The sequence below is a fragment of the Solanum stenotomum genome, chromosome 6 (genome assembly GCF_019186545.1).
Source record: "Solanum stenotomum isolate F172 chromosome 6, ASM1918654v1, whole genome shotgun sequence".
Taxonomy (NCBI): domain Eukaryota; kingdom Viridiplantae; phylum Streptophyta; class Magnoliopsida; order Solanales; family Solanaceae; genus Solanum; species Solanum stenotomum.
The window spans coordinates 33386575-33458663 of NC_064287.1; the positions used below are offsets into that span (position 1 = coordinate 33386575).

The 72089-nt window shown below is 37.1% G+C and overlaps 2 protein-coding genes across 6 annotated transcripts; one reads left to right on the forward strand and one right to left on the reverse strand.

The window, feature by feature from the left end:
* Positions 1 to 25239: 25239 nt before the first annotated feature.
* Positions 25240 to 37711, forward strand: LOC125868552 (trihelix transcription factor ASIL2). Of its 3 annotated transcripts, none has more exons than XR_007446736.1 (3): positions 25240 to 26394; positions 26517 to 26575; positions 37492 to 37711. XR_007446736.1 is itself a non-coding variant. In XM_049549182.1 (2 exons), exon 1 carries the CDS (start codon positions 25340 to 25342, stop codon positions 26387 to 26389), a length of 1050 nt encoding a protein of 349 aa, XP_049405139.1. In that variant the 5' UTR covers positions 25241 to 25339; the 3' UTR covers positions 26390 to 26394; positions 37492 to 37711. The 3 variants fall into 3 exon arrangements, 1 of the variants encoding a protein (XP_049405139.1); XR_007446735.1 differs by lacking the exon at positions 26517 to 26575 and having other exon boundaries at positions 25241 to 26394; positions 37492 to 37599; positions 37641 to 37711; XM_049549182.1 differs by lacking the exon at positions 26517 to 26575 and having other exon boundaries at positions 25241 to 26394.
* Positions 37712 to 45625: 7914 nt separating this feature from the next.
* On the reverse strand, positions 45626 to 51096 carry LOC125868551 (uncharacterized). Of its 3 annotated transcripts, none has more exons than XM_049549179.1 (3): positions 50841 to 51096; positions 47393 to 47696; positions 45626 to 46404 (listed from the first exon to the last, which is right to left on the reverse strand). In XM_049549179.1, the coding sequence occupies exons 1-3, from the start codon at positions 51013 to 51015 to the stop codon at positions 45828 to 45830; spliced, it is 1056 nt and encodes a 351-aa protein (XP_049405136.1). In that variant the 5' UTR covers positions 51016 to 51096; the 3' UTR covers positions 45626 to 45827. The 3 variants fall into 3 exon arrangements, with proteins under 3 accessions (XP_049405136.1, XP_049405137.1, XP_049405138.1); XM_049549180.1 differs by having other exon boundaries at positions 47393 to 47612; positions 50841 to 51092; XM_049549181.1 differs by lacking the exon at positions 50841 to 51096 and adding an exon at positions 47838 to 48246.
* Between the last annotated feature and the right edge of the window lie 20993 nt (positions 51097 to 72089).

Sequence of the window (72089 nt, forward strand, 5' to 3'; positions counted from 1 at the left end):
TGTGGGATCTATGACGTAAATCTAAGTTTAGTTTTGTAAGACGACTGGAAGGCGATTTGTATCTGCAAATTATAATTTAGCTTTCGTTATTCATGTATTCTAAATGAGTGCACGCATTAGAGTTAGCATGTATCTTTCATTTGTTCGAGAGAAAAATGATAGTAGGGAAAAAGCTGAATTAACCTGAAGAAATGGATTCAAAGTTTGAGTTTGAGAGAAAAGAACTTTAACACTATCGTAAGTGAGGGTAAAACTTGTTAACACTCTAGGACCGATAGGGCTTGAGTGAAAGTTATCTAATTAGATCGAGCAGTGTTAGATATAACTAACTCACCTATATTTTGCAGAGATGAATTGCCTAAAACTCATTTAAGGAAAAACACTATATGCAACATTATAGGGAGCACAGTCTTAATTTCATTTAATTATCGAAACAACTTTAGAATTAATACTCTGTCAATTGTTAATTTGGATTTTGCTTACCAATCTTAGTTACTAAGACTTCACAACTAAACCCAATTTACATTCCCTAATTGTTTTCTTTAAGAAATAATAACAACACTTGGGTAAACACGACAGTGAAATAATTTATGTAAAGAAATTCTCTATGGGATCGACCTCAACTCACGTTGAGTTCTATAGATTGACTTCAACCGTTTGTACTTCTTAATTGAGGTGTAAGTTTGGACGTATCAGTGGGCTAAAATACCACTTGACACGTCACCGAGTTGTTCAAGGGGCACGACTTATACCGCCGAATAGAGCGCGAACTGAAAGGTTTTAAAGGCAAACGGTTTAAAATCCTTTCACTTTCTTAACTTTTCAACTCCCGTACCCTCTCACCCGACTTTAGTTCTTCAATATTTTCATGTTTCTATTCTCGTACTCTTTGGGATCTGTGCTCAAAATTGGTTTTGGCTACTTTGTCACCTAGCATTGCAATCTTGTTTTCAGCATAAAAGGTTGGTTTTCCGAACCCAAAACTCCATATGTGGTTGAATTCGAATGCAAATGGTAATGTGTGGTTGATTGTTGTTGGGTAGTTAATTTTATCGTGGTTAACTGTTGGATTGCCCATAATTTAGTTGAATAAGTGCCTAATTGTGCGTAATTGATCGATTTTCGGGATAAAGTCTGTGTAACCTTGGATTGTGCTAAATGATGTAGTTTTCCCAATGATGGAGCGTTTGACGTCATTCTTAAGGGGAATAGACGTCAAATGGCCAATTTTGGCCAAATCAGGGGAAGTCTGAGTACCCCGAGGGGATAGGTAGTATGGGTTTTACCTTAGTTGCATAGTGTAGGTGTTTAATTTTATTTTCGGGGGCTGCGTGTTTGATTTTGAAGATTGGGGTTGAAAATTGGCACGTTGGGCTGTTTGGTGAGCAGAATCAAGCTCGCTGAATGGTTCGGCGGTTCGCCAAAATCCCCCAAGATCGCCTATAATTTCCTTGAATTGTTGAGTTATGTTTTAAAACCTTCGATGATATGCCTGAGCTCGCCGAGGGAACTTGGTGACTCACCGAGTCAACTCGGTGACTCATCGAAAGTCCTTCTTGATCGCCCTTGTGCGCCCCTAATCCCTAAAATACACTGTAACTTTCGGGGAACTAATTCTAGTTCACTGATTGGTGTCGGCGATCTACCGAATGACCCTGGACATCGCCGACTTGTCCTAAATTTTTCAAAATTTTGCCCTATAACTTTCGGCGAGCCCGACCTCGCTCACTAAAGTGATTCAGTGACTCTCCGAATGGTTCGGCGAGTCTTTCTGAAACTTCTTTTCTGCACTTTTCTGGAATTTTTCTAATGTTTTTCTACTTTGTTTGTAGAAATGGCTAGACCCAAAGTGTCTGGAAGAGATATGCTTCCCCCCTCCGCAAACGAGCACGTAGAGTGGTTATTGATAAGGGTGCAGCAGCATCTAGAACAAAGACAGCGTAACTTCCTACCAAGGGAGGAAATGGCAAGGCCCCTGTGGATGAGACACCGGAGTACAACTCCGACAGTGAGGGGGTCTACGAGCCTCACCTCACCACATCAGACAATGAGGGAATTCTCAGGATTCTCAGGCTTCCATCTCTGAGCCTGAAGATGACTAGCTACTGCAGGCTCGGAGAGCAGAGATTCACTCCAAGTCAATACATGATCCGTCTAGGATCCCGTTCCCTCAGACTACTCCTCCCCCTCCAACTGTAGCTCCAGCACTGACGGTGGTCCCGGCGCCACCAGTACAGGGTCCTCTTCCCCGGTCACTCAACAAACGAAAGGCCGAGGGATTGAGGACTATTCTTGAGGAAAAGAGATTGTCCACAAATGGTAGGGTGGACAGGCATCCAGAAACATGGAACACTCTTAAGTTCCATAAGTTCGAGATTTTCACCAAACCTCAAGGCCCTTACATTCCCAATTGGGTCCGAGAGTTTTATTCGGCCTATGGTGAGTTGGTCCCTAAGGGGAAGAAAAAGGCATGCATGTTCCAACTAGTTGATTTTGTCATTGTTCGAGGAAAGAAGGTGAAGTGCGACAATTTTGACATCTACGCGGTTCTGGGTGCACTTATGACGTCATGCACCAATACATCGATCTGATCCAGAGGAAGACATTGGTGGGCCTAAAGGGTTAGTTGGCACCCCTATTATCTGATACCACCCCGAGGTGGATAGAGACAGGTGTGCCCATAGAAAAGAAGGATCTCAATGTGGAAGCTCGGTACTGGTTCGGGTTCATCAGCACCACGATTATGCCATCCCAAAATGAATCCATTCTTAGAGACCCAAAGGTAGCATGTTTAGGCTCGATCATTTCTCGCCAAAAGCTAAATCTAGGGATGCTGATTGAGCAGGAGATGGCCATGAGGGCCAAACAGAGACAGACTTTACTCTCATTCTAGTGTTGATCACCGAGCTGTGCAGACAGGCTCATGTACCTAGAGATGAGAAGACGGATCTGGAGGTGACACCCACCTCTTCTACTAACATCCGGCGTATTGAGGCTGAGTACCAGAAGGATGAGGCTGAAAGAAAAAGAGAAGCTCAAGTAGACACATCCCCGTAAGTTGATGTTGCTATGATACATATAGAGGCAGTCATGCCTAAGCATGCCAATGGGCCCTTAGGTACATCTGTACCCCCTTCTTTTGAGACTTCGAATACTTCTGTTGCCCCCCTGCCCCCTAGATCTGCTACTGGTACTTCTGCTTCTAAGCCTCCGATCACCCAGGTGATGTTGTATAAGATGGGGCATTTGGCCCAATCTGCTGATACACATGCCTCCCGGTTAGAGGCCGTTGTTCCTGGGATGATTAAGAGAGCCATTGTTGTTGCATTGACACCTCTCAACGCTTCTATTGATGCCCTTACAGTGAGAGTTGAGGTGTGTGAGACAGTATAGAGAGCTACTAATGAGGTGACGGCCTTGAAGGCCGATATTATTGGATTGAGGAAGGATGTGGACCAGCTGAAGTCCATCGACTTTGCCTCACTATTTGGGATGGTAAAGATCCTAGATGACCAGAGTGCAGATATTGTAGCTTGTTCAGAGGTGCCTCCGGCTACCACCAGAGATGAGATTAGAGCTGATGTTGTTACTGCTGACCCGAAGGCTGAGACGGATGAGGAGCAGCTTGTTCATCGAGAGGAGGTTGTCTATGATGATTTTGTAGACTTTGAGGGCTTTAGGTACGAGATAGCGAGACAGGCCACTTTGAGAGATACTACTATGGTGGGCTCCAGTGGAGCCAAGGATGCTGAGACAATGGGCACTGATGCCCAGGCAGAGAGTGTGACTGAGATGCAGCCTTCACCCCAGGCCTAGCCTTGCCTGGCAGGATGATTGTTTTTACCTCTCTCCATTGTGTCTTATTGATTGTTGTTTTATTTAGTTGCATTTGACGACAACTGCATGTTTTTGTGGGTGGGGTGAGGTATTTTCATACTTACCTCTAGGTTGTTTTGTGAATATTAGGCTTATTTGGTTTATATATACATCTTGGTTTTGGTATTGCAAATGTTTTAGCTTGTGGCCCATTGTTTTGATGTGAAATTGGTTTTGAACAAAATTTTAAAATTTAGCCACTTCTTGTGTATGTGATTGTGGTTGTTCTTGTGCAAATTTGAGTATCGATCGTAGTCAATTGTCACGCCCGAAAATCAAGGGGCACAACTGGATCCTAATGCCAGAACTCAGGCCCGAGCCGACACTGTTGAACCATTTGCTACTAGCGCATGGCAGCCACACGCAATCAAGAAAACAAACAAATATATCTCGGCTTAAAACTAAGCCCTCGGCCAACAAGGTCCCTATCAACAGATCTATAAAAGAAACAATTACTCCCAAGAGTTCATATAAAGAAATAAACAACTAGCACAGAAGTCCTGATTGATCCATCGAGGCCACCATGATCTCTATACCAAAACTGAAAGCAGGTATATATCAAGACAATATATCAAACAATTCACAAGCTTCTTCAAACCAACAAACTAGGCCAGCATGGCCATAACGTATCTATACACCCCACACACTATTCTGCAAGCCTCTAAGAGTAGTAAAGATTGGCGGGACAGGGCCCCAGCCTACCCATAAAATATATATATACAACAAAAGATAACAAACCTCCCAACTCTGGTAGCTCCGGAGGAAAGGGGCTAGCCAACCAGATAGAAGTCAATCCTGCTACTGAGGAGTTCTACTGAATCGTCTATCGGGACCTGCATACATGAATGCAGCGCCCCCAGGCAATAGGGTGTCAATACAAAATAATGTACAGAGTATGAAAGGCTATAGACTAAATAAGCAAGTATCATATTATACCAGGAGAAATCAGGTAAGGAAATCAAATTTAGATAAACATACTAACCCACTACTAAATCTAAAAATACAAAAATGATTAAACAACAACCTAACCAAGCCCTATAAGCTCTGTAGGAACAAACAACATACCACCTACCTAGTCCCACATAAGCCTAGAAGGTGCCAAATTAATCTACATACCCATATCGATAGACCCTTGTCATTGTAAGATGTCACATAGCCCTTTCTTGCAACGACAGCGTCGTAGGCAGCGGATAGCCCTCTTAGGCAACATCATAGCTCTGTGGGCTTCACATAGCCCTCTTTTGCATCAACATATCGGCTTCTTTCTTTTTCTCAATATAATTCTTCAAAGATGCTAAATAGGAAACACATAGACCTCTTTGGCATCAAATAGCCCCGTAGGCAACACATAACACTCTTTGACATCAATATAGCCCCGTGGGCAACACATAACCCTCTTAGGAAATAACATAGTCCTATTAGACAACATCATAGTCCCCCCTATAGGTAGTTCATAGCTCAACAGCTAACCACAATATCACCAAGGGCGACAACAAATAATTTAATAGGATAAAGGCAAGAAATTTAGCAATAAACAATATATATAGTTTCCAAGTCGTTCCTAACTTAGGGTCGTTCTTAATATATTATGAGTCCCTATAATGAGAGTTTATAACCACTCACAATTACATCTACAAGAGCACCAACAATAACTACCCTATTATATCACTCCCAAGCTCTAAGGAAACATGCCGAACGAAAGGAATAGTGATGCTTATCCTGACCAACGACACTATCCTATGATATGAGTGTCTACAATCGTCGATAATATAGTAACGTAATCGAGGGTTGGGGTCGGGTCCCAAGGGAGCGGTTTTGAGAATTGATAGAAAAATAGAATTTACATTCTAACTAGTCACACCTAAAGACATTTTCGATAAAAGACATAGTAAATTAAAGGGGGTGACACAAAAGTGTCAAATATCAAAGGGGGTTTTGTAACAAGTACTAAAACAACAAAATAAATAAGAAAATCAAGTATGGGGAAAGGTTCTTGGGATGTGACCGCAATACAAGTTGAGATAAATTGTTGGGTACATGCTTTCGATAGGACATTTGCAAAATGATAGTGACTAGGCTAATCTTTAAATGGAAATAAGTTCCTTCTCAGGCAACTTACCCCATTTCAAATGCGTTCCTCTCGGACACCCATTTGTCGCATGAAGACCAGCCTACGCCTTACCCCACTCACTCTCTCGAGCTGAGTGTTAGGATATGGGACTAGGGCTCACCCTCTCAGGCTGAACCTCATGTCGACCCACTCCTTAGGCCATCAGTCTAGTGGTTTTGGTTTTGCGACCTCCTTTTCGGGCAAGCCAAAAACACATGGGTGGTTTTGTATTTGCAATTACAAACCGTTTAGATTAAACCACAACCACTAGGTGAAATCACCATTAAAATACATCTAACCTACCAGCAAGCAAGACCCAACAAGAATATCAACCCATATTTGCTAAATCACACCCCAAGAATGGGGTTTTTAGCCACACATCAAGAAATAAGAAATTATACCTAACATGATAATGAAATCAACTGGGTATAAGAAATTAAACCTTGAATTAAGAAAAAGAAGATGAATAGAGAAGACCCACTTCAAACTTGGGGAAGAAGAACTCATTTCTTCAAGTATCCACAAAAACCCTCTCCAAACTTGAGATAAAAATATCAGCTAGAATATGCTCTAAAGTGAAAATAATAATAATAATAATTGTTCCACACTCGAATCTCTTTTAAGAATACAATTCTAAATAGTATTTATAGTTTCATAGATTGTGCTGCAGAGGATTGTTCGGCGACATTAGTCGAGATCACCGATGAACTCGGTGATCAGCCCTTTGGTCAGCTCATCGCCTTCGGTGTCCTTTTAGCATCCTCGCATTCTGGATCATTGGGCGGTACAGTACTGCTTCGTGGAACTGATCGACGACTCGCCGACAACTCCTTTCCTCGCCTTTTGATCCACTTCCTTCAAGGCTTCGCGTACTGGAATGAAGGGCGGGGCATGTCAATTCGGCGACTCGCCAAGTTGGACTTGGCGATTTGCAGACTTTCATCTCTTGTTCTTTTCAGCCCTTTTTGCTCTGTTTTGTGCCTAAGTGTCCATGCTTTCGGTAAAACTTCAAATATCTGAAACTTAAGCATTTTAATCAGGTATTGAGATAAAACAAGCATTCGATGACACTATTTCTATTAAAATAAAGCCCTAAATGAGTCTAATTTGTGGACTCATCAACACCCCCAACTTAAACTTTTGCTTGTCCTCAAGCAAACTCAAGTTCAGCAGTTCAAATAGGGTGCCTCAAACAGTGCTACACAAGACTAAATCATGAATGCACACAACACGACTCAATTTACTTATGCAAGGATCACTTGTGTACTCAAAGATTCAAATTGTGACACACAATTACCAAAGATTCTCATACTCGCAATACTTGCTACTTGTGCAAGTTCAAGCTTAAAAAAAGTATTTAAATGCCCTCACGCAAAGAATGATTCCATATTCACACACAATTATGAGTCAATTTAAGATCAGGAATCAGATACAACGCTCACACTCAAAAAGAGGAACACAATGCATGTTTTCACCTATAGGTTTTCCCTTATTTTTCAATTGACTTTCGATCTAGCTTACTCAAGATCAAAAAGGTCTTTCTAAGGCTTGTAATGGGCTGAGTGCAAAGGTATGGTCATTTAGGCTCAATGACTTTTTCCTCGTGAGTTGTGGCACTCTCAAGGCATTCCCTTCTTTTCCTTTATCAATTCTTTTTCTAGTGCTTCTAAGTCACCCTTTTTTGTTTTATTCTCCTCCATGGATTGCTTGAAACCCGATTCCCTTCGTACTTTATTCCACATTTTTTTAATTGAATTGAAAGGGTTCCATTTTTATGCAATACCATGGGTTAAGAGGGACTTTTCTTGCACTTCTTGACTTCTCTTTTTCCCTTTCACCACACCCCCAACTTAAGCTTTTGGCCTAAGTTGACTATTAGCTAAACCACAACTCAAGATCATTATAGGTAGTGGTTCAAGTAAGGTCTAAGGTTCATTAAGGTTCATCAAGGTTCTTCCAAAGAAAGGTAAGTCTCAAAGGGTGTTCAAAAGAGTTTCACACGCTCATGGGTAGGACACAAAAAGAGGTATATGTTAAATTGGTTCACACTCTTCAAAAGTTGCCTAAAATCATCTCAAGAGTACACCTTTCTAAATCAATCAGACTCACAGGGAAAATTCTAGGTTTATTCATGCATGGTTCAAAGTAAGCTAATCACACAAGGCATCGATACTTCAGTCAAACAAGACTAGACACGTTCGATAAATGGCTAGCCATTCGAGATGAAAAGAGTGCACATATTGTCTATGTAACTTCATTTGGTCTCGTCATAGCCTGCATTTATGTTTGTTCATTGTGAGCACTATTCAAGTCATCGGTATTGATCAAAATTGAGACTTAAATTTTTGCAAAAGAACAGTCACTTTCAACACAAGAGGTGGCGAATTTTTTCCGAAAGGATCAAAATTGTTTTGCAATTAAAACAACAGGAGCCATAAGCCCAAACATCCATAGAAAAGCAGTATTTAAAACACAACTTAAAGCAAACAACCCAAATATATACAGAACAAAACATGACTGTCAACAAAAATTGTGTGGGCCTCAACCCACCACAAATAAAAAGCATTTGTCCTCAAATGCAAGTAATAAGTATCCAAAAGGTCAGATAAAGAAAACAGAGAGGGAGGTAAAGAGGGGATCCTGTTTAAGCAGTCGCTCCATCTGTCTGGGCATCAGTGCCCGGTGCATCTTTCTGAAGTAAAACAATGGTCCTTGGAGCATTGTCATTTTGGTCTCCACTGTTTGCCTTTGCTTTAGCCTCTGCAACAAGATTTGATGCAATCATCTAAGCTATCTCCTGAGCTGATCTGAAGGCATGCATTGCATTAACTAAGCTCCATTCACATGGGCGGACATTAAGATCAAAAGGAATTCATCTATTTTGCCTAGCTTCCTTGGTGTACTTTCTTTGCCTGGCCAACTCGGCTCTCTTTTCCTCTTTTCTAAATTTGAGTGCTCTTACATGCCTGGGTGGGTCATCTCTCCCTGCAACTTTTGGTCTAGCCATTTCTGCAACCACGTCGAGGATAAGTTAAATAGTAATTCAAATAAGAGCAAAACTGGTGTATTTATGTGCATAAATTGTTGTACCCATGATACAAAAGGGGTAGGCGAAAGGCGAACAAGGGCTCTTTCGGCGAGCCGCCGGGTGTGTTATGCGAACCAAACTGACTGCCGAGAGTTACAGTTCAATCAATACATAAAAATAGAAGAAAAGAACGAGATGAAACTATTACGTGCACTGCTGAACAATTCGGCGATGTATGCTCATTTCGCCGATCAGCTCATTTTGTCCATTATCAACCCCGCCTTTCAAATTTCACCCAGCAACCCCAGTTTATATAATCACGCATATATAACTCAATTTCAGCGAAAACACATAGAAACTTCTATTCCCACCATGCAACAATTTAACTTAAAGCATTGCTACGTGGAAATTCCTCGAATCATACAAGAGATACCACTTCACAATCGAAAATATATGTAACCTCATTGACTCAGAGACTCAGCAGAGGTTTAAAACTTTCATCATCATGCAAATGAGTACAATTGTAATATTTTTAACATGCGATGTTAAGACTGCTAACCTTTGATGTTGAATAGTTGCTAATGAAATGCTAGGCAGCAATGCATTCCAAATCCGCGCATAAATCAATTAGCCACAATATTCCAGTAGTGCAATAAATATAAAAATAGAGTGCAGGTGTGAAATTGGTAGGTCGAAGAAGTGAGAGAAAATGAGTGACATGGGACTTTAAAACCTGTAGCTTGCAAAAACCGTCCAGTTCTTGCCTGTTCGACGATATAAATCGAGTTCGCCTAATTATTCAGCGACACACCAAATGTTTAACTAGTTCGCCAAATGTCACAGGATCTACAGCTCCTGTGAAGATTACAATGGTGGTCTACAACGCAATCGCTGACATGGTCGGTGATGCGCCACAACTCTTTTTGAGACCGCCGAGTTGCACAGGGTTTTGGTTGACAATGCTTTGGTTTCACAAATCTTTTTAGTGATCCGCCAACTGGACTTGTTGCTTGCCTCCATATCCTCTTTCAATATACTCCCTCGTTTCAACCTATACAAACAACACACCATTATTTTTTTAAGGTAAAACAAAGCAAGAAAGGGTTTTGGGTTGCCTCCCAAACAGCGCCTTAGTTAACGTCGTGGCACGACATAAGTCAACAGTTATTCTTCATCCTGAGATTCACCCATGTTGTAATTAGGCGAATGGTGGTTAGCGGCCTGATATCAAATGGCCGATTTGAGCATCCTGCAGATGGATGGTCATGGAGTGAGAGGCTGATGCTTCATTTAGCATTGCAATATTTTCCTTCATCTCATTCAATATCTCTTCTTGTGCCTTCATTTTCTTTTGAATGAGTAAAAGAGCTTCATCTCCTTGCACACCTCCCTGCTTCTTCCCATGACTACACTCACGGAGGGAGTGGTACTTTTCTTTACCCATGGTTTGTACTTCCAATTATGTGACTCGGTTGGACAGATCATCCAACTGGGTAATTAGTGCCTCCCACTCCTGCTTCTTTTTGGATTTTTTGCTGGTTTCTACTATGCCATCAAGGAGTTTTTCGACGATTTCATAGTGCTGGTATAGCATGCCCCCTTCACAAATCTGATCGGCTATGCTTCTATTCTAGGGTCCAAGACCCATATAGAAGCACTCCAGTATTGCCTTATCTGTTATCCCATGAGATAGGCATGGTTGCAATACTACTTGAAACTTCAGCCACATGTCCTGAATTGTTTCATCCCCTACCTGTTTAAATGTTAAGAGGTTGTCCCTGAGGTTCAGTAGTTTCAGAAGGGGATGATTCGTGTGGTATCCATAATGATCATCCATCGTTTGTTCCCTGTTGTGATGTTCAAACAAGCAAAGCAAAACTACAACTAAGATTAGTAAAGCTAAAACTACGGAAAACATAAATTCTTGCCAATGATCTTTAGGATTACATACAATCAGAAACTCAAAGAAAACAAAACTAAGAGTAAAGTTAATAATCTACGATTAATAAGATGGAAATTCTGGTGAACTAAAACTTCTCAAATAACACCACTCCCCGGCAGCGGTGCCATTTTGATGTTTATCGTGACCAACGACACTATCCTACGGTATGAGTGTCTACAATCGTCGATAATATAGTAACCCAACCAAGGGCTGGGGTCGTGTCCCAAGGGAATGATTTTGGGAATTGATAGAAAAATAGAATTTACATTCTAACTAGTCGTAGCTAAAGACATTTGCGATAAAAGACATTGTAAATTAAAGGGGCGACACAAAAGTGTCAAATATCAAAGGGGGTTTTGTAACAAGTACTAAAACAGAAAAATAAACAAGAAAATCAAGTATGGGAAAAGGTTCTTAGGGTGTGACCGCATTATAAGTTGAGATAAATTGTTGGGTACATGCTTTCGATAGGAAATTTGCAAAATAATAGTGACTAGGCTAAGCTTTAAATGGAAATAAGTTCCATCTCGGGAAACTTACCCCGTTTCAAATGTGTTCCTCTCGGACACCCATTTGCCACATGAAGACCAGCTTACGCCTTACCTCACTCACGCTCTCGAGCTGAGTGTTAGGATATAGGACTAGGGCTCAACCTCTTGGGTTGAACCTCATGTCGACCCACTCCTTAGGCCATCAGTCTAGTGGTTTTGGTTTCGCGACCTCCCTCTCGGGCAAGCTGAAAACACATAGGTGGCTTTGTATTTGCAACTACAAACCCTTTAGATTAAACCACAACCACTAGGTGAAATCACCATTAAAATACATCTAACCTATCAGCAAGCAAAACCCAACAAGAATATTAACCCTTATTTGCTAAATCACACCCCAAGAATGGGGTTTTTAGCCACACATCAAGAAATAAGAAATTATACCTAACATATAATGAAATCAACTGGGTATAAGAAATTAAACCTTAAATTAAGCAAAGGGAAATGAATAGAGAAGACTCACTTCCAACTTGGGGAAGAAGAACTCCTTTCTTTATGTCTCCACAAAACCCTCTCCAAACTTGAGAGAAAAATATAAGCTAAAGTATGTTCTAAAGTGAAAAATAATAATAATAATTGTTCCACACTAAGACTACAATTCTAACTAGTATTTATAGTTTTCACAGATTGTGCTGCGGAGGATTGTTCAGCGACATTAGTCGAGATCACCGATGAACTCGGCGATCTGCCTTTTGATCAGCTCATCACCTTCAGTGTCTTGCCTTTAGCTTCCTTGCATTCTGGATCATTGGGCGGTACAGTATTGCTTCGCGGAACTGATCGGCGACTCGCCGACTGCTCCTTTCCTCGCCTTTTAATCCACTTCCTTCAAGGCTTCGCGTACTAGAACGAAGGGCAGTTCATGTCGTTTCGGTGACTCACCAAGTTGAACTCGGTGATCCGCAAGATTCCATTTATTGTTCTTTTCAGCCCTATTTGCTCCATTTTGCGCCTAAGCATCCATGCTTCCACTAAAACTTCAAATATCTGAAACTTCAGCATTTTAATCAGGTATTGAGATAAAAACAAGCATTTAAGGACACTATTTCTATTAAAATAAAGCCCTAAATGAGTCCAATTTGTGGACTCATCAGCTAGTCCTCCTTTTCAATTCATGATTAAAACTCTTCTCGGATAGGCTAATGTCGAAGTGGAATGGTCAGTACACGGTCACTAAGGTGTATGGAAATGGAGCAATAGAAATTGAAGATGTAAAGGGTGTGCAACTATTTTGGCATCATTTGAGCCTAAACCATTTGTTGACAACCGTGTGAAACCTCTTGAGTTAAATTGCCCCTAACTTCTTATCCAAAATCATATTCGAAACATTGGTTTGTTTATATAATCAACTTATGCCAAAAGCCTAAGGTGGGGGTGTGGAAAGAAAGGAGGAAGGAAAGTCAAGTGAAAGGCAAATAAAAATGAAATGAGATTCAACTTGGAAGTGTGTTACAAAAAAGAAGAAACCCAACCCCCTATAAAAATAGAGTAGATTGTGATGAACAACCTTTGAAAAATTGAAATGAAAAAGAAAGTTTGGTGAAATAAAAAGGGGTTTCCAATAAAATGATTGAAGACTCCCCTCAAGAAGATTTCACTAAAAAGCATGGCATGGATCGCCAACAGGCTGAATCTTGTCTTCAAGAAAGTGATAATTGACAAATCAAAGTTTGAGTTCTCGCGTGAAAAAGAATGAAAAAATCTTGAGAAAAGATGAAGATGATTGCAAAAATGCTTTGAAAAGGTGAAGTCACTAAGACAAATTGACCATACCTTAAGCCTCATCCCCATTACAAGCCTAAAAGACCCTTGAGATCTTGCATGAACTAGGTTGTGGGTTGATTGGAGGATATGGGCAAACCTATGGGATGAAGCGTGCATGTATGTCTCTTTTTTTAGAGCGAGAGTTGTATTGATTCCTAACTTCTTTATTGAATTTCTTTTTGAGAGCATGCAATTGTTTTTGATTTGAGGGCACTTGAATGCATTTTTTGAAACATGGTTTTGCATTAGAGAAGAAGCTATAGTGAGATTAAGCTTGGTTTGATACCGGCTAGTCATCATTTGAAGCTTTTTTATCATGATCGAGTGTCGCATGTTATTGAGAGTAGTCTTGTAATGGCACTTCTATGTTAGCTCTCATTGATGACTATTGTAGACGCCCTTATTGAACTAATTATGTTCTTTATTAACTTGAGGATAAGCAAAAGTGTAAGTTGAGGTGTTGATGACTGGCATATTTATAATCATTTGAGGCTTATTTATGTCACAACCCAAGTCTATACCCTGGACATGGCCGGCACTCGAGAACTATTATTGGTCCTCAAGCAAACCCTCATCATGGCTGACTACAAGCAGAAGACTAACTCAAGCATACAAAAGCTTAAAACTAAACTAAATTTTATTAAACTCAAATACTCAACTTTAAAAAAAAAAGTTTGAACAATACTCAATAGCTAACTCAGAGTTTGTAAAACAACTTAAAGACAGTAAATACATAAAAGTCCTCAACTCTGTCTATCTATGAAGCCTCTACTATTACATAAAGATATCGGGACAAGACTCACGACATCTCAAACTACTAATTGTAAGGTAAAGGTTAAGTCCTCTGGAATATAAGAAGGACATAATCACCTCGTCTCGACTCAATATGACTCAAGAATACTCAACTTGACTCGGGAATACTCAACTCAACTGAAGGAGTACTCAACTCAAACTCAAGGAATACTCAACTCAAACTCAAGGATACTCAACTCAATATGAAAGCAACAATAAAAGATGTTATATACATGAAACTTTTAAAACAGTTGATAATAACTCAAATGTATATGAAAATACAATAATAAACTCATTACTATTATTTGGGAGACTCTCTAACCAACAACCATCACTATGAGCAACGTGATGAAACAACGTCTCACCCACGCTCCCAGAACTGTCCTATACCTAGTCTGAGTATAGGACATCCTCAACTAAGTGGATCCACTAAGCTATGCTTAAAAAGCAATAAGTAATCATCTAAAAAGTACGACCCTTTACCCATGTTTGCATACATGGTTTATGGGGGATGTGAGTTGTCTGAACTCTCCCCCATATCGGTGATCAATACTACTCCCAATAATATATACTTATGCTCATATGTTTAAAAACATAACTCTTCCTCAACTTGAGATAATTACTCAAAAGATTCTCTTAAAAAAGATAGTGCTCAAAACTCCTTATGAACTCATTTGGAAATCAAGGTTTTCCCTCGTTTAAATATAAAAATATTTACTCTTGGGAATATTTAGTTCCCATATATTCATTTCAAAAAATAAAACTCAACTCGCCTCATCCTCATACTTAAGTGCTCAAGTCTTAAAACAAATTATAAATAATTTTAAAAGACTTCTCAAAATAGGGTTCATGCCGAATTATGGACGTGAACGACTCAATTCAAGGTTTTCAATAACCATATATAGAACTCAATACTCGGAACTCAAAAACTCCAGAACTCAAGGACCCAATGATAATACTAATCTCAAGAATCCTCAACTCATAGGGTTCATGCAGAATTATGGGCATGAACAACACAACTCAAGGACCTTCATGTATAACATATGGTACTCCCATAATTAGGAATATAATCCCAAAGGATTAGAAACTCAATACTCCAGAACTTAGAACTGGAAGATACTACTCCTCTCAAAGATACTCAATTTATGGAGTTCATGCGGAATTATGGGCATGAACGACTCGACTAAGGATATCAATAATAATGTAGACTTGTGAATTCACTCTTCTCATTCTCATACTCACTTACTCAAGTCTTGAAATAAATTATAAGTAATTGTAGAAGACTCCTCAAACAGACTCAGAAGGACTCCCTCGAACTTTACTCTTAACTCTACCTTGAATTTGAATTATGAATTCAAGGATCATGATTAGGATATATAGGATCTCTCAATGATTAGGTGGGGTTTAGATAGTTGATAATAAGAAATGAGCGAAGACACGGACTGGGGAACATGAGCGCGATGCGGAGAAGAATTAAAATATTTGGTCTTGAAATAATTTTTGAGACTGTGGAGTTCGTATCCTCTCCGCAACGCGGAAAGGGAAGTAATTTCCTGGGAACTATATTTTAAAGCATCTTCGCAACGCAAACCTAGGCATGTATTTTTGCTCGATCTTTTCTTCATCTCTCAAACTCGATTCAACTCATACCCACTGCAATTCTAAGGTCAAAATTCACAACCTCTTATAACCCAGAACAATTTCAGCAAAACCCACACAATGAACTATAAATTAAATTCAAGAACTTTTCAAGAACTCAACAATTCAACATCAAGAATGAATTCATAGGTAAAATATTACATGGTTGGCATGAGGGTGAACAAACCCAACACTATGGAAGCTTACATACCTCGAAATAATTGGATTCTTGGTGAAAGCCTCTAAACTCAATGAACGCTTGAAGTTTTCTCCCTTTTTCTCCTCTTGAACTTTGCCCTAGTTTCTTGAATGTTTTATAATGAATCCCAATTGACTCAATCTGATTAGAACCCTTAACTTAGGTGGGCAAGACGTTTTAGATTAGTGGGGTATGGAACATTACATGTTGTTACGAATGTAACTGCCGAAGGATCGACCACTATTCTAAATATAAAAAGACCAAAATACCCCTCCAAAAAATGGATGAATTTCCTTAAATGGAGAGGATGTACTCAAACAAGCATATCTCCCTCATCCGAACTTGGAATTTAGCAAAATCGATGGCGTTAGAAGGAAAACACAAAGATCTTTCATTTGATACCTTATGGGCCACCTAACTCATTATGTGCTGAAAGTTATGGTCGTTTGAAGTTGAACAAAGAATAATCTCATAGAGAAATTTAATTGGAAGGGAAATTTCCAACTCAGCTTTATGCTATGAAGTTTTAGCGACCTTAACATCTAAGAAAGTTTTGAATCCCTTAAAAAAAACTTATTCACCATAAAGAATGACTCGAGTCTCAACTTAGAAATTTTTGGGGTGTTACAATTTAGTTCAACAATCAGTGTCCTCAATGCCTAATTATGTCCTATTCTAATGATATTTTGATGATTTGCAGTTATGAAGGCCAAGAGACAAGGCAAGGATGAATATTTGGAAGAAAAACCAAAAATATGGAAAAGTGTAAACTTCACATTGTTGATTGCCTAACAAGAAGGATGGATCTCCCAATTGGAATGACCTCACCCAAAGTGACAGTGCTCAACACTTGGAATTAATTGAGGCAGGTCGGCGAACTTAAGGAGGAAAGGAGACTCGGCGAACACAAAGGGTGAACATGCTAATCATTGCCAAAGGTAACAGGACTTGGAGGAAAATTCCAGGCTTGAAAGGCGACCAAATGTAGTACACGGTGAATCGTTGATTGTGAAAGGCAAACTCCAACGCGCTCGCCGACTGAGGTTCAAACACCTGAAGCCTAAAGCAAGAGAAATGCGAGCTAAAAAGAAAATGATGATCTACCAAATTAACTTGGCGATCCCGATTAACGTTGTCGAAGTGGTCACACATTGAATTTTGGGTGAAATTTTGGGAAACTATAAATAACCCAAAGGAAAGAGAAAAAATGAGCTTTTTGAAGAGAGTTTAAGTTTTCCAGATTTTTTGAATTTTTAGTTTTTGGAGAGAATTATTTTATCTTGTGAAGAACACCTTTAGTTTTGGGGTTTTTAACTTTGCTCTTGAAATTTACAATTTGAAGTTGAAATCAAAGTGAGTGTTGCTTATAATTGCTTAATTCATATCACCCATGACTGCTTTCATGAAAGGTATAATTTCTTTACATTTTGTGATGAGTAGCTAAAGCTCCAAAATCTAGGGGTACAATTATGGGGTTGGGAGTTAATTTAATGCAGTGGCTATTGTGTTTTGCCCTGTTTTGTTGTTGCTCATCCATAAATTTGGGCTAATTAGCATGGGATTAACTTATGGGTTAAGGTTGTTGTCACACCCCGAGGCTACCCCTTGACGTAACACGGGACCTAGGATCATGAGTAACCCTAAGCTAACCTTGTGTCTGGCATATATCAAGCATACTGAAATATAACTAAGTAAATCACATACCATGAGAAAGCTAAAAATAGTGGATATCTGAAAATGGGGAAAACCCAACTAGTCTGAATATATATATATATATAATAATAGGAGTTTAGTGATAACTGAAACAACCACTTAACAACTCAAGTTGAATCTACTACTATATCTGAAAAACCTCTAACTGAGTTGAGTTGATGGGACATCCCCCTATCTAACTCTAACAAAACTGAAAACTAAATATAAAGACTTAAAATAGAAAGCATGTCGATGGTCCTCAAAGTATGAGGACTCACCACTGAAGTTGCTGAAGTAGAACATAGAATTGATCTAAGTGTGATCTGGATGTTGAGTGCCTCAACCTACATCATGAAACGATGTAGCACAAATATGCATCAGTAATTAGAATGTACTGACCATGCAAGATATAGATATGCTAAGCTGAACAAAGTATATAAGCTGAAAATGCATAACTGAGCAATGATTTAATGTGAACAAGGATAGAGATATGCAATGAAGTATAACTAAAAAATGAACTAAATGTAATGACCAATTAGTACTAATCATGAAGATAACATGTTGACCGAATACTGAAGTAAAAGTTGCAAACCTGGTCAATGCACTAAGAGTCTACCTGTGGTAGCTACTATTAACCGACATAAACCACGTGAGGTAAACGTTGAGTCTGATGTATACGCCCCATTGAGAGGACCCAATATACCTTGTCAGGGGTATAGAGGCATGATTGTGGTGTGATCACTAAAATTTAATGCCCACCAAAGGGCACGTAGTTCTAGGACTTTGAGGTTACGCTGAACCCTATCCAAATCGGTTCTAAGTCTACTCCCAACTGAATATTCATGAAGCTAAAAAGCACTAAATACTGAATAGCACAAAACTAATATGCTAACTCATAATGCAACATTTATATACTGAGAACATGGCATTCGAAATCTGAAGCATGAATTTCTATCTTACTGGCCCAGCAAGTATAATTCATGAACTAGAATGAATTTACACATGCTAGGGTGTTCTAAGTTCTATGCATAGAATTATACTAAATTATCAAGAACTTATTTAGATCAAGGGGACCATAATCACAATAAATCTTGAAAATCTAGAAACCCTAGGTCTGAACAGTTTATGAGAATATGAAGAACTAACTGAATTTTATGGACCTAATGGATGAAAGGAACCCACTAGTGAAATCCCATACCCGGTGACAAATCTACAGAGAAATCCTTTGGATTTCGAGGCTGAACTTCAAAGAACATTCCTGCTCGTTGTTGGGAGAAGCGGTCGACTTTTCCTCTTCGCTCTAAGTTGGGTGATTTTTGGAGAATGGGGTTCTGGGTATCACTAAATTATTAGGCTTAGACTGAGAAAAACGACGTAGTTTAGGCATCAAACGATGTAGTTTAAGGGCCCAATGCATAGGGGAAAAGACCAATGTGACCCTGACTTAACTGTTGCCAAAGTGACTTCAAGATCGGCTTCAGGGGCCTTCATTATGACCAAGGTCCGTCTAGCAGCTTGTGAAGATGCCCTGCCCAACAGGGCTTCACTAGAATGGGTATAACTGCTTACTCCAAGCTTGGAATTAAGCAAACTTGGTGGCGTTGGAAAGAGGACTCATAGAACTTTAATTTGATAGGTCATGGGCCATCTGATTCATTTTGTGCTGAAAGATATGGTCATTTAAAGTTGACCCTAAACTCTAAGTCTAACAATCCCCTTTACGGACGACTTCACGGTCCGTGTGGAGCTTCATGGACCATTTAGACGTCTGTGGTGCTTAACCAGTGACTTTTGGGGTGAAACCTCACGTAAAAACTGACAAAGTGACTTCAAGACAAGCTTCACGGGTAGTCTAGAGTGCCACAGCCCGTCAAGTGGGTCGTGAAGATGCTCCGTCAAGTGGGTCGTGAAGATGCTCTACCGATAGGGCTTCACTAAAACGAGCATAACTTTTTACTTTGGGCTCGGAATTAGGCAAACTTAGTGGCTTTGGAAAGAGGACTTAAAGACCTTTAATTTGATAGGTCTTGGGTCATCAAATTCATTTTGTGCTAAAATATATGATCATTTGAAGTTGCACCAACACTCAAAACCTGACTTGGCTGCAACTTCCTTGACTGGGTGACTTGTATAGACCCCTAGACGGGCAGTCTAGGTGACCCCTCCTAGGGCAGTCCTGGATGGTCACTCACGACATCCTTAACGGGTTGTGGTCCCCTACACGGACCGTCTAGGATATCGTGAAGGATCCATGATCCATTTCAGATTCGCGAACTTACCCAAATTTCCCCTTTTAAACTTTTCTCGAAGTCTGAGGTGTTACAGTTGCAAACTTAATCTTATTTCCGATCTCCGATTGATGCTCGAAAGAGATTGATTGAAGTGGGTAATTATTTTGATACTTGCAATTTAGGTTTGATGTATGTAGTTTGCTTGAAAAAGAGATTATGGGTCAGATCTATTTTTCCTAATTATGCTCAAAAGAGAGAATAATGTAAGGTATTTGATGCACATAGATGAGACCGAAAATAGATTCTATAAATTTATGATATAAGATTGAAAGAAAATTAGTTTCATTGAAGATGGCCCAGCCTATTCATGAACATTTAGCACTATTGAACAACACAATTATCCCTAGGTAACATCGATTTCCAATCCCCACACCGCTAGATTATTTGCTACTTATTTGAATTTCCGAAATCTTAGTTTAATTGTGACTATTGATACCAAAATCCTTTTCGTAAATTTAGTGGAATCATCCACCCCTTGTTCTTAATTGTTGCAAATGAATTGATTTACATTCTAAATTTCTTGATAGAATTTCTTGCATTATATCACTCTCTATGAGATTCGATCCCGACTCTTAGTTGAGTATTTTTTTATTAACGACGACCGCTTACTCTTTGGATTTGTTTTAGAGAGTAGTTTGAGTGTTATTAGCTCTGAATACCAAGTTTGTCATGATCAAAACTACCCCTGGACATGGCATGGTGAATAAGATCCCGAGAGACCCTAAACAAGCCACTTGACATAAGCATGCCACTAAGATAAATATGTTAGAAATAATGAGATAAATTGGAATATAAGTCTCAATACTTCAACTTAACATGATACCAAAATTATAGTACAAAGACTGTAAATGTGGAATCATACTAAGTCTAACAACAAGTCTTTATATCATAGGTATGACTAGGAAAAGCCCTAGCTCACGGAATAAATTTGAAAACTGAAAGACTGGAAAATACGAGAAACTCATAATGTGTGATCATTCCCTCGAACCATGAGGACTCACCACAAGCTAAGAAAACGTTGATCAATCCATTAGCCACGGCCTGATGGAGGAATGTCGGACCCTATATATATGAAACAATATAGGCACAAGAGATATATGTATCAGTACTTTGAATGTATTGAATATGGGGAACATGCATAACCATAAATGTGAAACATGCCAAGTCTTGAAAATATGAAGATGCATGACCAAGTAAAATATATCAAACCTTGATAAGCTAAAATCATAAATCATGAGACAAGGTTGATACAATATTTGAAAATCATAACATAAACTTAAATTATAGTCCTTGAGAAAACCATAAACTCTATAAAGAAATCTAAATTCTTTTGTGGGATGTTTACCATTAACTGACATAGACCATGTGAGCTATAACATGAAATATGGTATCTTTCCCCACCGAAAAAAGTTTGTCCTACTTTCCAAGATAAGGACCATGTTCTTGAGCTTAGGTGAATCCACTAGCTATGTCAAATCGGGACAAAGTCCTATGGAGGCACGTAATTATGGACAGGGGGATTGTTACTAGAGACCCGACATCTACTAACGGGAGAGCCTCCATCCCAAATTCCTCTCTATGCTAAGTAAACTCCCAACGGAGATAACCATTATAATAATACTTGTAAAGGTAAGAATCTAGTAATATCAATTCAATCATACACTTTATATCATAGAATAAATCCTTTCAAAATCATGATTTCATAACATATTTATAAAGACACTTATCATAAAAAATCTAAATCATTATCATCTTTCATAATGAGAATACTTCAAAACTGAAGCAACCTTTTTCATAAACCATAATGATACTTTATCTAAAAACATCCTTGATTCATAAATTCTTCAATTTCATGATGCATGCATAATCTCAAAAACATAGTTCATAATCATAAAATAGGCATATCACATGGGTTCATATGAAATTCATTGATAACATAGAATTTAGATCAATTCATGCATAATAAGATCAAATAGAATGAATTTGTCATAAACAAATGAAACCCCTTAAAAAGCATGCAAAACCCTAAAAATTGGGTTGAAATCATGTAAGAGATATAGATAAATCTTTGGAACTTCCTACATATCTTGATGTATCTAAGCCTTGGAATTGGAGAAAGGAGCTTGAAGTTTGAAGAACCCTAGAATTTTCCTTGAGATTCTTGGAGAGAATTTAGAGAAGAAGACCTTTAGGAATTTTGAGATTTTGAGTATATGAGAGGGAAATGGGGAAATTTTAAGGTAACATTAGTTATAGGACTTTAGAATGTTCTAGAAACAATGTAGTTTAGGTGTTAAAAGGGTAGGAAAAGACCCAAATAATCTTGAGTTAAAATTGTCAGATCAACTCTACGGTCTCATGTACGGTCCATATAAACTCCTACAAACCGTATTGGTCACTCGTAGATTGAGTTACTGGAGACCAAATTTTGGATCACTTTCCACGAGCACTTCCTACGAGTCGTAGGTCTCAACCGTACAACCCAGGGTCAATCAAAATTAATTTTAACGAAATCTATAATGTGATAACCTTATAAACATATTTTGATACATTAATACAAAAATAATTAATAAATTAAAGATATATTTCATAACAATTTCTAAAAAGATTATCTATTTATATTTTAAATAAATTTTAATTTTAATTTTAAAAATGGTTTATTAATGACAATCAAAATTCATTTATCTACATCGATAATAGAGAACAAAATTTAGACATATTACATAAATGTGTCATTTAACGTGGCTTCAACTGACATTTATGTCAAACTTTGGATATGCACAAGTAGACAGACATGTCTTACATGTCAATTCACATGAGATACGCTTGAACTAATTTGTTTTATTCCATGTATGGCACATATTACGACCGTGTCTCTACTTGTTCAACTCTATATAAGTTTAAGTGTCTACTTGTGTACACCAAAAAATGAAGAACATAGATATCAACTAAAGTTAAGTTAAAAGATATGTTAATGCATTACGCTTAGGGTTGTTCAAAACCATACCGAAATCGATAACCCGTACCGAAAAAATGTTATTGGTTCATCGGTAATGGGTTATTGGTTTAACGATTTTGTTTTGTTATTGGGTTATAGATTCTTAACGGTTTGAGGTTTTTTCTTAACGGGTTAACCAATAACCCGATAGTAAATTAATAAATTATATTTATACCATTTTGGTATATAAAGTCATTTACTTAAGATTTAGTTTCATAGTTTTATTTCTGACAATCTCAAACTTTTGGTTATTCTACAATGTGTTAGTGTTATTTTTTAACAAGATACAATTTATTAAGTAGGCGTTTGGCCATGCGATACCATATCACGATATGGTGTTGTGAGATGGAATCAGCGTTTGGATATGCGATTTTACGCTGATTCCATCTCATGATTCCATATCATTAGAGGTGATACCATATTCTCCAAAAAACCATGATATGGAATTATATGGTGATTCCATATCATGATTTGAGATATTTTAATACAATAATTGATCCATGAGTTTATATTTTGTTAAAACAACCTCACATTTATATCTACTAACCATTTGTTTCATATGTAAATAAAATTTATGATCACATCATTACTTTTTAAAATTTATTATTCTCACCAATATAAAATTTATTATTACTTTAAATTTGGTGAATATAAATGATAAAGTAGAAATTCATTTGGTGAATATAAATAAGAACGAAGGGAGTAATACTTTTTTTATTTTTCATAATAAAAAAACGTCTTAATCTTATGACTAAGCATAATATTGATAAAAGACAATTTTCATTGGCGGTGCCGCACTTTCTTAATCTTAGTATTCGGAAAATGTTCGTTCACATGACTGAAGAATATCAAGTCCAATGGATTGAAGACTTGGGAAAAAATTGATCAATTAGTTATTAATATTTAGTCAAGTAGATTAGTTATAATTTTTTTGATTAAATTTTATTAGAAGTGTTTTTGACTCAAACTTGCGGTAACTTTTTAAAATTTCATTATTCTATAATATTTAACTATTGATTTTTCTTGTAATTAGTTAGAAGTCAGTGATGTTTGTTAATTTTTATCTTAGTGTATTTAACTTCTAAGTTAATATTTACTCACTAAAGTATGTTAATTTTCTACTTTATAGGTTATTTGTAAGAGTAGTTGAGAGATATGAGCATATAAGTACAATTTATGTTCAATTTTTTTTATTAAATTAAAGTTAGATGAGATAATTACTTAAGTGGAGAACAAATAATTACTTAAGTGGAGAACAAATAACTTTGTAATAATTTATTATGCGATTTTATAATTTTTTGTTTATTTGATAAGATTGAATAAACAATTGGGGCTATTTTAATAGTTTTACAACTTGTGGGATTTTTATGTTTATGAGAAAGTATACAACACAAAAATTTCATATCGCATGTCGAAACAAACCTTCAATTTCATCTCATGATTCCATATCATGATACCATATCGCATGACCAAACGGGCCCTAACTCATGTGCATGGTTTATTTGGTTTGTCATCATGTTTCTAAGTGATTTTCAATTATTTATTTTTTGTGTCAAATCTTAACGATTAAATCGATAACCGAACCGATAACGATCAATAACCAATAAACCGAGAACCGATAAGACAATATCTTAATGGTTCTTAACTGTTAAGGATGTCTACAAACCGATAACCGATTAGTTGAACCGATAAACTTCAAAACCGAACCAACCGATACGCAACCCTAATTACGCCTAAGAGAAAAGTGAAATTTTGAATATGCATGCACATAAAACATGCATACATACTTAATGTTGTGCCTTTTCCCTTTTAATATTACATGCATGCATTAAGTATGTTTTAAGTAATATTAAAAGGGTAAATAAATTCACTTTTAAGTAGTAAAGGTGTGTAATAGGTCGTCATGATAGTTGAAGCGTGTAACTGACTTTTCGAGACAAATTTAGGGAGCCCAATATTAAAATAACAAACATAAAAAAATAACATTAGATTTTGCAACAAACTTATTAAAGGTTTATCTATACTTATATAATGTTAATGAATTTCAATAAAAATGTCTAATACAAACTATAAAAATATGTTACATGAACGGAAGAATAAAAATAGTAAAGATGCAATAAATTTTGCGTAGTACAAAAGGGGAAAATGGTTAATTTTCAAAGTTGAGGAGAAGTTTGATTGTTAAACCAAAATTAGGGATGTAAATGATTTTCACCCGTTTCTTTAACGAATTCACGGGAGATTGTAAAAGACATAAATTTTTAAAATTATGTTTGGACATTTGTTAAAAAATTAAACTTTTATGGTGAGGATGGGGGTTGTCAATTTGTTGTTTAAAAAGTAGTTATTGAATTTAAAGGGCAAAAGAGAAGAAAGTGGGGAATGTGTAAGAAACTGATGTGAATTTTGAATCATCAAAAACCCTAAGACAGGGATCTTAAAAAAACCCTTTTTCCTAACTATGAATGATTCTGATGATGAAACTCCATACCCTTCAAGACCCAACGCTGCCATTTACACTTCTTCTCTTCGATTAAGACGCTCAATTCGAAACCCTACCTCTTATCCAAGAAATACCCATTATGGGTATAATAATAATGAATTTCAATATAACCATCATGGTGCTGCTGATGATGATGAATCTGAAGATGAAGAAGAAAATCAAGAATTTAGCAGTGGAGAAAATGATGTTGATAATTTTCAAGGTAAAAAGAAGAGAAAGTTGGAAACTTTAGTTTCAAATTACAATTTTGCCCCTCGTCCAGGTTCAAAGGAAATTTGGAGTGAAGAGGAGAGTTTTGTGTTGTTGGAAGTGTGGGGTGAGAGGTATTTGGAGCTCGGACGGAGGAGCTTACGTGCTGAAGATTGGGGTGAAGTTGCAGAGAAGGTAACAGAAATGATTGGTGTTGATAAAACTGAAGCTGAGTGTAGGAATCAATTAGATGTGCTAAAGAAGAAGTACAAGAAGGAAATAACAAAAATGGAGAAAACTGGAGGTGGGTTTCATAGCAAGTGGACATTTTTTAAGAAAATGGATATGCTCATGAATTTGAGGATGAAAGGGCATTGTGGATTGGGTTGTGGGCTCGATTCGGGGGAGTATGTGTTTATGGACCCACGAATGTACTTGGATAGGTCAAATGTGTTGGATGAGATGAGAGATAGTCCTGCAGGATCAGATGCGGATAATGATGAAGAAGAGGAAGAGCAGGGTTCCGGAGGATGGGAGGGTGATGATGCGTCAGCTAAGTTGCTAGCGGATTCAATTCAAAGGTTTGGGCAGATATATGAGAAGATTGAGAATAGTAAGAGGAAGCAGATGATGGAGCTGGAGAAGATGAGAAGGGATTTCCAAAGGGAGTTAGAGTTGCAGAAGAAACAGATAGTTGAGAGGGCACAGCTGGAAATTGCTAAAATAAGAGACGATGGAGAAAATGATGATGATGAGGACAATGAAGATGAGGATGGCGAAGATACTCACAATATTTCCGGTGAGAAGCTTAGAGGCTGATGCAGGTATTTTGAATTTGTTTGCAGTGTCAAACTAGAGCTTATTGAGCAAGTCACTCGCCTACTTTAATTAATATGGTTCCTTTTATATAAACTTTGTAAGCAGTGTATTTTGAATTTGTTTGCAGTGTCAAACTAGAGCATTATGAAAACTTTGTGGCGTGACTTCTTGGACTAACCTTTTCAGGTCATAATCAATTATGACACATCTGATCAGATTTTTCTTGATTTAATTTGAAAGTGAGGATGGTTTTTTCTAAGTTAAAATAATATTATACTAATGCATGAAACAAGAATATACAACTAGAGAGTACATTAGACTTGTAAACAAATTCAACCAACTGTTAATTTAAAATGCAAAATCTAATTCTAACCAGAGTCTAGACTCTAGACATACAATACAGAAGGGGAACAACTCAGAAAACTGCTTTCACTTATTTATATTTCCCCCTTTATTATAATATTTTGCATCCATTTAATCCAAGTGATACTGGAGAATCTTATTATTCTAACATATTCTGCTTGTGTTTAAGCGATGTACTCAGTCTTCCAACTCTCTTGCCTTTCCCTTATCTGTTCCTCTCCCATTTCTCTATATAGCGTGGCCTCTCATAGATTTTGTTACATCTTATAGATCTGCAGAATATTTTTTATGCTTTACCTAACTTCACTCTCTTCTTCCTGTTATGTAAATTTACCTTTCTCCCATCACAGCTTATTGAACATGTCAATATGTCAATTCCAATATATTCTTTTCTCTGTGATCAGATTTTGTAGTGGTAGGGATGGTTTTATTGTCCTCCCCTTATAGTCTATTCTCTTTTCTATTTTGACACTAAGGGTTAAGGCCTCATCCTCATACGCTTAAACTGAAATGCCTAAAAACGAAGGAAGTTCCTGAGTTCCCATTTATCACATACCAAATTGTCATCATCTGTTTGCTGTACATTTTTGTGCTTTTCATATTCTTTATTCATCTTCTTCAGTATATGTTTGTCAGAATCTCCTCATATTTGCTTGCACTTTCTTCCATATTTGAAGTGTGGTTTCTTACTGCTCCTCTAGGTATGGTATAATTCCTATCACTGCCTTTACTGATTCCTGCTTTACTAGATGCACAATTTGATAACAAGTTCCTTCCCCCCCCCCCCCCCCCCCCCCCCNNNCCCCCCCCCCCCCCAACCCACCCATCCCCTCATTATGGGTTGTGGTTATCACAATTCAAGCCCCATTCCTGATTTTCGTTGTGTCTCATCACTTGCTTGATTTGGAAGTTTGGATATTAAAGTAGGTGAAGCCCATAAGCAGATTAACATATAATTTTCAGCAAAAATCCACAAGATGAGCTTGTAATATTCAGCTTATTCAGCCTTTGTCCCCATAACAATTAAGGTTAAAACTGTCCACTAACTTGTCAATGTCAGAACACTAAATCATTAACATATTATGATATTATTCTACTCATATTATGCTGAACAGATCCATATTTTCAGTCAGCTGACTTGATGTTGATAATAGAAAAGACTAATTTAGCTCAATTTTTTTTTTATTTTCCTCCCCTTTTTTATGTTAGGTCCAAGAGAAGAATAGTGAGAACTTCCTTCCCTTTGTAAGAATATAGAGAACTTCCTGCCCTTTGAAGGACCCCGATGTGAAACCAATATAGAAAATATATGTTGCTCGGAATCTTCACTTTTGATGCCCCACCTGGGTCGACACGTCGTGGTATAGGTCTAGGATCTGTGCCTGATTTGGTCAACTGATTTTGGGTGCTTTGACCAAAATCGACAAAAAAAATTGGGATAGATACCCAATGTTGTGAAAGGCGATCTCCTCGTCACCAATGGCAAGAGGCGAGGTGACCCTTCATCACCTTTTAGCTTTGTGGTGAGGCGATCTTCTAAAGGCCATCGTCATGGTGACAATGGTGAGAGGCAACAAAGGCGAGAAAGGCATTGCCTTTTGTATTTTCTTAAAAAAAGGCAACCAATTTAGGGTTTTAAAAGTTAAAAGGTAATTTGAGGTTTTCTTTCCCGATTTACATAATTGCACTCTTAGACTGCGATTGTGACTCCAATTAGTCGACTCAATTAGACTTCTTCGACAACCAACCAGACTTTTTTGGTGACTTCAAAGTCCAACCAATACGTATTTCTTCTTCTTCTTCCTCTGTTTCTTTCCTCCTCCTCCTCGGGACGTAGCCCGTACATTAATGTTCAAAACTCAAAATGAAAAGAACATAAGGAAAGTAGTGGCCAAATCCTCGGATGAATGAGGACTCACCAATCTTCAACTCTTCTTCTACTATGGATCCTAGCCACAAGGGTGAGAATCGGGAATGCCGGACCCTACATTTGGATAAGAATTGTAGGCAAGATTATGCGTTAGTACAAAAATGTTCTAAATATGATAGCTCGCATAAACATAACATAAAAGTTAGACAACATAGGTCATGAAGCCTAATCGATGCACATAATGAATCATCTCAACATGTAAGGAGTACTTCTTGAAGTAACCCTAATTCATCCTTAGTCAAAACATGAGTAAGACTAGAGTCTACGAACTAGCCAACTTTGAACATAAATGAAGGGACAGTGGGAAAAGGAGAACTGAAGAATAGCTAAGGAAGGTGAAGTAAACATGCACCCAAATACCGGTCCTCTGTCAATATCAATCCACTCTAACTCAAGCATGCAAATCACCAAAATGCAGTTTCATTCTACACGATCCAACTTTTATCTGGAAAAAGCTCAAAGAAAAGCGAGAAAGAAAGGTAGCCTACTATTATTAAGGACGGGTAAGAAAGAGAGGCAAGCTGAGTGGCACCTATACCCTCAAATTACTAAATAGTAATAACGTAACATTTTACCTGATTTGCACCCGTAGTAACCATCACCAAGGACTTATGTAGGTTATTTTCACGACCCAACTAGAGAAGAGCACAAAAAAAGTATTAGATCGAAAGATGTAAAAACCAAACCTCAACGAGTGAATAATATAGTTTGGAACATGTAATGAAGCCAATTTCATGTGACAGTACTACTGGTTCACTAGGCAAACGTACCCTACGCCACTCCACTATTTGTTCCACTACCCAGCCTATAAGATGCAAACCAGAGTACCAGAGTAATCCAACTGATAAACCATACCTTTTGCATCAACGCCTCCTTAAGCTCAGGAAGGCCCTCATCAGCACCATAGCGACCAACTGAAGGTTCCCAAATGACTTCTTTCACCTTTTCAAGTGCTTGCACAGGTGGTTGCCAGTACACTACTCCCTGTAAGACTGAGAAGAAAATAAGATGGTGCCAAGATACATGGATAGAAAACATGGACAAACCATATTCAGGCAAAACAATATAACTACTCAATCTAACAGAAAGATCCACCCACAAGAGATAACTCTATAACTTTCTCATATTTGCTTTGTGTAGAATCGTGCCATCATTCTGGTGAGTACTTTCCTATATCTAGTTTATGTAGCATCGTGTCATCTTTCCGATGACTACTTTCTCATATTTGATTTGGGTAGTACCATGCATTTTTACGGTGACGACTTTTTCGTATCCAATTTGCGTAGCACCGTGTATCTTTCGAATGACTACGCTCTTATATCCTATTTGCATAACATTGTGCATCTTTCCGGTGACTACTTTCTCATATCCAATTTTTTTAGCACCATACCATTCTTTTGGTGACTTCTTTCTCATATCTGATTTGTGTAGCACTGTGCATCTTTTCGATCTACTTTGTCATAACTCATATCTGTGTTATATTGCACTATGCATCTTTCAGGTTACTCCTCAGATCTGATTGGCATAGTTTTGTGCGTCTTTCCCGTGACAATGATACTCTCTGTCGTGGCTAAAATAACATATGTTGGCTTTGTTCTATCCATGGTTGTTGTTCGTCATTAGCCTTTTAATTAGTTGGACATTAAGAATGTGTTTTTTCATGGTGATCTTAATGAAGAAGTCTATATGGAGAAACCACTTGGTTTTGTTGCTCAAGGGGAGTCTAGTAGCCTTATATGTCGATTGCGCAAGTCACTCTATGGTCTGAAATGTTCTTAAGCTTGGTTTGGGAAGTTGAGTACAATAATTAGGAGTTTGACATGACTTGTAGTGGAGTTCATCAATTTGTGTTTTATCGACATTCTACATCAAGTTCAGTGTTTCATGAGAGGACTAAGCATGCCATTTTGTCAGAAAAGATACTTTTGGGAGATATTGTTACAAAATTTGTGTAGTCAAGTGATCAACTTGCAGATATCTTCACCAAGTCCCTCATCGGTCTCCCTATTAATTACATTTGTGACAAGCTAGGTGCATATGATTTGTATGCACCATCTTGAGGGGGAGTATTAGAATAGGAATAGGTATATACAATCATACTTTTTTTTTTGAAACTTGGTAACTTTTGGTATACAATCATACTTAGAATAGGAATAAGTATGTTCAATCCTACTTAGAATAGGAATAAGCATAGGAATAATATATAGTATCCTACTTGGTAAAAGATTGTATTGTAGTGCCGATAAGTAGGGTCTCAGTTAAATAATGTAAACACACAATTCAATAATATTCTTCTATATTTCTCATAAAATCAATTGCAAGCATGTGAGCAAGCAAAACTGAATGTGCACTTCATTTAGAAGCTAGTAAAATGTTCTTTTGCTTAATCAGCGAGGTAAGTATGATTGTACTTCCCTAGGGTAGACTAGGGTATCATAAAAGTTATACCTAGGTGTAGGCGAAGGGAAAATCTAGTTATAGGGGGGGGGGGGGGGGGGNGGGGGGGGAGTTCTACCTGTTTCATAGTGCTAGCCCTAGAAGATTGGGTTAGTTATTGAAGTGTTTTGGTTAGAATATAACATCCAGACATGTTTTGTTGTCCTAGGATTGGATGGAAAAAGATGAAACAAGAGTAAATAATCTCGTTGTAACAATTGGGATGATATTATTATCATTTAAGTTGGATGAAAAAGCACAAGTTTGGTATACACAAAATTTCTTGAAAAGTTTCAGATGAAGACGCTTGCTAGAATAATTATTTTAGACATTTGCTTCTCATTACAGTGTTTAATGATGGTTCATTTGTACGCCATCCTTTTAGGGTGTAATTGTGGCTCTAGGATGGTCTTTTAATTTTATTTTTACAGAAGGTCATACTCTAATAAACTTTTTATACAAATGTATGTATGTGTGTATGCACATGTATATGTTGTGCGAATGCAAATTTCTAGGATAATCAAAGTGTTGTGTTTGCAAGGGTGGATGATTCTAAACAACCCGGGAGTTATCTTGTACAATTCTAAAAGAATTTCACAACTAGAGGCATCATTCGATTTGAGCTAGTCCCAAGCTCCCAATGTACCCAAAGCCCTGTCAAAAACTAAAGTCCTTGATTTAAGGTCTATTGAAGTTTGCTTTTAGTTACTGCAGTAACTTTTAGCAAAATAAGTTATTTAGTTTGAATAAATTTGAATTTTGAATTTTAGTTGGTTTGTTTATGTTGTTGAGATATTTTAGGTTGTTTAATTTTAAATTATGCAGATTATGTGTTTTATGTTGGCTATTTAAAGCCCCTCAATGCTTAATAAAATTATTGAAAGCTATTGAAAGTCATTTCAATCCATTGAGAGACATTTTCAATCTTCTTGTGCTGCCCCATTTTTAAAAAACACCAACAGTGGTATTAAGAGCTTCATTGATCTTAAGGGATCTGTGATATCTTCCAAAGAACTACCATACATTTTTAACCCGTAAGGGCTACCTTTTTAACCCGGCTACCCATTTTAACCCATCAAGGCTACCTTTTCAACCGGTGCTTTTTTCAACGAACAGGCTTTTCTAAATCATTTTTAACCAAAATAATGGCCAGCAGCAGTCTCTCTTTGAATGCCCCACAAATTTTCACAGACGAAAACTATCAAATTTGGTCTGTGAGAATAAAACCATATTTTGGAACATATGTGATATGTGAGGTTGTGATGGAAGAAAAACCCTTACAACCTCTCTCTGCAAATCATACAAAGTTCAGATTAAACCACTTTCAAAAAAACTTCTACACAAGACAATGTCATCGCATGTGTTTTTGAAGAACAAAATCAAAAGAAGAAAAAGAAAATATAAGAAATTTTGCAAGTTCAAAAACAATGAAAAAAATCCAGCATCAACTACCAAAACAAAAATTGAGGAGCATTTTTTTCAATTGCAGTAACTAAAGCAAAGGAGGAGCGTTGAAGTTTGCTTTTAGTTACTGTAGTAACTTTTAGCAAAATAAGTTATTTAGTTAGAATAAATTTGAATTTTGAATTTTAGTTATTTTGTTTATGTTGAGATATTTTAGGTTGTTTAAATTTTAAATTATGCAGATTATGTGTTTTATGTTGGCTATTTAAAGCCCCTCAATGCTTAATAAAATTATTGAAAGTCATTTCAATCCATTGAGAGACATTTTCAATCTTTTTGTGCTGTCCCATTTTTTAAAAACACCAACAAGGTCATTTCTTACATGGGTTATCTTTAATATTTTTGTTGTCAATACTTTCTTTTCTACAATATTTTCTCCATAGCTTTTAGTCTTGTATTTGTCATATTTTACTATTTTTGTTGTTACTATTTTTCTTTTCTACAATATCTTCTCAATTGCCTTTACTCTTGTATTTTTAAAGTTGTTTATGGAAACTCTTTTCTTGAACCTTGAGTCTAGCGGAATATCTCTATCTCACATAAGATTAAAGGTAAGGTCTATATATGCCCCACCCTCCTCGGACCTCATTTATGGGATTACATTTTACTTGTGAGATTACATTGGGTATGTTGTTCAAATTTATTTCATATATTAGGTTGAAATTCTTTATCAAAGTAAAAAAGGCAACCCAATGTACTAAGCTACGCTATGCGTGAGGTCCGGGGAAGGGCAGGTCACATTGGATCTATTATTCGCTACCTTAGCTTGCATGTTTGCAATAGGTTTCCATGGATTGAACTTGTGTTATCCTGGTCACATTATGGCTCTTCTCGTTGTGTCAAGACTCCTCCTTTAATCAAGCTTGCTTAGATTTAAAAAATCTATTATTTTGTTTGAAGGGAAGTATGTGCATATAGACTTCTCTATTGACGTTTTGATGTTAGAACTTGGTATGTAATTGAGTTAAGCCCTATGTTGCTCAGACTCTTCAAAAATTTCAACGGGTGCGTGTCGGATTCACCAAAAGTAGTACATTTTTGGAGAGTTCGACACGGGTGCGACATGAAAAGTGAAGAGTCCGTGCAACTAAGGTTAGGCCTCATTTGTTTTCATTAAGATTAAGACGTTTGAATCTGAATATTAAAATGTGCATTAAGATCTAGATGCGTAGATTTGAATACACATCTGAAGGTTAAGATATGGTCTCTAATTTGAACATTGAATAATTAAGACTGTTTATTTTCAATATTTGAATGTGCATATGAAATAATATATCAATATAAAAATTATTGTAACATGATTTTTAAAAAGAATTCAACATATGCACATCTTTTAATAAAAAAAATTATCCAACAACAAAATTTTAATTAGAAACTTGAAGTATATACGTATTTCAACAACAATAGTATATCTAGTATAATTTCTCAAGTGAGTTTGATGATCAATGAATCTTAAATAAAATTAGTGGCCTAAAACAAAATTCAACCGTAAAAATATATCTAGTGTAATCTTACAAGTGGGTTTGATCATACAAGCAGGTTTGATGATAAAAAAGACTCAATAAAATTAGTTGTCGAAAACAAAATTTTAATAAGAGACCTCAAGTATTTACATAGTTGTTTTTAATCATGGCGAGTATTTTTTCACTCAAAAATCTTGAGTTCTTGATAAACATCATACTCCCAAAAGTATTTGTACAACAAGAATTCTTGACAAACATCAACGTGATATTACTAAAAGGGGGACAAAAAAAGTTATAAGTTGAAATACCAAAATAACCCCATCAAGTTGAGTTACTACAATAATATATATATATGGGAAGAATTTAAATCAAAAGTTAGTTTACCATTTTAGCCCTGAAGTAAAAGCAAATCTTGATTTGTAACTTTTGTTTACATCAGAAAATATAACAAAATTCATTAGCCCCTCAAAATTCAATGAATCCAAATTCTATATTAATGCTTCCTCAAAGTGTTTACTGCCATAAATTTTTTTTTAATCTCTTTCACCTTCTCCTTCACTACATGCTTAGATGCTAAGTTGCTCGGACTCGGGTGCGGGTGTCCGACACGGGTGCGGATCTAGAGGTCAGATCCTTCATGATCTAATTTTTAAGATTCGGGCATATGGGATATGTATGGATACAGGTGCGGGGATTCGCCTAAAAATAATTAAAATATCTAAAAATAAAGTTATAAAACTAAATCATGAGATATTATGTGGAGAACTTGGGGAGAATCTTGGAAGGAGATTAAAGGAAAAGTAGTGACATAGAAATTTCTATTTAAAAGGTATTCCATTTTCTTCCACTTCATCTTAGTTTTTGTATTGATTATAGAAATCATTAAAATTGTCCAGACTTTCCCCATCGATTTTGATCAGAGTACCCAAAATCGGTTGACCAAGTCAAACACAGATCCCACACCACACCCATGTCGTATCAACACGGGTGAGGCACCAAAAATGAAGAGTCCGAGCAACTTATCTTATAGGAACATAAACGTTTGGTGAGGATGCGGGAAGGCATTGTGTAACAACAATTAATTATGGTCAGGTCACAAGTGTATAAATTCCCTAAATTATTTCACTCATTAAATTTTCTTTCTTTCATCTTCTATAGTGACTTCTCTTTACAACCTTTTTACATTCTTCATTTATTCATTTATATTAATATTAATTTTTCTTGGTTATTATTGGTTGTACGTAGTTTTATCTTCTCCATGATATTTATTCTAGTCAATTTTTTCACATTCTTTAAAATACTCTATAAAGTGCATCATAAGGTGTGTTTGTCCCATTATTCCATTTGCCTTCTTTCGGTTAGATTTCAACTCCAAAAAGAGTCTACTTCAGGTAAATCTATCCCAATTTGTTTAGCTACTACAAATATTGACCAACACTTTTTGTATTATAGCTAAGCTAGCAGCGTATTCACTTCTTTTAGTAGAATATGTATTTCTGAAAAGCTTCTATTGCAATAAAACTCAAATTCAGATAGAAGTTGATCTGCAAATGCCTTTGCATATTTGAACTTTGAAGTGTGGACATGGACTATGTTTGGAGCACACAGGTTCATATTTAACTGTGTGTTTGTGTAGTTTAAAATTGTATGGGATACATGTGCAATGCACGTGTCTGAGAACTAGTATAAAAAATACACTAAACAAAATACTTGTAAAGATAATGAAAACTTACTTGCTCGGGAGAAAAAAATGGTGTTAGATTGAGAAAATAGAGGAAGAAAGTCGGTACCAAGAGAGAAGAAAAGTTGTGTTCAAAGAGAGAGAGAGAGAGACGACACCTTTTTTATGGCTTATTAAATAGGGTCTAAATGTTGTTAAGACTTATATTTGATTCATTCTGATCTTTTCAGATCCATAAAGAGACTTTTTAAAAAAATAAATAAATAGACTTAATGGGCTGTATCTGAATGATTAAGGTTCATACCTGAAAAACAAACACACTTAATTGGCTGAATCTAAATGATTAAGATTCAGACCTCCATTAAGTGCAAACAAATGAGGCCTTAGACAGCCTAATACACTTCTTCAATTCCGCTCCTATACAGTAATGAATTTTAGTTTTTACATTTTGTAATGCACATTCCACACCCCACTGCATTCACTTGATGATGGATGCAGTGACATATTTTATTTTCTGATTAAATATATACACACAGAAATACATACACACATAGAGACATGTCTCTATATATAATTTAAATTGAATTGCAGTTTGCCTAGCAGCTAGTGTGTTGACCAGTTACTAAATTAATGAGGTTGAGAGGTAGTCTTAATTTTTTTACTTCTCTAGGGGATATCATGGATCATTACTGCTCAACGTATTTAATAACTTCGGGCAAAGGTAAATTGTCTGTTATGAGAAATGTGGGGGTAGTTCAATCCCATCATTAGGTGCTCAATCTGGAAGTTTGGGCTGATTAGTAGAATTGGCTTGAATATTCCATCAAGACAAGTTTCTTTGTCGTGACTCGTGACTGTCATAAGAAAACAGAAGGAACTAGTATAGTCTATCCCATCTCAAGGAGTCAAGATAAGGATAACTTTATACTCTCATTAAAGTGGGGCAGAAAGGAGTAATTGGATGCTATATCCTAATCTACGAGCGTAAGCACAAGATGGGAGAAATAGAAATAACTTTTCAGGTACGGGGTGAGAAGAAAATGAAAGAAAGATGATGAAAAATAAATCGGAGAAATTTTACATGTTCTGATTCATATTGTGATAATCAGACTTGGCCTGATTAATTTTAGTGATGACTTGAGTGCGCACAATGCTGTGGATTTCTAAATAAAGTGCTTGCTTGCATTCTATTCTGGACTTTTGTTCCTGTTAGCGGGTTAGTTTGTATATCAAGCTTTCAGGGTGGACTCTAGGATTATTCTTTCATTATCATTTTTATGGAAGGAGCAAATTCATACTATTGGGATTCTCAAAATATGAAGTTTGGAGAGGTGAATGCATGCTGAATGAATGTGAGCTGTCTCGTGGGTTCTGAAATAAGTTCATTGATGGAGAGAAGCCTGTTTGAGCTGGTCCTGATGGGACTGAAAACTAGAATGACAGTCAAATGAAAGCTTTTGATGACGGAACAATTATCTGGATCTTGAGCTTAATTCTTAAAAATTAGTAATATGTGAGGTGTGGATAATATAATTATACACAATAAAACATTTCTTGGTGCTTGGTCATGGTGTTTATAATTTCTGATGTCCATGTTAATGCTGATAATGTCTGCCTCAACAGATGAACATTTTTCTTTTTAATTGTACTTTCACTCGAACTGGACATTTTACACGTACATAAATGTAATTGGTTGCTTTCTATTAAGTGTGCTCTGAGGAGATGTTTCTCACAAAGAATTCATTATTTGTTTTTCTTTTTGCAGAATGAAAGATGATCACTTACAGCTAAATCACTGGAAGATTTTGCAAGGAAGGTTCTCATTTGAAGTACTGATTGACTGGATTCTGGAATATCAAGTTATTCTGCAAATATTTATTTTCCTTTACACTTTTAGCATGTGGACAATAACCAATTTTTCTTGTCATGTTGAGATTATGAGGTTAATTCATCCTTATAGATTAATTTCATAAAATTTGCTCTTACTATCAGCATATGCCATGTTACTGCCGAGTGTAGGTGAAATCTTGAAGGTCATTTTCCCTTTGTTTATAAAAAGGAGCACTTTGTGTTTTGAGAAACATTGCTTTTATCATCATTTAGACCCATCAACTTTGCCGCCATCTTTCAGGTCTCATTGACCATGGTTTCGTTGGCTTCTCAATTTCAATTTTCTTTTGCCATCGAGAACCAACATGTACGAACTAGAATGCCTCAAGTATACCTCCATAAATTCAAGATTTGAGTGTAAAAACTGGTAAGATAGCTTACTTTTGACTCATGTTATCACTGTTTTAAAAGCTACTAATGTTTGACAGGGGAAAAGGTTTGGACAAATATCCTCAACTAAAACACAGAACAACTTCAGCAATTGGTGTTTCAGTTTTGAAGTTGACATGTGAATTTATAGGATACAATTATATATAGTGTCATTAATTTCAGAAGTGGTAGCATGAGTGAAACAATTGTTTTCACATTATTTCAGTAATGATACTATTTTAGAACTTTTTGAATAGTTCTGGAGTTCAAACAAAGTTCAAATTTACTAGATTAACTTATTTCAATCATCATACATATTTACAATACTTACATGTACTATTTTTATTTAACTTATGGTATCTATTTTAAAACTAGATATAGGAGTTCGTGTTAGCATGAACCCAATATATGTTATGTTCTGTCAAAATTTATGTGATACATATGAAATTGAGAAAGTCAATAAACTTCCTCATATGCCTTCTGAAATATTTCAAGTAGTGAATTATTGTGATTTGCAATAATTTTTACATCATACTTTGTCAACGTAAGAGATTGTGTGGACACCTAGTCGGTTCTAATTCGATAGGAGACTCCTTACCATCCATCCCTCTTTTTTAAAGATAATTTCAAAGAGAATCTCATTCATAAAAATAAACAAATAAATAGATTGAAAACTCAAACTCGTCTTATTTCATAAAATCCGACATTTCTCAAGGACCTAGTCTAGACTTGTACGAGAACTTCTAATATAGAGTAATGACAAGAAAATAGAAACAACTTCCAGGAGAAGTTCTTTTCTTCAAGGATAAATTTTCAGATAGAAGGGGTGATGTGGAGCTGACATTGTTGGATCATATTCCTAATATGATATATGCTGAAGATAATGAAAAGATTAATAAAATTCCTTCTTTGAAAGGGGTTAAAACTGTGGGTTCTGAGTTGAATGAGATAGTGCCAGTGGACTTGATGGCTTCACAGAGAACTTTTTTCAGAAATCATGGGAGGTGGTGGGGTAAATGTGTTTAATGTGGTGAAGGCTTTGTTTGAAGGTGTTACCCTACCCAAGTTTATTTATTACCCATACTAATTTGATTCTCCTACCAAAGAAAGAAGTTGTACAAACTTTCTCTGATATGAGACCTATTAGTCTTAGTAATTTTCTGAATAAGGTTATATCTAGGGTGGTACATGATAGAGTTGTGGAGATTTTACCTAAGTTGATCTCTATGAATCAATATGGCTTTGTTAAAGGGCGAAATATTACTAAGAATATGTTTTTAATTCAATAAATTATTTCTGATATCAGATGTAGAGTCAAGCTTGCAAATGTGGTGATTAAACTGGACATTGCCAAGGCTTATGACAGGGTGAATTGAAGTTTTAAAAAAGACAGGGTTTGATATTGATGTTTCTGACAGAGTGTGGAGGCTGGTTGCAAATAATTGGTATTCAATTCTGATCAATAGTCAGGAACATGGTTTCTTTCATTCAACCAAGGGTGTCAAAAGCAAGGAGACTTTATTTATTTTAACTGCTGAAATTTTATCTAGAGCTTTAAACTCCCTATTCCTTGATCCAGATTTTGAATGTTCTGATTTGCCAAAGTGGAGTGAACAGATCAATCACTTGTATTATGCAGATGATACAATAATTTTTGTATCATTTGATAAAAAATCAGTGGAAATGGTGACGAATGTTTTACAGAATTATGAGTTTTCATCAAGGCAACTGATGAACAAACAGAAGAGTGAATTCCTCATGGTAGTATTGATAATTCTATTGCTGAAGAGGTGAGGTTTGATATTGGGTTTGAACAAGGCAACTTTCCACTAACTTATTTGGGTTTTGCCTCATAACCCATGAAAAGAAGAAAAAGTGTCATTTTCAGGTTTGATTAAGAAAGTTCATAATAAGTTGCAAGCTTGTAAGGGATTTCTTTTGGTGGCAAAGTTGTGCTTATTAACATTGTCCTAAATAGTATTTCTATTTATTTACTCTCTACTATCAACTCTCCTAAGTTTGTGATCCATGACCTGAACAAAATCTTTGCTAGATTTTTTTTTGAAATGTCAAGGAGGCTGGAAGAAGCAAACACTTGATTGCATGGTTTGAAATTTGTTAACCTAAGAAGGAAAGGCTATCTGGGTGCAAGTCTTTATTGATGTTGGAAGGGCTTTGTTTGCGAAGTTGTGGTGGGTCTTTAAAACTCAAAAATTCCTTTGGTCAACCTTTATATGGAACACATATTATAAGAAGAACGGGCCTCATATGGTAGAATAGAGAGGTGGTTCTCAGACTTGAAAATATATGTTAGAAGCTAGATATATGTTTGATCGGGAGATATGGTGGGAGCCTAAGTGTGGGCATTCAAGAGTGTGGTTTGATAACTGGACTCAACTGGGTGCTCTACATTATTTCATCCCTATTACTGGACATTTGATAACGCTCAACAACACTTCATCCAATTCTAAGTGTAGGCGATCGTAATCTAGTATAAACCCAACAAAGAGTTGGGGTCAATCCCATAGGGAGTGATATGGAATGGAATTCAATTAAGAAGTAAAAAGTATGTTCTAATCGATTGTAAAAGTAAATATTATCGAAACAAATCAAACTAAATTTAAGGTTTGACAACAAGTGTCAGATGAGGGATCAGGTTTGTCAATTAGCAACTTTAACAACTACAAAAACAGGGGAGTGATCAAGTAGAGAGGGATCCTTGGGGATGTGAACGATTAATTTCCAATTTCACTATACGGGTGATTACCAATTACTGAAACTCAATGAGTCTTAGTGGGTAGGCTAGACCATAGATGCAATAGCCATCTCTCGATCAACTATTACGATTCAGGCAAGTTCTCTCGAACCTCGACAAGTATAACAATGTAAACAACCCAAAACCTCAATTAATCTACTCTCTCGAGCTAGATTGGTAGGATCAAATTCAGATTCACTCTCTCGAGCTGAATCAACGATAACCCAATCACTACAATCATCAATCGATAACCTTGACTCTAAACCTCTTTCTCAAGCTAGAATTGCATTTGCAACTACAATTAATGAGTTAAACCTTAGTTACCAATTAAACCCACTTCAAAACAGCAATTAATCAGTAATTACTAACACCCATAAGCTAATTGAGGTAATTAATCACACCCCCAAGAATGGGGGTTTATTCCACACATAATAAAAAGTAAGAAACTATTACCAACTATGTTGTCCATGAGCTGGGTAATGAATTTCAAGACTTTACAATGCTTCAAATCAACTAAAATTCAAAACTCACTTGAAATCTCTACTCAAAAACTCTAAAAATAGTGTTTGGGATCAAGAACTCAAGGTAAAAGCTCTCAAACACTAGAACAGTTGTTCAGAATTTTGGACTATCAGAACTCACTCCAAATCTTTTAATTTTTTGCATTTATACTCTTCCGAATTTTCAGCTTGTGGACCGATCGACGGAGTAAGTCGTCCATCGCCGACCAAGTCAGTGATGAGCCAAGTGTCTCGCTTCATCGCCTTCTTGATTTGCCTTTGCACCATTGGACTTTTGTCACCGAGTGGTCTTGATGATCACCAGAATTGCCCTTTTTCAACTTCTTCATCTTTTTCGCTCCTTTTTACCTGGTAATGTTCTTGCCTTGCTCTTTTGTCTTCGTTGCTGCAAATCAACACTTTAATATTAGTTTAGAGCATAAATTAGGCATTGAGAACAATAAAACTATGAAAATAAAGCCCCAAATGAGTCGAAATCCCTGACTCATCAACATCTCAACTTACAGTTGGATGAGGTAAGACAATTATTCAGTGAAGGTAAGTCACATGAAGAATTATTATCAAATACATTCAATTAGATATTTGATCATATTAAAAGAATGGGCTAGCTACAAGAGAGGGTGGAAGAATGGGACAAAGCTTTGTGGATGCTAAACAGTACTGGAAAGTTCTCTGTTAGATCAGTTGCCTGGGAAGTCATTAGACCCAAAAATGATCTGCATAAGGAACTATTCAGCTGTTGGGCAAAAGGGGTGCCTTTCAAAGTGTCTTTTTATTTATAGAGATTATGGAAGAAAAGACTACCAGTTGGAGAAGTTCTCAGCAATGGTAGGATTGCAAACTTTGTGGTGTTTAGTTGTTGCAATCAAGGAGTTCAAGAATCTTTTGAACACCTTTTCATGAGATGCCTTGATTTTGAGTTAATGTGGAAAGATTTTACAGCAGTTGTTGGACTATTTTGCCCTTTCTTACACTTATGAGACACATTTAATAAGTGAGAAACTGCAAATATGGCTCCTAAATTGAAGCCTTTACTCAAAGCAGTTCCTATGTTTATAGTGCGACAAATATGGAGAAGAAGGAATGCTATAGTTCACGGAGAAAAGATGTCTAGAAGTAGCATGAAGATGGATATTAACAGGAATCTATGTTTAATGGCAAAAAGTCTATACCTTGGTTAATAAATACTCCATTTGTCCCTAATTACTTGTCCACTTTTCTTTTTTTAGTTGTTCCTAATTACTTGTCCATTTTGACAAATCAAGGAAGGACAATTTTTACTTATTATACTCCCAATTAATTACTTTTAAAAAAGTAGAACTTCTTGAAAATCTGAAGTTTTTAATTCATCTATTTCATAACTAATAGGAGTAAAATGGTAAACTCACTATGTCAATCATTATTTTCTTAGTAGGTGTGCCAATTCAAAAGTGGACAAGTAATTAAGGACAGAAGGAGTATGTCTTCTACATGGTCTGATATGGTTTATTGGCTGAGTTTTACAGCCCTAGGATAGGGTGTAAGGTGGTGTATAGCCTCCAATTGAAGGTGCTTTTATATGTAACACTGATGGAGCTTGTAAAGATAGTTTTGGTTTAAGTTCAGGTGCCTATTGTGTTAGAAATGATGCAGGAAGATTTATATTTGTTGAGACTAGAATGTTGGGTTACTGTACTAACTTGGTGGTAGAGTTCAAAGCATTTCGGCCTGTTAAAAAGATTTTAGAGGGTCTATGGGAGACCCCTTGGAATGTTGCTATGGAAGTAGGGAAGATTTGCAAAATTGATGGAAGAGGTTTCAGTTGTGGTGGAGCATGCATTTAGAGAAGGAAATAAGTTGGCTGTTTTTTTAACTAACGAAATTTATTTATTTTTACAAATGTCGATAATACATCTTATAATAATACTCAAGAGCTATAAAGAGATGCAAGAATGATCTAAAATATTGACAGAGTTCAAGTTCCAAATTTAAGAATTAGAAAGTTTCAACATGAAACTTACAATTAATTAATAAGAAACGGTGGAATAAACAATCACAATTATACGTTTACAAACAAGAAAACTTTAGGGCCAGCGTGCATGACAAACAAATGACAGAAATACAAACTACAAATATTTATTAAGTAGGTATTCCTTAATAAAATGGAAAAATTATCTGAATACACAACTTATTTTACCATATTCTCTAAAATTTTCTACCATTTGAAAAAATTGTAAAAAATCTCTACTTTCTCCTATTCTCGGATACATCACTTTACTTGATGCATTGGTTGGATAAATCACTATACGCGATGTATCGGAACATAATACATCACTTTACCCGATGTATCAGTTGGATACATCACTATACACGATGTATCGATATGTTGAGTGATGTATCCAAAATTGAAACGCGATATATCGAGACGTTGAGCGATGTATTTAAAATAGGGACGCGATGAATCGGGACATTTTGGATGTATCTGAATTTCACTAAATTTAAGAGATTTTTGTAATTTGAAAAAGAATATGGATAGAATGTAATTATCTCTTTAACACAATGAAATTTGTGTAAAATTCCCTAAAAAAATCACAATTTTTTTGTAAAGAAAAAAACATTGCATATCTATAATTAAATGTAAATACCTTAAATAATATATAGAAATAGTTAATCCGACTTCCTGAAAACGGGATATGGGCCAACACACAAGCTATAGGACTACTAACCAGCAGTGAACCCTTAACGCGAATAATAATGATTGATACTAAACAGAAGCCTTTATTTAAAGCAATTCTTATGTTTATAGTGTGGCAAATATAGAGGAGGAGGAATGATATAGCCTTTATTCAGAAATCTATGTTTAATGGCCAAAAATTTATATCCTTAATTAGTTGATAAATCTGTATTCTACCTGTTTATTGGTTGAGTTAGGATAGTGTGTAAGGTGGTATATTGCCTCCAATTGAGGGTCACATTGATGGAGGTTGTAAAGATAATCCTGGTGGTGCCTAATGTGTTAGAAATGATGCAAGAAGATTTGAATTTGTTGAGACTAGAAAGTTGGGTTATTGTACTAACTTGGTGGTAGAGTTCAAAGCATTTCGGCTTGGATTGAAATATATATTGCACCTCTCAGAATCTCGTGCCTCTCACTATGGAAAAAGATTCACCCTCTGTTAAAAAGATTTTAGAGGGTTTATTTATGGGAGTCCCTTTTGAATGCTGCTATGGAAGTAAGGAAGATTTAGAGATTGATGGAACTAAGGGGTTTCAGTTGTGGTTAAGTTGGCTGCTTTTTTAACTAAGAAATTTTCCTTTTTTTTAGATGCCGATAATATAATCTTACAAGTTATTACAATACTCAAGAATCATCAAGAGATGCAAGAATGATCAGAGCCCAACTTCCAAATCTAAGAATTAGAAAGTTACAACATGAAGCTTACAATTAATAAGAAAGTGTGGAATAAATAATCACATCTACAAATAAGAAGACTTTAGGACCAGCGTCATGACATACAAAAAGGACAGAAAATATTTTATTATGTAGTTTTTTCTTAATAATAAAATGGAAAAATTACCTAAACACACAACTTATTTACCATATTCTCTAAATTTTCCTACCATTTGAAAAAATTACAAAAATCTCTATTTTCTCCTATTCTCGTATACATCACTATACGTGATGTATCGAGATGTATACAAAACTGAAATATGATGTATCAAAACATTGAGCAATGTATCCAAAATGGGGACGCAATGTATCAAGACATTCTGGATGTATCCGAATTTCACTAAATTTAAGAATTTTTTGTAATTTGAAAAAGAGTAGAGACAGAATGTAATTAGCTTTTAACATATCCGACTTCCTCAAAACAGAATATGGGCCAACACACAAGCTATAGGACCACTAACCAGCAGTGAACCCTTAACGCGATTAATAATGATTGATACTAACAAGTCAAAAATCGTAGACCAAGCTGCAATAACCACCACCATTACCATTATGTTCCAATTTCAAGCAAGTCGAGATCAGTAAATGAATACTACTTTGTCCATGGTTTAAAATTATAAATTCAGAGTAAATAAAAAATATTTGAAACTTAGGTCACCTACAAGATGATAACGTGATGGACCAGTCCTACTTACCAGCTATCATTTAGGTCTGTAAAATGTTCACAGCAGAATCAAGATTATGAACAGGAGAGCAAACAAAATCATCAAGAAATGGGGGGAAAAAATTCACATTTAACCAATCATGTGATACCATTTCTTTCGAATATGAGCAGCATCCAAAGGTAAATCAAATAAGCACAGTACTATGACAATAAATACTAATAATCGCTACAACAATACAACAAGACAGGCTGAGAAATGAGGATAATATGTTTGAGGCAAAGGGAATTCCCAAAAATCTATATCTGGTTCAGCAATTGCAAATGCCTGCACAATTTAAAGTTACATAAACGGATTCTGAACTTGATAGAAAATATGTGCTTAGATAATACTAGTTCTAGGAAAATATTTGTGTCGTTTTACCTTTGCTAACCAGTAAACACAGTTCAACAAATATAATCATTTCAACAACAGCTAATATGCACCTCGTCCAACCCTCCGATCATCTCGCCCCCTTCCCATGTATATATCACGGCGATAGTCTTTGGGTGGTGGTCCACCTCTCACTGGAGAACGGCTTCTTTCCCTGATATCACGGGGCCATTGGCCACGAGGTGGTAGTACTGGTGGATGAGGTGGAGATGGTGTTCGCCTTTCATAACCTTTTCTCTCACTCAAATAGCTGTCTCTCCCACGCTCTCTATGTCCCCAATCCAGGGTTGGAGGCCGTTCAAACCTACTTCGGTCCCTACCATCAGCATCAGCAAAATCAGGCCTATCTCTACGGATTGGCAGATCTGCAAACCTCCCTTCATATCTGGAATGAGGAACCCCAGCTCTGAAATCTCGGGGGTCATCTCTAGCCCAGCCACGAGGAGGGGACCTATACCCATTCACAAACCTTCCTGGAGAACGGTTGATTGGGGGGCCAGGATTGCGATGATGGGGAGGAGGGCTGGGATAACCCCTCCGAGGACTCCCTGGAGGTGCATATCGAGGCCTTTTGCACTTGTTACAGTTCTCTCGTCTCGCAAAGTTCAAGTTGTTACACCTGCAATGTCAGGAAGCCGAGTAAGATACACAGCTATGACATCTAGAACAGAAGATATTTACTTCCCCTTTTTCTTCTTCAGAGTAAGCAATTATAGTTCTCGCCATGATTTAGAAGTCTCTATCCACAGACACAGGTCAGCAATAGACATCATTCAAACAACCAAAGTGCTACGTAATGTCAATGATCATTACTGCTTCCACAAAATCAAAGTACATCAGTCCTTTCAAAATCTACTTCTAGAACTGAATACTATTGAAGTAGTTCAATCATTACAATAATCAGAAAAAAACTCAATAAGTCCATTCAATATTCTTGCTAGTTTCTCAGTTAGCAGCAAAGTTATCTTTGTTTAACCTCTTCTTGCATAAAATGATGGTTTATTTGTCACTTAAATTAATTCTAAGCCTTGACAAAACAGAGCTTTTAGCATGAGAGAATTCCAATATAAGTTGTGATTCATCTGGCAATAAGTCACCTGAAGGCAAGGCGTAGGAATCATAGGTGCAAAAGTCATTAACTGCAATTAAAACTGATCATTGATTAGAATCATGTTTCAAGTGCTTCAAATGAAAGTTGGCATTCAAGCCGATTTATACAGCAATGACAGATTGAAGCTCTCAATTAATTCAATCCATTCAATCAAGGACTTCTATTGAGTCACAATCTTAGTCGTAGGATTCATAGGTGCAAAAATCATTTACTGCAATTCAAAACAATCAGTGATTAGAATCATGTTTCAAGTACTTCAAATGAAAGTTGGTTCTCGAGAAGTTCTAAAGAGACTATCTCCCATGCAGACGATCCTTATACAGCAACGGCATACTGAAACTCTCAATTAATTCAATGCATTCAATCACAATCTTAGCAGAGATACCACAACATTTTTAGGCAATGAAGGAAAACCATAAGTTTAGAAGAAAAGAAATGAGACACATTCAAAGGACAACTCAATGCTAACAGAAAATAGGGGAGAGAAAGAACATACAAGGGATCCGTGCACATCCAATCACCATCTCTTGGCCGTACATTTGGATTGCTTCTAGGCAGACCTTCTCCTCTAACTTGCCGTGCACCATAACCAGGTCCATCATAACTTCTGCCCACAAACCTGCCAGCGTGTCTCCCACGACCATAAGGGGGTGAATAGTCTCGATGTCTACCAGGATCTCTACCGCTACCAAATCCATGACTACGTGGTGGGCCACCTGAATGATCAAAATCAGTACTATACCGATGATCTGCATTCCTATGGCGCACAGGTGAAACAGAACCTGCATGCGCTCTATATCCTGAAAAAAATCCAGCGAATCCCAAACATAAGAGGCGCTATATCATGAGAGAAAGTTACCCATATTATTTCCTAATTAAGCTAAAGTGTGAAACCCATGAAATGCCAACAACAATTGGACTATGCTTGTATAACCAGTTACCATTGTTCATAGCCTGATGTCGAAAATAAGAGAAAGAGTAGCATGAAGAGAATGTGAATCTCAAGAGGATGACTGTCTTCAAAGTTATGTCTCAAATTAAATTATTACAGTGCATCAACCGTAGAGAACTACATTTTTCCATATCACCCACACCTGACATGATAATTTATTGAAATCCTCGAGGAAAAATAGACTTGGTTACTAAATGTTAAGCCAGTAGCACGGCGACACTCATTTCACGGTTGCCATTAATTCCCTCTAACCGAATCAAATAAAACCCATTTTCATCTATGAGAAACAACCAATACTACCAACGTAAGCAGTAATTGAGAACTTCAAGCCAGACTCCAAACTGCACCAGAGCCAAGGGACCTTACAATTACTGAACTGATAACAATCCAGGTAAAGTGCATACCATAAATTACCAAACTGTTAACAATTGAATCAAAATCCAACACCTTAGCCAATTGCAAATTGAATGAAACCAACCATAATCATCGTAAACGCTTGTGCAAATGGCTGAGAAAATCCAATCACTGAACTCAATAAACCCCTTTCGCAAACCAGCTCACAGTATGTTGATAAGTCCTATTAAGTTCAAGCTTCTATATGGAATTGATGCGTCGAAACTTACATGGAATCTCTTATTCACCAAAATTTAATCTTCACCAAAGCAACTAATCCACATGCATACCCAATTCAACGCCTACTTAACCAGCAAATTAAAGTACTAAAAGAATAAATCCCAAAAGCCACTGCTAATTGGAGAAAGCAAAAAACTGAAAAGACTAAAACATTCATTAATTTCCCTGAATCCAATTGGCAAGGATTTGGATGGACTCGAAACACCAATAACCAGACAATCAGTGTCTACCAAATGATCTCTTCATAAGGAATTGGGGTCTTGTCATGTTTCACCAGTTACAACTCATCACCCTTGCAGAATTTCCGGCCACTCAACTATACAACTATAAAGACAATCAGCAAAAACACTTCATTCACAACACCAACCATTCAATGATGGATCAGGACTCTCATATATCTCATGTATCATTCTCCAATCCATACAAGCTGGCAATCAATAGTGCTATCCCATGAAACACAACATGATACAAAAATTTCACAGCCCATGCAAAAGTCCATAAAATATAATACTTGATATATACTCTTTCCTGTTCAAAATACCCCAACAAAATTTCTCACCAGAACCCCACCATGTGCCTTCTTCAAGAGCAAAGTTCTTGCACCAGGCAAAGTGCTCAGCTGTAAAACACAATAGCAAAATTCATTCACAATTTAACACTCCATAAATGATACTGGAGAACAACGGGAATCAAGTGGGTGGATAAATGGTGTTACATCTCACTGAGAAATGTAGAGGCTTGGCACGAAAAAGATCTGTCTGATAAAATAGATCTCTCAAATGTGTCATGTTGATTGCCTAATGCCTGTAAATCTCCCAAACTACCTCATAAATTTTATCTATAGTAAGAGCCCCTAACAAGTGGATTCAAGGACGATAGGAAGAGTCAAACTGTAGCAACTTCACTATAGCATTAGATATGAAGGAATTGATCATGAACTACAAAATACAAAAATTAGGGAGAAAATTAAAGAAGTTCACAAAGAAGTTGAGCCTCTACTTGTTTAAGCTATAGCTGCATATGAGTCCACCAATAGTATACAACATGACTTTCATGGTTTAAACTTTCAGGGACGTATTGTTTTATTTGATGAAACCAGCGAGGTAGTTCACTGCAAAAGCTTGAATGGTGGAGCCATACTCCAGAAAGTAAAGGCTTAGGATAAGTAAAAGTAAGATAGGATGTATGCACAACATGTAAGCATGCGTAAGAATTAAGAAAAATTTTAAAACAAAACTAGACCAAAATATCATGACCAAACTTGAAATGTGCTATGAGGGTGTCATGCAACAGACACAGTCATAGCAAAGTGAAAGAGAATGGTTGTGAGACCATCTATACTAAATGGAGAGATTGTTGAGCCTCTAAAGGCCCAACATAGCCACAAGACAAAGCCTCAACGAAATGAGAATGTTAAGATGATTCTGTCATACAAAATTACTAAATGATTAGGAACTGATCAAATAGACAAAAAGTGCAAGTGAAAACCAGAGGGAAAATGACCGAGATGATTAGATCATACTGCACAGACCAAATACGTCAGTCAGTGAACTAGGGATGATAACACCATGTTAACTGAAGATGAACTACAATCAAATATAGCACATTTGTCTTAAAAGACCAACATTATCTTAGAAATAACATGGGCTAAATTAAGAATGAAACAAATTAGAAGCAAAGAACTGTTATAAGTTATAGTAACTATTGACACTTGTAACAAACCAGGCTTCTGCTAAGAGTCCTTTGGTTACATTCTTTTTTTACGCTGAATCTTTTTGGTTATACATTACAACTGTAGGAATTAATGTAAAACTTAGAGATACCCTAATTTGTCCAACAAACAAATAAACTACTAAGCAATGGAGTGCAATAAGCCCCGACAGTAGGATTGATATATAGGACGCAAACTGTTAGGGTTTACCATTGTTGACATCAAATTAACTTGATAACCACACTGCAACAGAAGATATAAATGTGTAAGTCAAATGAGACAACTGTCAGCAATTAGCACCCAAAAAGCATGCCCTGACCCTTTGAAAGTGCATGAGTTAACCTGCTCTAAAAACAAAAATGCAAAATGTGTAATATGAAAGGAATGACACGCCATATCCATGAGAAAAAAGGAGACAACACATGTCAGTCCATATAGACATACACAGAGTTATTTTAAGAATTTCCAGCAAAAATAAACAATTACTATAACTTTCACCAACAATCAGATCAATATACTCTGTTCGATCTAGACGTGAAGATCCATAAAAGTTTCCAAGTAGTTTGGAATAGTTAACTAATTGACCTTGAGGGATCCAAAATTGATAAACAATTCTGGTGAAAGAAAAATGATAAGAAAAGGGCGAACCATGGCTATCAGAGAATCGATCGGAACGTGAATACGGCGGTGCATCCCGACGAACCTCACCTGGCTCGTAGTCGCTACCGGCACCGCCACCTCCATTTTCTCCGCCACTGTCAGTAGGCCGTACAACTAGGCTGCTCAGGTGCGGTGTCGGCTGGTCCTTCTCACGCGAACCCATATTGCGCTCTCCCTCTCTCTCTGATGCCGCACTCTGTGGAGATTGTCTTTTTTCTGTATGAAACCCTAGTCGGTACCTAGTATTTGGGTATATTGGGGAGATTCTTTCTTTTTCATATTTTACATCACTTTCTGTATTAATTACTTATTTTTTAAACTATTTTAAAAATAAAAATTATTTTTATATTAAATAAATAAGAATATTTATAAATGATATTAAATTAAATATTTAAGTTATATATTGTCTTTTGAGAATATATTAATGGATAAACATATGTTATTAATTAATATAGTAAGAAATTAATTTATATTTTTAAATTAGTAAATTTTAATTAAATTAATCATAAAAACTAAGGGGTCGTTTGGTAGGTTGTGTAAAAATAATGCTAAATAAAGTATATTAACAATATTTGCATTAATAATGTTTGTATTAGTTATGCTTGCATTAGTTGTATATATAGATTATTTCTTATGTGTTGTTTACTTTGGTGTATTAAAAACAACTACAAAAATATCCTCCACAATTATTTTGAAAAAGATATAAAAGGGGTTTTGAGGGGTATTTATTTCTTTGAAATGTTAATGCATGCATTAAATTCCTTGATATTACTAATACCTAGATATTTCATGGTATTAGTAATACACTCTAATATACATTAGAGCATGAAAAAAGTGCATCAAACAAGGTATCACTAATACATAAAGCTAATACATGCATTAATTTTACTAATACACTCTACCAAAATAATCCCTAAAAATATCAAACATCATGAAATGCATATTTAACAAAAAGATTAATATTATAAATGTAATGAAATAAAATTATTAAAACTAAAAGTACAAGATTTCTTTCACTCCAATGGTCTTTCACAAGCAACATTAGAGAGCTGAAGTAATTAAGAGTTTGCAACCTCAAGTTGTAGATGAAACATAAAGAGATAGTTGAACTCAAATCAGTTCAACATTTAATAAGCAATTAAACAACATCCAATCAATAAATTAATCATCCATACATTGCACACTCCTAAGAATAGGGAGATAAGCTACTCACAACAAAATGTAATAGAAATTTACCAAAATTCTCATCCTTAATAGCTACTTGATTTGAAATTCTAAGGTTTCAATCCCCAAAACCTTCAATATCAAGAAGGTTCTACCCAATTTTCAAGTACAACGTTAATCTCCAATAGTAGAAATATTTTTGTAGAGAGTTAGAAAATTCATAATGGCAAAAAGTATCTCTCTTCAAAAAGTAATTTATATGTTCACAAAACTTTTCATAAAAATGCCCTCTATGTCATTTCGGTGAACTAAGTCGGCGAGGGCGCGCCGAGTAGGTCAATGATGCACCGAGTAAGTCGGCGATTTGCAATCATCATCAATCAGGCTTTCCAACTTTGATTTTTTTTCTCAAGGTGTGTTAAATTTGACGACACCAATGACCTTCGCCGAATCACTTCGGTTATACGCAACCTTCTCCCTTCTATGGCCAAACTTAAATGAACTTGAGGGATGAGAAATATAACCTTCGACAATGTGCAACTTGGGCGATGCTCAACACCGCCTTTGCATATTTCTCCAAATCCTTTGACTTCTTTTGATCTCTTTTATCTTCATATCATCTGTATGCTCTCATATCTGAAATACAAACACATTTTGATCAGAAAAGTACATTGTGGACATTACCTTTGGTGAAATAGAAGCCTAATATGAGTCCAAAATCCTTGATTGTTCACTACTATAAAAATTTCAAAAATAATGGATTGTCTCCTATCAGCGCACAATTTAACGTCACAGCACAACGCAAACTACCTCATCTTTTATGCCTCAATTTTGAAGATGTGAATCGCTTCCCCAATTTAAGATCGAGAACATGGTTATTCAATGACACTAATCTTCTTTTGATCTTCAATGAAACTAATCTTCTTTTGATCCCAAAACATCATATCATGGAATCTCCTTTCATTCTCATCTATGTGAATAACAAATCAACTCATTACCTCACGAAAGGCTATCTTTCGACCAGATTTGGCAACTAGAATTGAACCACAATTTCTCTTTCGAGCAAACTATAGAAATCAAACCTAAATTGCATGCATCAAGTTATTTACCCACTTCAATTGATCTCTTTCGAGTGTCAATTAAAGATCTAGACTAGGATTAAGTTTGAAATTTTAACTCATACATGCTAAATTACTCAACTCTATGGATGAACAACAACAAATTAGAGTAAGGCACAAGACCCAAAGTTAAATCAACACCCAATCACACCCCTACAATCAAGGATTTAGCCAGTCATTATAAAAGGAGTAGAAAGTATAATGATGATGTTTCCAGCCATAAAAGAGTTAGATATTCACAACAATCTTCAATACCCACTTCAAATTTTACTCATAATCGTCAATTACAAGAGTGTTAGAAAAACTCCTAAAACTAAGTAAAGAGTCTAGTTCTTAATATAAAAAATAAAGTAAAGTAGAACACTTAGATTTTGGAAATGGAAAAAACTCTCCTCTTTCTCTATCTGGCTACTTATAGTTCGCCAAAAATTAGCCTAAAATTCCATACGTGACTCACTCGACAACGTTAGTCAGCCTTGCCTAACACATTCAGCGATTCGTCGTCTCTGCTTTTTAGCTATCCCTTCATTTGCTTAAGGCTTCAGGTGTTTGAACCTCAGTTGACAAACTCGATTGAGTCAGCCTGTCATGTTTGATATATCACTGATTACTATCATGTTTGCCCATTATACTTTCTTTTTTACTCAAAAGTTTGTCACCTTTGACGATGGAACTTCTAGCTCACCCAACGACATCGGTGAATTGTTGTTTCAATTTTAGTCTGTCAACTTGCCTTGAATATTTTCAATTGTGAACACTGTCAACTTGGGTGAGCTTTGACCAATTAGGCGATCTGCCCTTTTGGTTAGGCGATTACTCGTTTGGAGTTTGTAATCCTTCCAATGTTTTTGACCTCCTTTTTCATGTATTCATCGTTGCCTTGTCTTTTATCCTTTATAACTTCAAAATGTCAAAATATCATCATATAAGGATACACATAGGCATTGCAGACACTAATTGATGAACTAAAAAGGCTTCAAGTGAGTGGAAATCTACGACTTATCAATACCGTTAACTTAAACATTTTCTTGTCCTCAAGTAAATCAAGAACACAATTAGTTCAACAAGGGTGTCTACAACAATTCTCAAATGTGACTGAACATGCAAGTGTCACCAAAAAACTACTAAAAAGTATATGGAATATTGAAACCATGCTCAAGAAGCTTCAAAAGATGGCTGGTCGATATCAATACAAGCTCAAGCTCACTCATGCTCTCTAATAATGCAAAACCATATTGCTTCAAGAAAACCATTTAAGTGCGCTCACATTAAAAAAAAATAAGCTCTCACAAAGCACATCAACAAAGAAGTTAGGAATCAATACAACTCTCACTCTCTCAAAAAAAAATGCATGCAAGTTGCATCCCATAGGTTTGCCTATATTATCCAATAATCACACAACCTAGTTTAAGCAAGATCTCAAGGGTATTTTAAGCTTGAAATGGGGCTAAGGGTAAAGGTATGGTCAATTTGACTTAGTGACTTCACCTTTTCAAAGCATTGTTGTACTTATTTTCATATCTTCTCAAGTTCTTTTCATTTTTTTCACTTGAAAACTCAAACCTCAATTTTTCACTTGAAAACTCAAACCTCAATTTTTCACTCAATTTATTGGACACCCTTTTTATTTCATTTTCATGTTTTTGCTCACTTTTTTTTATAAGGAGGGGTTTCTTTTATTTTATATAAACTTTAAGGTTGAATCTCACTTTTCTCTATTCTTTTTCACATGAATTTCTTTTCTCCTTCCTTTCCACACCCCAACTTAGGATTTTGGACTAAGTTGGCTATTCAAACAAATCAATACTTAGAAAAGGGTTTATTAGTGAGAAGTTAAGAACATATTTGGATCAAGAGTTTTCAACAAGGATGACAACAAATGATTTAGGCTCAAATGATGCCAAAATGGTTGCACACCCTCACTAGGTAGTCACAAAAGGTATGAAGTTTTTGGGTTCCCTCTAAAAATTTGTGTTCAAGATCATTTCTTGCATTCACCAAGGCTAGACAATTAGATTAACAAGGAAAATTCTAGGAATCAACAAGCATGCTTTTAAGTATGACCTCACCACACATGACACTTGAAACACAATCATTTAACACAACTCTACAAAATCAAAAGACATGTGTGCGATGTTCATTGCAAGGCTCACATCAATACGCAGCTAGTCAACACAAAAATGAAAAAGATCATTCGCAAGTAAAGCAACATTGATTTTCTCATGTAATATCAACACACGATACATCTCTCATCATGAGTACTATCCAAGACATTAATATTGAACAAAATCAATCCTAAAATTTCATCGATGAAAACACAAGACATAACTCCAAAAATATGAGCCAATGGTTAGAGAGCCAAAATGGGATTAAAACCAACCAAATATCATAAATAAAACAAAAATACTACAATATCTCAAAATAAAAGTGAAATAACAAAATACAATCCAAAAAGGGAAATGTAGGCACATGTGCCCTCACCCACAAAAAAATATTAAGAAGCGTCTTCAATGCTATCAAAATGTAAGTGAGGGAGGAGAATGATTGAAAGGTCCCCCTGATAGGCTATGCCTCTAAACAAATCTGATTCTAAGGCTCGGAGGGGATGACATCATGTCGGTATTAGTACCTCACACAACTGAAACAGAAGGCAGCAATGTAGCATCAACCAGGGCATCATTGTATGGCACATTGGGAAGAGGAATAATAGAGTCTTAAGGACAGACCCTACTAGTGCCAACCATGGAAGTCTCCAAATTCACGTGCACTGTCAACTCTTCTATCTCCTGCAACTTTGCTTAAGTCTTAACAATCACCCTTTCACTGTCTCTCTGAAACTCATCCTCATTAATCTTCTAGGCTACATCATCCTCAGCATCATCAACATATGTTGGGTGATCAGCTACCCTACTAGGTGCGTCAGTTCTCGACTTAGTAGGAGGCACAACCTCAGGCATTTCGAGCAAGGAAACCTCACCCCACAACATCAAAATATCAATAGACCTTAGTTAGTCCACATTGTCCCTAAGGGTAGCCATGTCACCCCTCGACTTAGTCAAATCATTAGAGTTGCCCTCACAGTTGTCTCTCGCTTAAACTCTAGAAGTGAGGTTGTCCAACCTCTCCCCATACAAAGCTAGAGTGGCGCAATGTAACACAACAACAGCCCTAACTGGGCACATAGAAGCCTCAATAGACCTCTCAATAAATATGGACATCTCCCTTTCAATCCTAGACACCCTAAAATCCATAGAATGGGCAAGGTTACATATTTGATAAAAATCAAGGCCTGGTTCAAGGGAGGTCGGGGTGCAGGGGTAGGTGTAGTCGAAGTGGATAGTGCATAAGAATAAAAGGCATAGCGAGGGTGGAGTGATACATGAAGGCTCCACTAAAGGAGCGGGACGAGTAGTGTTGGACTCTAGAGTAGTGAAATCTACTACCAATGTGGTGTCAGGTAGTGGCGTCTTCCTTCTGGCTACATCGTTCCTCAGATAATCAGCTTATATCCTATAAATGTCATTGGATAAAGCGGGGCTAACTCAAACATCAGTAATCTCCTTGTATGGCACTCTGACAGCTGATTTATCTTTGACGTTTATCAAATACATTCATCCAATTCTAAGTGTCGCCGATCGTTAAGCAATATATAACCCAACAAATGAGTTGGGGTTGAATCCCACAAGGAGCGATACATGTCCAAATTCAATCAAGAAGTACAAATGTGATCTAGCTAGTTATAGGAATATTATCGAAAAAATATGATATAAATCAAAAGGGGTGACTCGAATGTCAGATGGGGGTTTTCGTTTGCAAGTATCAACTACAACGAAGTCATAAACAATTTGAAACAATCAATAAGGAGAAGAATTCTCAAGATGTGATCGATTATAGGCAAATTTCGATATATGGGTAATTGAAACTACTAGTAAACAACTACAAATCAGTGGGTAGGCTAGATTATAAGGGAGATAACCTTCTCTCGAACAACTATCCTGAATCATTTCTTTTGAACATCAAAAAACGTAGAAATGAAGAACAACCCACGCCTTACTTCATCCACTCTCTCGAGCTAGATAGGTAGGATTGAATTTAGGATTCACTCTCTCAAGATGAACCCATCTCAACCCAATACCTACAAACCATTAATCAATAGTCTTAGTTCTAAAATCTCTCTCTCGAGCAAGCTAAGAACACAAACTTAGAACTACATTTGTAACTACAGTTCATAAATTAAACCATAACTAATGATTAAACCCACTTCAATATAGCATTTAAACTAGTAATTAACAATACTCGTAAACTAATTCAACACATAATCATATAATCACACCCCAATAATTGGGGTTTTAGCCAGACATCATAAAAAAGTAAAAATGTTTACCAAATCGATTATCCATCAACTGGTAAAGTAATTAAGCCTTTACAATGCTCAAAATTGAAGAAAATTAGTAACCCACTTGCAAAATCTCCGAATTGAATCTCCAAAAACCTTCAAGTGTACTGAGAAGCTATTCTAAAATGGTAGTGAGCTAAAATTTGGAAAAGAGAACTCCTAAATTAACAGTTCAAACTTCAATTTATGGTTGCCATATAGTAGCCACGAAGGGCCATTAGGCGAGATAAGTCGAGTTCGCCGAGTGGTTCGGCGAACTGCCCTTTGCTCTTTCTATCGCCTTTTTTCCTTGGTTCTCATCATCCTCATGTCCTATGACTTTGGGCGATCACTCTTGGCATCACAGAACTGCTCGGCGATTCACCGACGGCCCCTTTCCTGTCGCCGACTTGGTTTCTTCCCTCAGGGATGGCACACTAGAACTTTAGGCAGTCAAAATATCCACTCGGCAATTCACCAAGTGCTCTTTGCGATCATCAAGCTTGCCTTTCTTCACTTCTTCAGTTAGTTTTGTTCCTTTTTGCCTGTTAGTGTCCTTGCTTTGCTTTTGCTTGACCTGAAGTAAAACTCAAGATTAGCAGTTCAAAAGGATGTCTCAAATAGTGCTACATAAGACTTAACATGAATGCACACAACAAGGTTCAACTTACTCATGTAATGATCAATTGTGCACTCAAAGATTCAAATTATGACTCACCATTATAAAAAATGTTCAAGTTCACAATACTTGCTTCAAATGAAAGTTCAACTTCAACAAAGGTACTCAAATGCCCTCACAACAAAGATGATTCCATATCCACACAAAATTCTTCAACAATTTAGAGTTTTGGAATCACATACAACTTTCACACTCACAAAGATGAATACATACATGACTTCACCCATAGGGTTGCCCTTATTTTCCAATCAACACTAGTTTCAGCTCACTCAAGATCACCAAGGTCTTTTCAAGGCTTGTAACGGGGCTGAGTGTAAAGGTATGATCATTTAGACTTAGTGGTTTCTACCTTCATGAAGTGTGGTCTGAACATCACTTTCCTCCTTTTCTTTAACGTTTTAATCATGCTCATAATCCACCTCATCATTCAACTTCATATGAACTACCGAATACCTCATTTCTTTTGCAACTTCCACTAATTTATTTCACAACTTTTTCATTCATTTTCTTTGCTTTTTTTTTTTTTTTTACATGGAGCAGTTCCATCTTTTTCAAAACCATTACTCAAAGGGGAGTTTTTCACACTTCTTGACTTTCCTTCTCTTTTCACCACACCCCCAACTTAGGCTTTTGGACTAAGTTGGCTATTCAAACAGACCACACTTCATGAAAGTTATGGGTGAATGGATAAAGAGAGGTCACAATTGTTCAAGTTTCTTCTAAGAAAAGGGTAAGGCTTAAGAGGGTTCAAGCAAGGTTCACACATCTCACAAGGTTGGCCGCAAAATAGGTATATTGTCAAATTGTTTCACTCTTCAAAATTATTGGCTAAGATCATTTCAAGTGCTTGCATCACTCAATCAATTGGACTAGCGAGGAAAATTCTAGGTGTCATCACACACAATGTTCAAAGTAATCTCATCACACAAGGCATTGGCACCAATATCAAACAAAGACTCCACACTTTCTAGCTAGTGTGCAATATTCATCACAAGAGGCTCATTCGATAACCGGCTAGTCACAACGAAATGCTAAAAGTTCACACATTGTCTATGCAACTTCATTGGCCTCATCGTAGCCTCATATTCATTTTGTTTAATTAAGAGCACTATTCAAGTCATCGTTATTGATCACAATCGATACTCAAATTCGCACAAGAACAACCACAATCACACACAATAGAGGTGGCGAAAATTTTAAAATTAGGATCAAAACCATTTCCATTCAAAACAAGGGGCCATAAGCTGAAACATCCACAAGATCAAGATCAAAACATATATAAATCAATAAAATCAGCCCAATATTCACAAACAAAATAAAATCATAAGAGGTAGGTATGTAAATACCTCACCCCACCTAACAAAAAGAAGCAGTTGTCTTTAAATGCAACTAAAACAACATAAAGTATCTTAAAATAGCATAGAGGGATGTAAAAATGTCATCTTGCCAGGCTAAGCCTGGGTGAAGTTTGTATCTCAATCACTCCATCTATCGAGGCATCAGTGCCCGGTGTAGCGTCAACTGTGGCTCCACTAGGGCCAGCCATATTGGTGTCTCTCAAGAAGCCTGTCGGGCTATCTCAAACATGGCACCCTCCAAGTTGGCCAGATCCTCATAAACAACTACATCTCACAACAATATCCTCTATAATGTCATCTCTGGTGGTAGCAAGAGGCACTTCAGTATAGGCTGAAATCTCAACACTCGGATCATCTAGGATCTCCACTGTCCCAAGTAGTGAAGTAAAGTCTGTGGACTTCAGATGGTCTACATCCTTCCTCAGCTCAGAAACATCGGCTTTCAAAGTTGTTACCTCAGTAGTAACAGATGAGTCCACAAATTGGACTCATTTAGGGCTATATTTTAATAGAAATTGTGCCCTCAAATGCTTATTTTAGCTCAATATTTGATAAAACCCTTAAGTTTTAGGTATTTGAAGTTTGAAGGAAAGCATGGATACTACATCACAAAAAAGAACGAAAAGGCTGAAAAAAATGAAGAAATGAAGGCCTGAGGATCGCCGAGTCCACTTGGCAAGTCATCGAAAGGTCTTACTTCGCCTTTTGTTCCAGTGTGCTGAGCCCTGAAGGAAAGGATCAAGTTGGCAGAAAAAAGGAGCATTCAGCGCATCGCTGAGAAGTTTCGCGAAGCAGTACCATGCCACCCAATGACCCAGAGCACGACGATGTTGAAGGCTGGTGCAAGACGGCGATGAACCACACTAAAGGGTGAATCGCCAAGTTGATCGGCGATTCCGAATAACGACACCGAATGATCCGCCGCAACACAAATCTGTGAAAACTATAAATACTAGTTACCGTTGTAGTTTTAAGAGTCGAACAATCATTATAATTTTCATATAGAATAGTATTTTTTGATTTTTTTGCTCTAAGTTTGAGAGGGTTTTGAAGACTTGAAGATCCATTCCATCTTCAATATTTTGATTTGGGTCTCTTGGATTCTTAAAATTTGGCTTGTATCAAGACTTAAATCTTCATACCCAGTTGAATGCGATGGAGCTCAATTTGGTATAAATTTCTATCTCTTATACATGTGTGGCTAAAACCCCCAATTCTTGGGGTGTGATTTAGCGAATATGGGTTAAGATAATTGTTGGGTCTTGCTTGCTGATAGTTTAATCGTAGTTTGATTGTGATTTCGTTTAGTAGTTGTGGATGAATTTAATGAATTTGTAGTTGGAAATACAAGTTTATTTATGTGTTTTCGGCTTGTTCGAGAGAGAGGTCGTAAAACTAAAACTACTAAATTGATGGCCGGTGGGAGTGGGTCGACATGAGGTTCAGCTCGAAAGAGTGAATCCTAGTATCATTCCCATATACTCAGCTCGAGAGAGTGGGTGGATTAAGGCGTAAGCTGGTCTTCATGAAGCAAGTGGGTGTCCGAGAGGAATGCATTTGAAACGGGGTAAGTTGCTCGAGAGAGAGCTTATCCCCCTTAAAGTTTAGCCTAGTCACAATTATTCTATGAATCTTCTATCGAAAGCATGTACCCAATAATCTAGCTTAACCCGTATTCCCGTCACATCCCAAGGATCCTCTCTCATTTTTTAGAAATCCTTGTTTATTTTGTTGTTTTTACTTACTTGTGACAAAACCCCCCATTGTTAATTGACACTCTTGTGTCCCCTTTTAATTTACAATGTTTTTAATCGTTAATGTCTTTAGCTATGACTAGTTAGAACTAAATTTTATTTTTCTATTAATTCTCAAAACCACTCCCTTGGGACCGATCCCAACCCTTGGCTGTGTTATTAAACTGTTGTACGATCGTAGACACTTGCATCAAAAGTTGTGTCTTGATTACACAAACATCAGTAACACCCTTCCCTCTCTCACAAACCTCAACTCTCGCTGAGAGGGCAGCAATGGAAGCCCTGAGAGGAGTCAACGCAGCAGTCATAGCTCTCTCAATCAACCAGGGCAACTCGGCCTCTTGCCAGGAAACCCGCACATCGGCATAGTGATTGGAGTCCTGGAGGCAATGGTACCAGCAACAGCTCTAGGGGAGAGGGAGCAGCAGAAGAACTCAGGGTTTGAGAAAGAGTAGAACTAGAGGTACCTGAAGTCCCGAAGGGCAGAGTTGGCAAGGCTGCCTCTGCAGGTAATGAATAAATATCAACCTCTGGGGATGTATCCACCGGAGCTGCTCTCCTCCTATCAGCCTTGTATCAAGTGTACTTGGCCTCTATGCACCGGATGTCGATGGAAGATGTAGGTGTAACCTCAACATCCCTCTTCTAGTCACGAGGAACTCCAGCCCGACAACACAACTTTGTAATGAGTTCTGGAAATGGAAGGGATGTCTGTGGCGCTATTGTCCCTCATGGTCATCTCTTGCTCAATAATAAACCCCAAGTTCAGCCTCTTCCTGGCTATGATGGATCTGAGACAGGCCGCATTTGGGTGGCGGAGAATGGACTCGTTCTATGACGGTATGATTGATCTACTGATAAATCCAAACCAGTATCGAGCTGCTATGTTCAGATCCTTCTTCTCTATAAGCGTTCTGGCCTCAATCCACCTTGGGGTGGTGTCAGAAATAAGGGGTGCTAGCCAGCCCTTTAGATCATCCAGAGTCTGTGCCGTGATCATACTCTGGTACTCATGCTCAAAGCCTGCAGCCCTCTCAAATACAACGTTGATATGATCGCTGCTGCATCTCACTGTTCTCCCTCGGACCACCACAGACTCCAACGGTCTTAAGGCACTAGCATTCTTCTTTCCCTTGGGTACCAGGTCACTGTAAGCAACATAAAACTCCTGAACCCATGTAGGAATGTATGGGCCACGGGGCCTGTGAAGACCAAACCTGTGGAACCGGAGAGTGTCCCATACATTTGGGTATCTGTCCACTACACCATCCCTGGACAATCTCTTTTCTTCCAAAATGGTCCTCAATCCCTCGGCCTATAACTGGTTGAGTAACCGGGGAAGAGGACCCTGAACTGGTGGTGTTGGAACCACCATATGTGCTGGGGCTGGCACTAAATCTGAAGTAGGAGGGGTTGGCTCCGTAATCCTAGACGGATCATTACGAGTTTTGGAACGTGCTTTACTCACCGGGCCTGCAACAACTGATTATCCTCAGGCTCAGAGAATGAAGCCTAAGAATCAAAGGACTCCCCGTCACTGTCGGAGTTGTGCTCCGGTGTCTCAACTACGGGCGCCTTGCCTTTGCCTTTGCCTCCCTTTGGAGGTAACTTCTTGCTCTTTGTATAGGAAGCAACTGCTTCCTCATTAATAATAATCCCTTGTGCCCGCTTTCAGGGCAGCTTGCCACTACCATCTAGATTTGTTCTAGCCATATCTGTAAACTACATAGAAACGTATCAAAAACAATTCAAGAAAAATGTAGAAATTAAGGTTGCAGAAAGACTCGCCGAACCAGTCGGTGAGTTACTTAGGCGAGCTAGATGGGGCTCGCTGAAAATACCAGCGCGAAAACTTTCCAGAATCAAGGCAAGTCAGCAATGTTCAGGGCCATTCAGCGAATCGCTGACACCAATCGGCGAGCTTGGGGTAGGCCGCCGAAAGTTACAGTGCATTTTAGGGGTTAGGGACGCAGAAAGGACGATCAAGAAGACCTTTCAGCAAGTCGCCGAGTAAACTCGGCGAGCACATGCATCTCGCCAAAATTTACAGAATGAAATCAACCAAACCTCAAAGTTAAAGGCGATCTGAGGGGGACTTCGGCGAACCGCTAAAACCACTCGACGAGCTCGACAAAGCTTGCCAAGCGGCCCAACGTCCCAATTTTCAACCCCAAACTTCAAAATCAAACCCATAGCCCCGAATTCAAAATCAAACACATGCACTAATCCATTAGCACCAGACCCATACTACCCATACCCTCGGGGTACTCAGACTTCCCCTAATATGGCCAAAATTAGCCATTTGACAACTTTTGCCCTTAAGAATGACGTCAAACGCTCCATTATTGGGTAAATTACGTCATTTAGCACAACTCGGCGTTACTTAGACTTCACCCAACTAAACCCATTACAAAATTACCATAACACAACAATTTAGAACCAATTTTAACGAACAAAACATGGGAATCGATCGATTTAAGCATTTAGGCACAAGTTCACACAAATTACGAGTAATTCGACACATAAAATACGATTAAAGCAATTACCCAACACATATCAACACACATTTACCTATTCCATTCGAGTTCAACCACAAAATGAAAGTGTGGGATTTAGAAAACCAACATGTATGCCAAATTTAGAAATTGAAAACCTAGGCAGCAAAGTTTTCCAATTCCAAACACGATTTCACACAAGAAAAACAAGTAAAAGCACTAAAATATTAAAGATTAACTAATGGATGAGAGAGTACGAGAGTTGAAAATGAGAGAATATGAAGGATTTTGAAATTTTAAACCGTTTGGCCTTTAAAACCTTTCAGTTCACGGCACCATCGAAGGAGTAAGTCGTGCTCGCCGACCCACTCGGCGATGGCCGAGTGGTACTTTTCCTCGCCGCGTTTTACTAGACCTCCAGGGAATTTGGGGGTTCAAACTGTGGACAAAATCGGGCACGCCGACCTGTTCGGTGAGTCGCCGATTAGATCTTTAGCCCGCCGAGTTTTACAAATTTCCACTTCAAGCTTGGTGGGTCTAACAGCGGTCCAAGACGGGCTCACCGACTTGTTCGGCGTGTCACCGACTAAACCTTTGACTCACCAAACTGCCCATTTTCCAACACTCTTCACTTTTTAACCTGCACAATCAACACCCGTTATTCAAAATCAAAACTAAAGCAATGAAAACTTGGGTTGCCTCCGAAGAAGTGCCTTAGTTAACGTCGTGGCACGATGAGGATACCAAATCAAGCTTCATTTTTGGGGTTCGCCATTATGTCACTAGGCAACCCTCTTGTTGTCTTGGATTCAAATGAGAAGAAATTTGACCCATTTGGGTCTCCAATTGCTTAATAGAGACTGAATGAGAGGTGATCGTCTGATTGAGAGTTGAGACATCCTCTTTCATCACTTTGTCCAACCCTTCGACTTTGTTGAGAATGCGTGAGAGCATATCTTCTGTACAGCCACCTTCAGATTCCTTGGGTTTTTTATGCTCATGGGTAGGGACATACCTATCTTTGTCACCTTTCCTTTCTTTCCAAGTGGCGTTACAATCACGCCAATCTCTGTCACGATCTCTCCAGCCCTCATCTTTATTCCAACCTTGATTTCCACCCGACCTGGGTAGTTTGCACGATAACCTCTTCCTTGGTTGGCTAGGAAGTTCACTTCCTCATTGTGCAACGCTTCAAATTATGCTTCATAAGGGTTTACTCCACCAACACCCACAGTATTAACACTATTTGTTCCAACACCCATGACATTTTTGGCCAAGATATCCGGCTGGGTCATCATTTTGGCCATGTTTTGGTCTCTCTCTTAATCCTTTTCGATCTGTTCTTTTGTCATTCTAAAATTAAAAAGAGAGAATTGGTCCTCGCGAGTGTACCATGCCCTATTGATCTTAGTCGTGCAATTAAGGAGTTGAGACGTTATTTCATAGGGTTGTTGTATTATACCACCGGGAACAATTTGATCAGCAACTCCTTTGTTCACTGAGTCAAGGCTCTTATAGAAGTATTGCAATAGCACATTATTTGGAAGTCCATGAGTTGGGCATTGCAACACCAACTTCTTAAACCTCAGCCACATCTCATGGATTGGCTCACGTTCCAAGCGTTTAAAACATTGGATGTTATCCCTAAGAGTCAACATATTCGATGGGGAAAAGAATCACACTTGAAATGCGGTAATAAGCTCATACCAAGAAGTGATGGAATCCTTTGGCAACTCAGCTAACCATTTGGTAGCTTTACCGATCAAAAAGAACGGGAACAATCTGAGACGGATTGATTCTTGTGATATGTTCTTAAATGAGAACGGACCACAAACGTCCACGAAGTTTCAGATATGCTCATGGGGATCCTCATGAGCCAGCCCCCAAAATAAACCTTTCAATTGTAGGAGTTGAAGCATTGTGCTAGTCATGTGAATGTATTGCCCCCACACCACCCAATGGAATTGGGTCATTTACATCATTGAGGTTTACAACATCATCTTGGTGGCCCACTTGGCTACCATTACTTCTGTTAACGCTCATCTTCTCCTCTGTTTAACACAAGCAACACAAAACCAAAAAACAAAAATAAGTAAATTCAACTATAACTAAATAGATCACAATTCAACTTCACAGAAAGAATTTCAAACAGCACCCCTCCCCAGCAGCGGCGCCATTTTGATTTATGTTTAACGTTTATCAAATACACTTCATCCAATTCTAAATGCAAACGATTGTTAAGCAAAATATAACCCAACAAATGAGTTGTGGTCGAATCCCACAGGGAGCGGTACGTGTCCAAATTCAATCAAGAGGTACAAATCTGATTTAGCTAATTATAGGAATAGACATTATCGAAAAAAACATGATATAAATCAAAAGGGGTGACACGAATGTCAGATGAGGGTTTGTGTTTGCAATTATCAACTACAACGAAGTCACAAACAATTTGAAATAATCAAAAAGGAGAAGAATTCTCGGTATGTGATCTATTATAGGCAAATTTTGATATATGGGTAATTGAAACTACTAGTAAACAACTACAAATCATTGGGTTGGCTAGACTATAAGGGATATAACTTTCTCTCGAACAACTATCCCGAATCATTTCTTTTGAACATCAAAAAGTGTAGAAATGAAGAAAAGCCCACACCTTACTTCAACCACTCTCTCGAGCTAGATGGGTAAGATTGGGTTTAGGATTCACTCTCTCGAGCTGAACCCATCTCAACCCAATACCTACAAACCATTAATCAATAGTCTTAGTTCTAAAATCTCTCTCTCGAGCAAGCTAAGAACACAAACTTAGAACTACATTTGCAACTATAGTTCATAAATTAAACCACAACTAATGATTAAACCCACTTCAATATAGCATTTAAACTAGTAATTAACAATACTCGTAAACTAATTCAACCCATAATCATACGATCACACCCCAAGAATTGGGGTTTTAGCCAAACATCATAAAAAAATAAAAACGGTTACCAAATTGATTATCCATCAGCTGGGTAAAAGTAATTAAGCCTTTAAAATGCTCAAAATTAAAGAGAATCAGTAACCCACTTGCAAAATCTCCGAATTGAATCTCCAAAAACCTTCAAGTCTACTAAGAAACTATTCTAAAATGGTTGTCAGCTAAAATATGGAAAATAGAACTCCTAACTTAACAATTCAAACTTCAATTTATAGTTGCCAAAAATTATCCACGAAGGGCCATTAGGTGAGATAAGTCGGGTTCGCCGAATGGTTCGGCGAACCGCCCTTTGCTCTTTCTATTGCCTTTTTGCTTTGGCTCTCATCATCCTCAAGTCTTGAGACTTTGGACGATCACTCTTGGCATCGCAGAGCTGCTTGGTGGTTCACCGAATGCCTCTTTCCTATCGCTGACTTTGGTTTCTTCCCTCAGGGCTGGCATATTGGAACGTTAGGCGGTCAAAATATCCACTCGACGATTCGCCAAGTGGTTTTGGCGATCATCAGGCTAGCCTTTCTTCACTTCTTTAGTTAGTTTTGTTCCTTTTTGCCTATTAGTGTCCTTGCTTTGCTCCTCAATCCATATACATGAAAATCAAGGCTTTAACATCATTTTATAGCACAAATAAAGCATTTGAGGACACTAAAACTATATAAATAAACCCCTAAATGAGTCCAAATCTCGGACTCATCCATTGCCTCACACAACTATGTGATCAAGACTAGGAATTTAAGCGATGTCTACTACTGGCATTCTCTCATAAGCATCTCCTCCTCAATAATAACACTAGCATGGATTTCTGCCTGGTCAATAATATTGCCAACTATTACGGCCTTCAGGTTCAGAGGATAGTCTCATTCTAGGACGACATGAGGTTTATACTTATAACCCTAAACGAAAATCGGGTGGTGATGTTAATGTCTTTTGTTTCAATCCTTGCCCCACCAGCCATCCATGTGGGAGTAATACAGAGATTAAGGGTGACAGCCACCCCTTAAGTGCATATAAGCTTTGGTTTATATGAAGCTTGTACATTTTAGCCCTATTGCCCTTTGTGTCCAAAATATCATTAATGGCACCTCCATGACAAAACACTATTTTCCATTAGACTATGACCTCATCCAAGGGTTTCCAAACAATGCCCTTCCTTTTCTTGGGCAAGGCCTCTGCATAGGCTGTGTAAAACTTATGGACCCATGCTAAGACATACGGGGGTTGAGCTCTTATGAACCGGTCAAATCCATTAAACTTGATAGTGTCCAATATGGCTGGGTAGTCGCTCATGATTCCATCCATCGGCAAATGCCTCTCCTCGAGAATTGTTCGCTCCTCCGCTGCTTTGAGCCTATTAAGGGTTTTGGGAGCTATGATCGGGAGCACTTTGGAGTCATGTGAGGCCGAATTTTTTGGCAGCTCGAACAGGATGTCCATCATTTTCTTGGATACTATCTTCTTAGGTGTTTCACTCACACACGTAAAGACACGAGGAGTGGATTGCTTCTACTCGGGATTGGCTTATTAATTGAAATTCCCCTATTCATTTTAGAAGTAGGTGAAGGAGGAGAGTCATGCTTGGAATCAGATGATACCACTCTCTTGCCTTTAGATTTGCCTATTTCCTGCAAGGCACAACATTTCAAAACACTGATCGAGTGAAGGTTAATTGAAAAGAGTTCACAAATATCATAGTTAAAACTATGTTCTAAGGCTCGCTGAATGAAAAAGGTGATTCACCTAACAAGTTAGATGAGCTCTCTGAAGTTGATAGAACAAAATAAAATTTTACTCAAGCATGAAAGGCGGTGTCAACTTTAACTTGGTGTCCATCGAGTTGGTTTCAGGGGCAAAGAAAATTTCGTCGAATGTGAAAGTGCAAAACAAATTGGGACCAGGCATAAGGGCGATGTCAACTCCAACCCCGCAATCCACCGAGTCTATTTTGGTGAGCTAAGACAAGCCCACCGAATGTGACATGACTTAAGTTAAAAATTCAATTTTAGAAGGCGATTGAGGCTTACCGATGATTCACCTAATCACCTTGGTGAACAAAGACAAGTTCATCGAACAAGTAATTTCAACCCAATGTCTATTTTTCAAAAATTCAACACAAAAATGCAACACTACCCAGTACCCAAGCAATTTTACAAGTTACCCACATGTTAATCTACCCATGGGTACTTAGACTTTCCCCAAAATTTACAAAGCATTTCCAAATTGACAATTTTCCCTTAAGAAAGATGTCACCATTCCATCATTGGGAAACTACAAGTCGAATGGACAATACTGGGTTAATCAGACTTCACCCAACTCAAATTCAATCAGAGCCAGTCAAGTTAATAACTCAATTTCAATCTTTAACCTTCACACTCAATTTTAGCAAGTTCGGACACAAACTTAACTATCCTAGTTCATGAGTACTATTCAATGGACTTAAGTAGAACAATCCATACAAATTAAATAGCAAAACATCATCAACAACACAAAGCCCAGTTCATATGCATTAATTTCAAACAAAACCATCAATGATAGCTTCGAAAAGCCAACCTCAAACATGCACATATAACAAAAATGAAGGAGGGAGTGTTTTGTGGTCAAGAATCTTGAGAAAATATGCACTCCAAGTAATTAAACTGATTCACAATAAAGACACACTAGTATTTAAGCAAAGGTTGAGAGTTTAGAAGTGAAAATGCACAAAAAGATCAAAAGTTGTGTCACGACCCAGGGTTACCCCCTAGAAGTAACACGACGTAATTGACCTAAAGGGGTTTCATACAAGCCTCATAGCATTCATGAATATAAAAACATAGGAAAATAGAGCGAAATTTAAAAACTTTTCTTTACAATCGAAGTCTCTTATAAAATGAAAGAGAATCTACGACACTGTCTCAAACCATCTATTATACTTGGAATAAAAACTCTTGAAATACAATCTTAGGGACATAATCCTTACAACCAAGGTCTAAAACATAATAGAAAGACAATAAAGGACATATGGTCAAGCCCTCGAATACAATGAGGACTCACCAATCTTTTTCTTCTTGATCCCCTATGAACCTAGCCACGAGGATGGAATCCAATATCTCCAAAGCCTACACTTATAGAAAATGTAGAAAGATGGGGTTAGCACAAAAAGTACTAAGTATGGAAGCCATGCACAAAACCATTAAAACATGCATAAAAAGGGACATTTCATTTGAAGTCATGCTATATGCAATTTTTTAACATCATATTTGAAATAGTTGGAGAATGCAACCAATAAGGCAACTCACACACATTTCATCATAACATGAGAGATATCATTATAATAACAAGCATAGTCTCCAACATCAACATGATACACATCCCAATCTTCACAACTCATAGCCTCCAATCACAATGTAATACAAAGTCAATTACCAAGATCATTTCATCATTAAGTAATCATCACCTAAACAACCCCTAAGAAACACTTGTGCAATGTATGATAACTAACATGCATTTATAATGTACAACACAAGCCAATATCACATTCATACTTATTTCATAGTGAAGCCATTACCTTAGTAACCCCTAAGGAACACTTGTGCAATGTGTGATTGGCATCCCAAAATACCAACCCTACTAAGTACTCCTTTGAAGCTACTTTAGTCATGCATTTCATCTTTAGACCTCATCATATCAATAGTCACAAATAAGGAAATAGTCGTGTACATTACTTGAATTATAAGGAAAGTCATTCATAACACTATCTATTCAATACACATGCATGCATTCAAATCTCATCATTTACATAAAGGAACCATCCCATGACATCCTACTAAGTCTACTTGTGCAATGTGGGAGTGAAGTCTCATACTCCCACTCCTACTAAGTAAACTCACCAAGAAGTCATAGTATAGTTCATGTCTCATTCATTACTTTATTATTTAGGGAAAAGTTGCCATAACCGACATAGACCATGTGAGCTACATGGAATCTGGTGTCGTGTAACCCCACACCGAAATAAGGTGTCCTACTTGCCTAAGGTAGAACTAAATGTATAGTTATAAAGTGGATCAACTAGCTAAGGTCCTATGTTGGCACATAGTTATGTGATAAGGAGATTGCTTCTAGAAACTCGCCCTATTGCATTGGCGGAGGGGCTTCCATCTCATCAGTTCACTTTAGGTGACCCTCTCTATTACATTGGCGGAAGGGCCTTTTCCTTATTGTCCATATCCACTCTGTGCTAAGCATTATTTTCCAAATTATACGTCATTAGTCTTGAATTGTATTTACATGTGTGAAGAAGTGCTCTATCCTTCATTCAACACAATTCATTAAATAGCTCATAGATTCAATTAGGTGAGAATTAGACTTTCAACCTTAGAATCATCATTACTATGTGGGGTAACTTTCACACCAAGATCATGTGTTCTAATGAGAATGGACTTTCAATCAACACAATAGAATCATCATGGTCATGTACATTTCATGCATAATAATATGTAAATGTGCATATGAGAACTATACTTTCAATTAACACCATTGATACATCATGATCATGTTTATGCATGGAGTGTGTGTGTAATTGTCCTTGCAATGACACAACAACAACATTATCATTATCCTAGACAATTCATACAATATCAAGTGTAAGGGTAAGGGAATAATGACCTTTCAACAACACCACAATATACACAATAGTCATAGGACCTTTAACTTCTAAGTAGATCATGAGTTCACACACAATCTTGTCAACATGCACAAACCTTCACAATATGCCCTTCGAGGGCTATGGACCAAATCATCTCAAACATATAGCAATAGCACATTAGATAAGGGAATACCATGATCCAACAACTCATCAATACCTTAATTACATCATGATTGACACTTTATACTTCAAGTGTTCACAAACATGCATATAATATCATGAATCAAGTCAATTCATATTTAGAAGCATTACCCTAAACCAATTCAAGGCTAGGTGATCTAATCTAAGGCAATTCATCAAGAAGTTCATCAATTTTATAAGGTCACATCTAAACCCTCAATTTGCCTCTTTTATGACATAACCCTAGGCTACATCAATTTCACCCTAGAACCTTAGATTAATCAAGAGTACATATAGATTTACACTAATATCAAGTAATTACATTATAATCAACCCACATTCAATCAATTGAGTCAACTTTCAACAACATTCATGATGTAGAGAAGAGCCATAGCTAGGATTGGGGAAAACTCATGGATTCTTTGGAATTCAAGTTTAAATCATCTAAAATCAGTAGTATCATCAATAATAAACATAATTCAACCTTTGAGAACAACTTTGAAAGGAATCCATGTGGTT

Excerpts from the sequence above, each read along its gene's own strand:
- LOC125868552 (XM_049549182.1), top strand. The coding sequence starts at position 25,340 with ATGAATGATTCTGATGATGAAACTCCATACCCTTCAAGACCCAACGCT.
- LOC125868551 (XM_049549179.1), bottom strand. The coding sequence starts at position 51,015 with ATGGGTTCGCGTGAGAAGGACCAGCCGACACCGCACCTGAGCAGCCTA. Across the intron at positions 47,697-50,840 it reads TCGATTCTCTGATAGCCATG|GATATAGAGCGCATGCAGGT; the intron begins GTTCGCCCTTTT and ends GATTTTTTTCAG. Across the intron at positions 46,405-47,392 it reads TGGATGTGCACGGATCCCTT|GTGTAACAACTTGAACTTTG; the intron begins GTATGTTCTTTC and ends CTGACATTGCAG.